General features: G+C 31.0%; 2 protein-coding genes and 2 long non-coding RNA genes across 6 annotated transcripts; 3 read left to right on the top strand and 1 right to left on the bottom strand.

The window, feature by feature from the left end:
• The first annotated feature begins 20,319 nt into the window (after positions 1-20,319).
• LOC107911343 (3-oxoacyl-[acyl-carrier-protein] synthase I, chloroplastic) lies at positions 20,320-23,045 on the top strand. Its single transcript, XM_016839199.2, has 8 exons — positions 20,320-20,807; positions 20,969-21,327; positions 21,430-21,861; positions 21,958-22,131; positions 22,208-22,321; positions 22,410-22,511; positions 22,595-22,661; positions 22,786-23,045. Exons 1-8 carry the CDS (start codon positions 20,648-20,650, stop codon positions 22,851-22,853), a joined length of 1,476 nt encoding a protein of 491 aa, XP_016694688.2. The 5' UTR covers positions 20,320-20,647; the 3' UTR covers positions 22,854-23,045.
• A 23,513-nt stretch (positions 23,046-46,558) lies between these two features.
• LOC107911355 (protein NLP6) lies at positions 46,559-52,225 on the top strand. Of its 3 annotated transcripts, XM_016839211.2 has the most exons (6): positions 46,559-47,257; positions 47,748-48,319; positions 48,487-48,534; positions 49,903-50,836; positions 50,946-51,068; positions 51,150-52,225. In XM_016839211.2, the coding sequence occupies exons 1-6, from the start codon at positions 46,999-47,001 to the stop codon at positions 52,091-52,093; spliced, it is 2,880 nt and encodes a 959-aa protein (XP_016694700.2). In that variant the 5' UTR covers positions 46,559-46,998; the 3' UTR covers positions 52,094-52,225. The 3 variants fall into 3 exon arrangements, with proteins under 3 accessions (XP_016694700.2, XP_016694696.2, XP_040954111.1); XM_016839207.2 differs by having other exon boundaries at positions 50,946-52,225; XM_041098177.1 differs by lacking the exon at positions 46,559-47,257 and adding an exon at positions 47,282-47,579 and having other exon boundaries at positions 50,946-52,225.
• A 2,594-nt stretch (positions 52,226-54,819) lies between these two features.
• On the bottom strand, positions 54,820-55,610 carry LOC121219806 (uncharacterized). Its single transcript, XR_005916707.1, has 2 exons — positions 55,408-55,610; positions 54,820-55,078 (listed from the first exon to the last, which is right to left on the bottom strand). It is a non-coding gene; the product is annotated as an uncharacterized lncRNA (long non-coding RNA).
• Positions 55,611-57,904: 2,294 nt separating this feature from the next.
• Positions 57,905-59,329, top strand: LOC107918335 (uncharacterized). The gene is made up of 3 exons (XR_001690061.2): positions 57,905-58,208; positions 58,579-58,650; positions 59,129-59,329. It is a non-coding gene; the product is annotated as an uncharacterized lncRNA (long non-coding RNA).
• The last annotated feature ends 12,760 nt before the right edge of the window (positions 59,330-72,089 follow it).

Genomic DNA, 72,089 nt, shown 5'->3' with positions numbered 1-72,089 from the left:
TAACACTGTCTTATCTCCCTTATTTAGTTCGATAAACTCGAGTTCTGCGGGCCTCCACATACCTAGTGCCCACATACTTCTTCTGGAAGGCCTCTTGGAAGTATTCTAAGTTTATGCGTTCAGCATGCATACCCCTTACTACAGATTGCTAGAACGATGAAAATTTGCAAGTGTACACAATCATATCAAGTAATAAAGTGACAAGTATGTGGAGTTATTGTACTCACAGGGACTGCGCAAGTGATTATTTATGAAACAAAAGTTTAAGCAATTTGGTGGAGGAAAAATATGTTAATTTGAAAGAGGTGATATAAAAACTAAAATTTAACGAAAAGATTAACTAAGAAAATAAATTCCAAATACACAGTTTATAAAAGCGGTTGTAATCAATATGACATAAATGTGTTAGATCAATTTTATTCTTTAACTTAGAACTATTAAAACTATGTTTATGTTGTTACGAATAATTTCATGACAACTTGGCATTTTGTTAACACACAAGCTTATTAAATTAATCAATTTTTCAAAACATAATCCTATACTAGATTAATCAATCAATTTTCATAAGAAAGTACAAGACAGAGTGAATTAAAGATATTCTTATATTAAAATCACAACAATCTTATAAGTTATGCAAGGCGATTATATTGTTTAATATATCTGCTAATTTTAACTCTCAATTATCTTAGAAGATTAAACATGCACCAATTAAATATTGTGTCAATTAATTATAATTTCAATTTGATTATTTATTCATTTTTTACCTTACAATTATATTGCAAGTGTAACACAGACATGATTTTATTTAATTGAACAAACTACCAAGGCCTATAACAACACAAACATGATTTTAACAAATTAATTGGAAAGAATGTAATTAATCTAACACGAATGAGATTTTAAGTCATTTTAATTAAATTAGGAACATCAACATAATAAGTATTCGTATTTATGATCACAGAATAAACTAAAAAAGATAAAGAGAAGGGAACTATAAAATAAATCCCAGTGATTTTCCGAAGCCAGACTAGTGTGCTCCTCTTCTTCTTTGCTCGTTATGCCAATTAAAAGCCTTCAAAAATGCTTGATTGATGCTAATCCAAAGGGTGTGCTAGCTCTTTTTAAATAGGGGAAATCGACAAAGGGAAGAAAGACACAAAATGGGAAGACAATGGAGTGAAAAAGAGAAATGGAGTAGAGATGAATGAAAGATGAGAGGTGTGTTGAATGAGGAAGTGAAAGGGGATATTTATACTTGAAATTGATAGCTCAAATTAGCTAAAAATAGCATGGAATCCCCCTTCACATGGCCGGTCATGCTAGGTGGGAGAAGTGTTTGAATGAACTTGTTATTTTTAGCTTGTGGCTAGAAATTAATTGCATGAAAAAGGGAGGGGTTTGAATGGAAATTAAGGAGAGTTTAAAGGTTTTTTTGTAAGATGGAACGGTTTGGGTTGCTCTCTTGGGCTTGTCCATGCTCCCTCTTTATTTGTTCAATTCAGGCCCTTTTCTCTACTTCATGTTGTTCGTTTTTTGTCAAAAATTTTATTTGGACCAACTGATTCATGAGAGTCCAAAAGCATAAATTCAAATCCTCCATGGCTATTAATTCATCATTTTGAGCTCCAAGAAGCCTCGTCAATTAATTCTTTCAAGGTGACTGTTGAGCTAATTTTCACCTTTTGTGCAAAATTGCCAAAAATAACTCAATTATGCAAAATTATTATTAAAATCCACAATTTTTCAATAATTGAGTTCAAATTAATTATATAATAATAAAAGTATAAAATTAGTGCGCATGAATTAGTGCGCAAAAGGTGCTAAAAAAGTATATATATTTTTGTGTTTCCAACTGCCACCAACGATAAGCCTCTTCCCTAAGTAAGGACACAGTTACTTTTAACTTTTTTTTCTAGGGTATAATCTAAATCTTCCAAAATCCTTTCTGTCGATTCCATCCAGTACTCTGCCATAGTAGAAGTCATTCTAGCAACTCATTTAAATATTTCTGCCCCATTTGATCGAAGCCTTTCTGTAACAGATCCACAACTCCCTGATCATGTTTGATCTCTAGCAACCCTTTGTAAAACCCTCAACATCTCCTGTGTCATTGCGTCATCTCCATTCTCGTAACCTTCACTACCATTGGTAATAGAATTCTCCACATACTCCTCAAAAATTAGGTTTTCTCCCTAGATACTAGGCAACTTCGATGGGTGTAGCCCTACGCAGTTTACCCCTACCACGTCTACCTTGGGTATTCATAATGATCTCACGAAAATCTAAAATTGAAAGGATATCTACATGTTTCGAACAAAGAGGGTTCAAACATTAGCAATTTCCTGAGTATTTATAGTCTAATGATCACAGTTTATCTAAAGTTTCCCAAAAGTATCAGTAACTAAAGTAGGATCGACATCGGAGTCTCAGATTTAGTTTCCTGTAGAAAATCAATTTTTCAAAAACATGCGACATTGTTTTTACAAAATACTCTTTTTCTATGACATGCACGTAGACTTACTCAAAAATTTACAATTCGAGTTTTGAAAACCTAGAACTTTAATACCACCAAATGTAACATCACCAACCCAGCCTAAATGTTAGACCTGAATTCAGGAGATTATACCGACCACCGAGATGACCTAGTACGACTAGAGTTTATAAAACCATCAATTTATAACATTTATTTATTTTAGAAGAACATTTAGTCTATTTTTAGAAAAGCTAATGAGTTATAAAAAAACATTTTAGTTTAACTTTCCTAAGTAACGGTGACTTCTTTAAGAAAAACTTAGTTAATTAATTAATTAATTATTACTCACAATTTTTAATTTTAATCTAGAACTGAAAAATGATTTTTACTTGGTTTTGATAAAACTATATTTCATGCCTCAGTTAAATAAAAACCATATTTTAAAATTAAGTTAAATGTTATGCATGCTAAATAAACCCTAAACATTAGTCTCATGCCACAAAATAAATAAAACATTATAGTATCGAAATAACATAAATTATAAAAATAAGTCTAGTAATACTTTCATAAAAATAAAACATTTTCGAGCCCTCCGCATGCTACGTCCACGTCTTAATCTAGTGGGTTATCTGTAAAGATGAAAAAGAAATGGGGAGTGAGCTGTGAAGCTCAATGTGAGTTCTGTCACAAGGAAACTAGTGCAAACAGCAGATAAGTCATGCAGAATAGCAACTCATAGAATAAATCACAATTAATTAGCAATACAGAATATCGATAATTAAGAATAACTAATCAACATAATATTTCAATGTTTGTTTCCATGTAATTAATTGCTTATGAATGCAATGCAAATTTGATTTAACAGTAAAAAGGGTCCAACCCCTTTGCTACACACCACAGTAGATGTTCCGCAAAACTCCTCTACCTTTATACCATGTTATGGATAAACCACTGATTATTGCAGATAAACTGCTAATGATAAAATATATTGGTGGATGAACCATCCGTCTTAGCAGATAAGAGTCGTTATTACATTGTGGATGTACCACTGGTCGAGCAAATAATTTACCGACTAAAATACTAGTGGATGAACCATCCATTTGTGCAAATAAAAGCTGCTAATACGTTACGGATGAACCATTGGTCGAGTAGATGACTGCCAACTAAAATATATTATGGATAAACCACTAGTCGAGCAGATGACTACTGAATAAAATACGTTGTGCATAAACCACTGATCGAACAGATAAACTGTCGACTACTTCCTCCATTCAAATCGTTCCACCCCTATGCATTGCAATATGGCATGCTCAAAATAGATCAATACTATAGCATTTAATTATGCTTTTAACAGAACAATACATTGGCATTCAATATTTTTATAATAGATCGATTCAATAGCAAATAATATGCTTATAATAGATCAACTTAGTACCAAAAGTTATGCTTAATAAGTGTTCGGTTTAACGGTAACATAAAGCATGCTTATAACATATTAGAACAGAAATAGATAACACACTCATAACAGATCAAATATGGGAGCAATAATTATGCTTTCAACTAACCGATATAATAGCCCAAAACATATGTTTCTCAAGGATGCAATTTAGCAGTATCATAAAGCATGTTATACGAACAATCATAAATAAAGATACATTAAACATATTTATTCACAAATCATGCAAATATAATAAATATAATATTATTTAGGTCATTTAGATCATGAATCCTAGTATTACTCATATTATCAGGGGCTTAATTAAGTAAATTAAAAACTAAAATCAGTTTGAGAACCAATTTGGGACTAATCTAAACAAATAATAAAATTTTGGGTAAAACTATAAAATTTGTAAAGTAGGGTACACATGGCCGTGTGGCCAGGTCATGTGGGAAGATATAGGATATGGCAAAGGGTTACATGACAATATGGCCAGGCCATATAACAGACTGTGGCCGTGTGGAAATTGTAAAAATTAGGCTACAGGGGAGACACGACTGTGTGGATGGGTCCAAGCCTTGTGGTTCACGAATTACATTAGGGTTTTCAAGGTACATGGCCGTGTAGTAGGTCGTGTGGCCCTATCCTAGGCACGATTTTGCCCCCGAATCACCTGTAAAAGAATACGCACCTTTCACTAATAGCCCGAATAATGTTCCTCACGTTCAAACTAATTCGGAGACCTAAAATGGGTTCTTCAACCGACAATTACACAAGAATTAATAACGTATTTCATGTAAAATCAAGATTTCGATAGATTTTTGGCAAAATTCTTAAAAGATCCATTAATTTGAATGAAAGATTAGCATCGAAGTTAGATGCTACAAGAATTTGGGATTTATTTATCAAGATCGAATTGAACTTACTGACTATTGGCGAAGTTTAAGAACGTTTCTGAGGGAAACTATGAAACCATTTGAAAAACGTCTTAAATTGAGAATAAATTTTTGGGTTCAGGAAGCAAAATAGTTTTCAACAACAAAATAATATGAAATATGATGAAAAGAAAAGAGGGAGAAAAGAAAATATGAAGATATAGAGAAAAGAGAGAGGATTCTAATTTGGAATGGAAAATAAAACAAAATCCTAATGTATTTAGAAAAATAGGACTAAATATCTAGGTTTTCAAACTTTTAAGGGGCAAAATGGTAAATTACCCCTTCAGCAGAAAAAATGGAAATAGGGAGAATGTGACATAGTTTGAATATAGGATCACAAGAAAAGAGTGATGCCTTACCATTCGAGTTACTGCTCACACTTGTTACAAAGTTTAATTAATATATATTCTAATGTGGTTTTCATCCTTGGTTGCTGAAAATAAAATGAAAAGAAATGGAAGAGGTGTGGAAAGAACCTAAGATCTCTAGGGAGTGCACTAACTATATAACCATTAATACTAAGTCAATTGCTTAGTTATTTCTGATAATTAACCCTATATATTTTAAGGCATTATGTCGAACATAAACCTTGTGTTGGGAAATGTGCCCATATTATAGTAAACAAGTAACTATTTTCTATTTATTTGAACGATGAATAAATAAATAAAGTTAATTTCACATTTCACTACTATGTCTTTTATATTTTGCATGCATAGCGAAACTGTGACAAATAAATATTAGCTCATTGATTGTCTAAAGTTTAAACTGGAGATAAATAGCATTGTAAAGAACGTTTACATTGTGAGAAAGACAACTTACTTCAGTAGATAATCTAAATGAGTCCGTAATCCCGTAAAAAGACCAAAGTGAGCATTTGATTCAAATATTGAGAAGAATTATAATGTCACATATAGTTCCAATTGGGGAGATGGCTAGTCTTGGCTATCAGATTAGTTGACTCCACGAGTAGAGACATAGATGTATTTATTGATAGAATGATACATTAGACTGGACCCACGATGAATTAATTTTGAATCCGTTTGTGAATTAATTTACTTGTGATTTTCATGGTGTGATTTACCTAAATCCTGAGTTAGCCACTGATCATGCGTATGCAACTCATGTGATTTGATATAAGTGGAGGCTTATGCTCTAAAGATGATTGAGTCCATAGTTGGTTTGTTGGGTACATGACTTGTGTATAGCATGGTTTTACTACCAACAGTGGAATTCATAGCTCAATTAAAGAGTTAATGATATCCTTTCATTGGCCTTGTGTGGATTCATAAATATGGAATGTGGTCACGGGTTGCTCATTTTCGAACGAGTAATTTAGCACATTCATTTGTTGACGATGATCATATTAATCATTAATAAGACACAATGCTGACAATGAGATAAAATAGGATTGTATTGAGTAAACGAATTTAACTCAAACGAATCAAGAATATCATATGAGGGTAACACACACATGACGAGGTCATTGGACAAAGCAGTTGGATGAATTGCTTTCGTAAAAAGTATACAATAAGGAGTTTTCAGTCATTTTCAATCATGGTACTTCTTGTGGACTGACTCCATGATTAAGTAATTGCGAATTATCGGAACGATGTTTCTAAACATAATTACAATCACTAGAGCCTAATTGTATAAGTCTAATTGGCCCCTCCACTAGCTCAACAAAAGCTTGATCGGACTGCATTTGAATCAAAAGAAAATTTTACGACTTTGGGAATAATTTAATTGAGTCGACTTATTCGATGTGGAATTAAATTAGGTGGCCGTAAGAATTGTTTAACTAGAGAATTTGATTAAATAATTTTCTTGAAAAATTAATTTGGAAAATCTAAGTGATTTTTGGAAAATTAATTTTGATCAAGTAAAATTAAATTAATCAAATTAATTAAAATTAATATGATATTTTTGGAAGTTAATTTTCAAGTCAAACAATTGGCCAAATGGGTAATTGAACTTGAAAATTGGACCTGAGATCGTAAATTGGGCCCGGGAGCCTAAAACCAAGACCAATACCCAAAAACTGGTTGAATTGGGCCGGATATGTCAAACCAAGCCGATGGTCCAACCAATGGCTAGATCAGACCGGTTAGGTCGTCACTGACCCGGACCGAACTGACAGTAGCCAAACCGGCTCGAGGTGTCGTAAAGGTGTCGCACTTGCATCACCGAACACGGCGGTGCTGGCGGTTGCGATGGCGACGGTTGGTCATCGGTGGTTGAGCAATGGAAAAGTTACACTCCTACTAAAATTCTACCGGAGAATTTGATTTTAGATTAATTATTTCAAAAATAATATTATTTTAATAGTTTAATATTTAATTTAATTTAATAACTATCTTAATAGTATTTTATTAATTTAATATTAAAGTGATTATCTTAATATTAAATTTACTTCAATATTTATCTTATAGATAAACATTATATTATTTTAATAAGATTTAATATTAAATTTAATCTAATATTTATATTGATAAATATTATATTAATTTAATATTAAACTGATTAAGTTTAATCATAATTGGACTCTCTAAACTCTCCCTATATAAAGAGAGCATTGGGTCATTAGTTACACACACTTAAATTTAAGAAAAAATTATAATGAGAAAATTCTCTGAAGAGATTATTCTAGAAAATATCTAGAGATATTTTTCTGATTTACAACTTGACTCAAAAGTTTAGAGAAATTGCAAAATTACCTCACTGGTAATTTTTATGAAAAATTTTCTAATTCAAAGCGAGCTCACACTCGACATACATGAGCTTGAGGATAGCGGAGAAGACTACTTGATCAAAGCGCTCATCTTAAACAAATCGAAAAGATACAATTTTGATTAAGTGTTTATTACTTTAGTTATCACAACCAAGATCTTGTTTTGGAAAATAAATTAAAACTGGTTTTTCCCTAAATCTGTTTTCCACTGCGTTTTCCAAATCCGTTATTCCAACACCTTGAACCCGGAATCCTGAACCCAAACTCCGAACCATAATTCTCAAACTCAAACTCCCAAACTTTAAACCCTAAACCTTGGGTTTGAGGTTCATGGTTTGAGGTTCAGGTTTAGGGTTCATGGTTAAGGTTTGGGGTTCGAGGTAAAAAAATACCAGAATTATGTGTCAATGACATAAAAAATTACTGAAATATCATTAAATAATTGTAAAAGGACCATAAATAATGTGCTAGGAATGATTCATAAAATAATTTCTCTATATAATTTATAGTTATTTTATTTGGATAAATATTTAAAAAGTGAAAAATCAAGCTATTAAAATGATATGAAATAAAAAAAATAATGAGATTAAAAATAAAAATATATATTGGTGCTGCCTAACAAATTGGAGGCACCGGACTGAAGCGTGTAGGGACAAAACGTTCAGAGACCTGATGAAGTAATTATCCTTTTTAGATTGGCTGAAAAAAGAATGTCGCATGAAAGTACGACAGCACCAAATTAAACTTTTGGCCTTAGATAAACTAGAGGAAATTTTTTGAAGGACATATTTGGGTAATTTAAATAAGAATTATATATATATATTTTTTTAATTTTGTTGTTTTTAAAAAATAAAAAAAATGGGAAAGGTTTATTTTTGTTATTCTTATATCTTTGTAGGATTATTTAAATTTAATTTCAAAATGGATAGACCTAGCATGAAAATAGACCAAAATTTTAATTTAGTGCAGCCATATTCTCATGCGGCACCCGTTTTCTGAGTCAATCTGAAAAGGGTAATTACTTCAGGTCCTTGAACGTTTTGGCCCTACACGCTTCAGTCCGATGTCGCTAATTTGTCAGGCAGCACCAAAAAGAATTATATTTTTTTAATTTTTTGTAATGATTAAAGCATGATTATGAAGATTTTTAAGGTGGTGCTATCTGGGAAAGCAGCGACACCTAACTCTATTGTAGAAATTAGGTCATTACCATAATTATTCTTGAAGTTAAACCATTTTTATAATTTTTTAAATTTATAGCCAAGAATAGTATAACTCCATCAACGATTCAAAGTTAGACTTGTTCTAGAAAGGAATGGATTGATGTAGTGGTCTTTGCTAAACCTACGATTTTTTACATTAATAATATGAGAAAAAGAGTAATTACGAAAATGTGGTGGAAAGTAGGTTATTTATGAGAATGAATTTTTGAATATTCCTCAATGTGTCAGATAATACCACCTATAAAAATAAATAGAATAATAATAAAACAAACAATGATATTTGAATTTAGAAGGGCCCTTTTTTTAGCTATTTTTACTTTGTTTTATTTTATATTTTATTAGTTTTATATTTATATTTTATAGTTTTTATTATTTTATTTTATTTTATTTAATAAAAAACAGTTAAGTTTTTTTAATTTCATAATTTTTAATATTTTATAATTATGATTTTTTAAATATTTAAAATAATGACCAAATTGATAAAATTTTAGTAAAATTGACATAAAAACATTAGGGTAAACTATCTAAATTGTTACTCAAGTTTTTTAACAAGTTTTTGTTTTGGTCACCGAAATTTTTAATATTTATAAAAAAATGGTTGAGTTGTTTTATTTTTTAAAAATTTAAAAATTATAAAATTTTTAATATTTAGAATAATAACTGAGTTGATAATGTATAAAAGTTGATCACGAAATTTTGAATTTTTTAGAAATAGAATCAACTTGATAGAATGTATAAAATATTAGGAGTTAAATTTGTTATTACATCAATCGAATGGCCACATCAACATTCTGTTTGGCGACCAAATGCATTTTAAGGGTGGAGTAACTAGAATTGAAAATTCACCTAACATGGGTGACGAAATTAACAAAAGAAAAATCTAGTGACCAAAAACCCTAATTTGCTAAAAAACTTGAGTGACCATTTAAGTAGTTTATCCTAATGTTTTTATGTCAACTTTACCAGAAAATTTATCAATTTGGTCATTATTTTAAATATTCAAAAAGTTATAATTATAAAATATTATAAAATTATGAATGTAAACCAACTTACTTGTTTTTTATTAAAAAATAAAATTATATAATACAAAATAAAATAAAACGCAGCTTGAAAAAGGGTGCTAAATTTAAATAATATTTTTATTAAAACAATTCATTCTCACAAATAATATACTTTTCATCCTAATTTTGTAATTATTTTTTTCCGAAAACCCCAAGTGAATTAACAACACATTTATATCTAATTTAAAAACTAAGCCAACAAAAATCAAACGTAACACAATTTTGTTAACTTCTAACAAAAAGAATGATAAGATTAGAAGAAAATGATTTTTCATTTTTATTTTCAACATTTGGATGTGATATAATCAACAAAACCATAGTTAATGTACTTCTTTCATTAATTGTTTTTCTAAAATACTCACTCAGCTTATATTTTAGTCACTGAGCGTTAATTGCAGTTAACAGTATAACGGTAAGCTAACATGACACGTTAAATTATCATTTCAAACAAAATTTTTAGATTAAATTATACAATTGGTCCCTATATTTTTTTGGTTTTGAATAATTTAATTTTTTTTCTTTTATATCTTTTTAACTTTCCTTTTTTTCCATTCTCTTCCCCTCCTCCCTTTGTTTTCCTCCCTTCTCAATTTCTTTTAACGTAGTTTTTCTATGTTTTCCATTTGTTAAAACTAGTCCCTATACTTTAATTTTTTTTAGCAATTTTTTTCTTTTTACTTCTTTATTTTCCTTTTCTTATTCCCATTTATTTATTTTTTTCTCTTATCATATTCTTCACTGCAGAAACATAATATTTCCTCACCAAATAAACCAAGTTTTTTTTTCTTTCACATAATTCCTAAATTGAATTTTACTCAAAACTAAACCATTCTTGATCAAATCTCAATTTGAATATAACCTAATTTTGAAAATAAAATTGGATCTAAAGAATCAATATAAAAAACCACATCATTAATCAAATCTAAACATAAATTGAATTCTTTATATTCCAAACAAATTTTTTCCATTTCCAAACTCTTACTGAATCGTGTAGATTATTCATTTCATTTTCTTTTATTTTCTGACAAATAAAATTAAGTAAACGATGAAATTGATCTAAACTATCTTGGATATTCCCAAGCAAGCTTGACTGGAAGCTGAGCATGGATGAACTGAAGAGAGAATAGGAGCATAGAACCAAACTGGTTTGGGTAAAACTGAGGGTAAGTTTCATATGGTGGTCGTTTTAGTCATTAAAAGTGTAGAGCTCATTTGAAGAATTTGTGAAACAACGTAGTTTCGAGAGGGTGAGAATGTTGTAGGTAAGATAGATAAGGTGGTCATGGGGGTTGGTTAGGAGGTTAAGGGAACGGGCTCGAGAAACTTTGTTAAGGGTGGACTGCTATAAGTCACAACTGGTGAAGTCTTTGAGTAAGGCACCCTTGTAGACTAGGTCATTGAGAGATCCACATTGGTTCGTTAAAGTGGTTATGGATGATGAGGATTTGTAATTATGGGGTGAGAATATGCAAAGTAAGTTTTAATTTGGTTTCAACTTTTACCTTTTCTTTTTTCATAAACACAAAAAAGTTTTAGTAAATGAAAAATATTAAAAAATTACGTTAAAAGAGATGGAGAAGGGAGGAAAACAAAAGGAGAAGCAGAAGAGAATGGAAATTAAAGAAAATAAAAGAAGAAAATTAAATTTCTCAAAACGAAAAAATATTGGGATCAATTGTATAATTTGACCTATTTTTTAAATGGTAATTTAATGTGTCACGTCAGCTTAACTTACACCGTTAACGGCAATTAACGGCTCAATGACTAAAATGTTACAAATGTTACAACATGTTAACGTAAGTGACTAAAACGTAACATTTCAAACATAAGTGACTAAAATGTAACCTGAAGTAAACAAAAGTGACTATTTTGATAGTTTACCCTTCATTAATTTTGCTAAAATTAAGCATAATCACAAATTAACCTTTAAATTTTATAATTTGTCAATTTGGTCTTTACTCTTTTTAATTTTCATTTTTAGTAAAATTGGATGTTTATAGTTTAATAGGACCGTTAAAATTTACTTCAACGTTCACGTGGCAATCGCTTATTGTTCACATATATTTTATAATTGATGCAACATTTTTTTTTAAATGACATGGAGAAGTCAGGGGGGCTGGCAAGGGCCCCGCCTCCCCTTAAAATGAATTTTTTTATTTAAGCCCTTTTATAATTTATAAAATTTTAAATTAGTAATGGTAAAATTGCACTTTGACACTCCAAAAATTATAAGAATTTGATTTAATCTGTAATAGCTTGGTTTTAGTTAAATCAGAATAGTGGTTTCAGAACCACAAATTCGAGGTCAAAAAATTATTTTAATATTATTTTTTATATTTACAGCATGTGAATATATGTGTGTGAAAGTTTCGTAAAGAAATTTTACTATTTGGATGCTTAATTCGGTAAAAAAGACTAAATCGCGTAAAGTGTAAAAGTTATGTTTTATAATAGCTATGTGTGTCTAATAGCTATAGAACATTAAAGTAAAGGTCCTTAAGTAGTAAATAGGTCATTTATGAGTTAGTGGATGATAGTGGAGTGGCATTTGGTGTAATTACTAATTTTTTTAATGGTAAAGTAGTAAATAAGTAAATTAAAGATAAAATAAATAATACAAAATTTACCAACCCATTTGCTTCATCTTCTCCACCAAAATTTTTAGAAAAATATGGGTTTTTGAAGCTTAAAATTTCATCCACTTGATTCCTTTGCATGTAAGTGATTCCTTGTCCCGTTTTTGTTGATTTTTATATTTCTGGGATCGTTGCTTTGTATTCTAGCTAGCCCATGCTTTAATTTTCGAAATTTATTATGATTTTGTGAAATGAAATTGATGAATATTCAAGCTTTTTGTTGTTTGATGATGAAAAATAAATATTTTTTGATAGATTATCATATTTTATTAAGCGATTTTTGATAAAAATGCTTACTATGGATTAAATTGTGAAAGTTGTAAAATGAGGAGTTGAAATGTGAAATAAATGGAATTAATGGGCTGTCAGGGACCTAGGGAAGATTCGGCTATGCTTTGGTATGATTAAATTTTGTGTATTTTGTGTATTTTTGAAATAGGAACTAAATTGTAAAAAATTTGAAAGTTTAGGGGAAAATGTTTAAAATAGCCCTAATATGTGTTTTAGATTAAATTGAATAAATAGTTTATTAAATAAGCTAATTTTGATAATATATAGATCAAGATAAGTTGAGATTGGGATTAGATTGGGGAAAAAGAAAGGTGGACGAATAGTCGATAATTTCCATTCGAGCAACTCGAGGTAAGTTCATATAATTAGAATCGAACTTTCATTTAATTGCAATTGTATGAAATGAATATGTATATATACGTGAATTGAATTGTTGAACTAAACGATATTGAATTGCCTAATTTGAAATGATAATGAATTGACGGATTACCGATTAATGCACATAGTGTGTATCACCCGAGTATCCTTCGATGTTTCATTAGGTTCAACAAGCATTATACTATTACCGATTATATGATTGAGAAAGAAATGGAATATGATCTATGTGAATTGTATAGATGAAATATGATATGTGTCATAAGGACGTATGGAACTGGAAACGAAATTTTATGAAATGTATGAAAGAAATCATGAAAGAGTAAAATTTGCAATAAAACAGTTTTGCACAACAGCAGTTGTATAACTTTGAAAACTCATTAAAAATTGTGGGAATCGCATTAGAGGTTGAATAAGACATGAAATTAAAACTTATTGAGTCTAGTTTCACATAGAAGAAACGGTGTAAGCAAGAATCTCGTATTATGAGATATTCAAATTTTTGTGAGATAAGGTCAGAATAATTTCGGAATCCCCTATTCTGACTTAGGAAAATCATTAAAAATTGTATAAAATGAATTATGGGTTAGAATTTATATGATTAAAATTCTTGATGATTCTATATTCAAGAGAAACAAATGAGAGTATCATCCAAATCCTGTACTAAGAGATAATTAATTTTTAGAGAAGAAGGGTCAAAACCGTCAGACAACAGAATAGGGACGACTTTGAAGAATTAACTGTACTTATTGGATAAACCAAAAATTCTAAAAATTTTATGGTAAGAATATAAGTGAGTCTAGTTTTTGGAAAATCAAGCGGATCTTAATTTGGAGTTCCGTAGCACAAGATATAAATAATTTAGTGACCATGACTCGAGTAGACAGCTTGATATGAACATGAGTAAATAGTGGAACTATGTGCAATTTTGATTTTATTATCTTGAGAACATGTTGTGAGGATTGGTAAAAGCATGTTAATAGATTGCTTATTATTTACATATCAACTTACTAAGCTTTAATGCTTACTCAGTTTATTCCTTCGTGTTTTATAGTGGTTTGTTAGCTAGCTCGATTCAGACGACGTTGGAGATAAGCATCACACTATCCAGTCAATTTCTCGGTACTTTTGAACTCATGGAAGTTGTGTAAATATGACATGTATAGGCTAGTTTATGGAAATATGTTTTAGGTTACTTTAGCTTATTGTATAGTCATGTGTTTTGATGTTCTTAAGCCATGAGATATGGCTTAGTTGTTATAATGGTCAAATGTGTATAAGATGATATGTTTTTGCAAGTTTGCTTATGAATGATTGATAATTACTGAAATAAAATGATATTTGTTAAATGTTTGATGAATTACTAATCTGAACTGATTTGAAAGTCTGGTAATGCCTCTTAACCTATTCCGGCGACGCTTACGGGTTAAGGGTGTTATATTAGATGTTACGTCATCTGAGGTCTAGAGCTATACTGTCTGACCTCTCTATCTCGGATCAAAATCCCCGCAGAAGCAGTAGAACGAGGATGATACTCTCTAAATTTCTTTGATGCAGACTGATGAGACTTTCCCGCAAATCTTTTTCTAACATCTCTGGCTTCAGAATCAACTTTTCTTTTCTTTTTGCCAAGCTCTTCAGCTTTACAGGCTCGTTCAACCAGGACAACGAACTCTTTCAACTCAAGAATCTCGACTAGTAATTGGATATCTTTATTTAATCCATCCTTGAATCTTTTACATATTATAGCCTCGGTAGAAACACATTCATGAGCGTATTTGTTGAGTTGTACAAATTCTCACTCATACTCAGTTACCGAATGACGGCCTTGTTTCAATTCAAGAAATTCCTTTCATTTCTAATCGATGAACTATTGGCTGATATATTTCTTTCTAAACTCAGATTGGAAGAATTCTCAAGTAACTCTTTCTTGCGGAACGACAGATATTAGTGTATTCCACCATTGGTATGCTGTATCTCCCAACAAAGATATAGCACACTTCAAACATTCGTCAGGTGTGCAGGAAAGTTCATCAAAAACCCTAATGTTTGAAGTGTTACATAAGATGTTTATAGCTGTTTGAAGTGTTTTTGATGAAATTTCCTGCACACCTGACGAATGTTAGAAGTGTGTTATATCTTTGTTGAGAGATACAGCATACCAATGGTGGAATACACTAATATCTGTTGTTCCGTGAGAAAGAGTTACTTGGTAATTCTTCCAATCTGTGTTTAGAAAGAAATATATCAGCCAACGGTTCATCGATTAGAAACGAAAGGAATTTCTTGAATTGAAACAAGGCCGAATGACAGTAACTGAGTATGAGCGAGAATTTGTACGACTCAACAAATACGCTCATGAATGTGTTTCTACCAAGGCTATAATATGTAAAAGATTCAAGGATGGATTAAATGAAGATATCTAATTACTAGTCGAGATTCTTGAGTTGAAAGAGTTCGTTGTCCTGGTTGAACGAGCCTGTAAAGCTGAAGAGCTTGGTAAAAAGAAAAGAAAAGTTGATTCTGAAGCCAAAGATGTTAGAAAAAGATTTGTGGGAAAGTCTCATCAGTCCGCATCCAAAAATTTAGAGAGTATCATCCTTGTTCTACTGCTTCTGCGAGGATTTTGATCCGAGATAGAGAGGTAAGACAGTACAGCTCTAAACCTCAGATGACGTAACATCTGATGTAACACCCTTAACCCGTAACCGTCGCCGGAATAGGTTAAAAGGCATTACCAGACTTTCAACTTAGCTCAGATCGGTAATTCATCAAACATTTAACAAATATCATTTTATTTCAGTAATTATGAATCATTCATAAGCAAACTTGCAAAAACATATCATCTTATACACATTTGACCATTATAACAACTAAGCCATATCTCATGGTTTAAGAACATCAAAACACATAACTATACAATAAGATAAAGTAACCTAAAACATATTTCCATAAACTAGCCTATACATGTCATATTTACACAACTTCCATGAGTTCAAAAGTACCGAGAAATCGACTAGATAGTGTGATGCTTATCTCCGACGTCGTCCGAATCGAGCAAGCTAACGAACCACTATAAAACACGAAGAAGTAAATTGAGTAAGCATTAAAGCTTAGTAAGTTGATATGTAAATAATAAACAATATGTTAGCACCCTTTTACCAATCCTCACAACATGTTCTCAAGATAATACAATCAAAATTGCACATAGTTCCACTATTTACTCATGTTCACATCAAGCTGTCTACTCGAGTCATAGTCACTAAATTATTTATATCTTGCGCTACGGAACTCCAAATTAAGATCCGCTTGATTTTCCTGAAACTAGACTCACATATCTTCTTGCCATAAAATTTTTAGAATTTTTGGTTTAGTCAATAAATACAGTTAATTCTTCAAAGTTGTCCCTATTTTTCTATCTGACAATTCTGACCCTTCTTCTTTAAAAATTAATTATCTCTTAGTACGGGATTTGGATGATACTCCCATTTGTTTCTCTTGAATATAGACTCATTAAGAATTTTAATCATATAAATTCTAACCCATAATTCATTTTATACAATTTTTAATGATTTTCCTCTGTAAGAACAGGGGATTTCAAAATCATTCTGACATTATCTCACAAAAATTCAAATATCTCATAATACGAGATTCTTTTGCTTACACTGTTTCTTCTATGTGAAACTAGAATCAATAATATTTAATTTCATGTCTTATTAAACCTCTAATGCGATTCTCACAATTTTTAGTGAGTTTTGAAAGTTATACAACTATTGATGTCCAAAACTGTTTTATTGCAAATTTTACTCTTTCATGATTTCTATCATACATTTCATAAAATTTCATTTTCAGTTCCTTACGTCCTCATGACTCATATCATATTTCATCTATACAATTCACATAGATCATATTCCATTTCATTCTCAATCATATAATCAGTAACAGTATAATGCCCGTTCAACCTAATGAAACATCGAAGGATGCTCGGGTGATACACACTATGTGCATTAATCGGTAATCCGTCAATTCATTATCATTTTTGCTCTTTTGAGCCATGATCGGTAAGTTCATTCTGAGCTGAAGAACGATCAGCTCTATCAAGCTGAAACGGTAAGCTCATAAGAGCTGATATATCGGTAAGCTCGTACGAGCTGTGGTGAGTCCGCAACAAATTCAGGAGCTCGACCAAAACGGTAACCCTAGTGACATGTCACTCGTATCCTACGATTTTTCATAGTTCAAACGGGGTTCAGTATTACTCAATACATTTCAAATTAGGCAATTCAGTATCGTTTAGTTCAACCATTCAATTCACATATATATATACATTTCATACAATTGCAATTAAATGAAAGTTTGATTCTAATTATACGAACTTACCTTGAGTTGCTCGGATGAAAATTATCGACTATTCGTCCACTTTTCCTTTTCCCCGATCTAATCCCAATCTCGACTTATCTTATTCTATATATTATCAAAATCAGCTTATTTAATCAACTATTTATTCAATTTAATCCAAAACACACATTAGGGCTATTTTACACATTTGCCCCTAAATTTTCATATTTTTACAATTTAGTCCCTATTCCAAAACTACACAAAATACACAAAATTTCATCATACCAAAGCATAGCTGAATCTTCCCTAGGTCCCTAACAGCCCATTAATTCCATTTATTTCACATTTCAACCCCCCAATTTACAAATTTCACAATTTAATCCATAATAAGCATTTTTATCAAAAATCGCTTAATAAAATATAATAATCTATCAATAAATATTTATTTTTTATCATCAAACAAGAAAATGCTTGAATATTCATCAATGGCATTTGACATAATCATCATCAAATTTGAAAATTAAAGCATGGGCTAGCTAGAATACAAAGCAACGATCCCGAAAACATAAAAATCAACAAAAACAGGACAAGGATCACTTTCATGCAAAGGAATTAAGTGCCAGAAATTTTAAGCTTCAAAAGCCCCTATTTTTCTGAAAATTTCGGTGGAGAAGATGAAGCAAATGGGTTGGTAATTTTTGTTTTATTTATTTTATCTTTAATTTACTTATTTACTATTTTATCATTAAAAAAATTAGTAATTACACCAAAGGTCACTCCACTATCATCCACTAACTCATAAATGGCCTATTTACTACTTAAGGATCTTTACTTTAATGGTTTATAGCTATTAGACACCTTTAGCTTATAGAACACAACTTTTACACTTTATGCGATTTAGTCCTTTTTACCGAATTAAGCATTCAAATAGTAAAATTTATTTACGAAACTTTTACACATATATATTCACATGCTGTAAATACCAAAAATAATATTAAATAATTTTTTAACCTCGGATTTGTGGTTCCGAAACCACTGTTCCGATTTAACTAAAATCGGGCTGTTACATAATCCTTTAAAATTATAAAGATACAAACTATTAAAATGGTAAAATTACATTTTTACTATCATAAAAATATACAATTTAATTCTGCTCCCAAAAAGTTTTCTGGCTTTGCCCTTGTTATACGATAAGCCAATGAAAAATTTTAAAAATAAAAAAATTAACATAAAATCTATAAAAAAAATTAAATTTATGAGAACATTAAAAAAGTATTCAAATTTTAAAAAATAGAAAGAAAAAAAAGTAAAAATACATAAAATTTGGTCCCTCTACATTTTACATTGCTCATTTTTAATCCTTTAGATAACATTTTCTTTGTTAACTCTATTTGAAAATAATAACATGAGCTTTTTATATTTTACATGTGATTATTTGGCTATTATATAGCAGCAGACGTTAGCATTTGCCTATGCTGCATTATTTGATTAAAAATAAAATGCATTATTAATAATTATCCAATTATTAATATTTTTATCACTTAATTATCAAAAAGCTTTAAAATGGTTATTTAACTATTCAATTTTATATTAGATCACCAATTGGCTAACGATGATAACTTTTAAAATTGACATAATAGCAACTTTAACCCTCAATATTTATAAATTATATCAATTTACTCTTGATTCTAAAATAATTAACCTTAACATTTTGCACATTGTGTAATTTGATCTCTCTCTTTTTCTTTTTTTTTGCAGCTTTGCTTTTCTTTATGACATTAAAGGTTAATTTTAAAAGAATGAGAAAATAAGAAAAATTATTATCTCGAATTTTGGTGAGTTTCCAATTTTTGTATACTTTCAATCAAATTCAGATGATAACTTTGTTTTTTAACTTTTTAGAAAAAAGGGTCACAAGAAAAACAAAATTGCAAAATATAGCATATTATACAATGTGTAAATGCTGAGACATAACATATAAACGTTGAATGCTAAAATTGTTAGACAAATTTTTAATAATTGAGTGAATTTTCATAAATGAGTTAATAATGGTATGAGAATGCCCTAAATTATTAAACCGAAAAAATGGATTGGAAAGGAAAAAGAAAGCAAACCTTAAACCTTTAGCAACAACGGAAAGCAATGTTTGTTTAGTGTACTTTTCAATCAAAGTTTACTTCCCTTTTTCATTTCAAGAATTTGGTGTAGTTTTCTTTGATCTTTTAATGTGATTTACTTATAAAAATTCACACCATCATTTTTAAATGGAGTTAATAGAGAAAGTTGCCGACACAACTTAATTAAGCAATTCAAATCATGGATATACCTATTTTTATGTACTATATTAATTTTAGGAGTTTTTCATAATTTTATTCTTTTTTTAATACTTTTTAAAAATTCTAGATTAGTTAAATATAGATAGACCTCCACGTGGGGCTGTCGTGTAATTTCTAACAATTTTGTTAAATTGAACGGAATTTATCCATTTTGATAAAAAGGAAAATTTTAAAATGTCGAGGGCCAAGTAAAGTAAGAATTAGTAGGGTTTAAATTGACAAAAAGGGTGAATTTTGAGGAATAAATTTGTGGTTACACCAATTTTTTAAATGAAGTAAAGAGAAAATAGTTGCCAAAAGATTGAAAGTGAGCGGGATCAATTTAGAACAAATAAACTACAAGGACGACATCTAAAGAAATCAAAAAGTATAGGGACTAAAAATAGAATTTAACCAAAATTGGAAACACTAAGCAAACAACGAAAAATCAGCCGAAGCAACGGATAGCAATTTGATGAACAAAAACTAGGATTGAAGTGGTTGATTTGGGTAGTTGAGCGGCGAAAACAATATGAACCCAACATATCGTGTTTCTTCTTTGCTCCTATCGCCATGTTTTTTGTTTCATGTCCTAAAATGAAAAGCTTAGTGACGGATTCTACAATCCATGAAAAATATTTGACAACGCAAAACCAAGCCCGTTCTTTGTTTTTAACTCTTTTTTTCTCCTTTGATTGACACCCCCAAAAGTCCTTTCTCTATCTCATCACCCTTCTTTTTTGTATTTTTTTCTTTTTTCTTTCTCATATATCCGTCAAATCACAGCACCTGTGATTAAGAGAAACAGGAGGAGCAAGAAGTGAATAAGCTATGGCAGGCATTGTTCTATCTGGTTCTTGTTCTTCAAGGTTGCTGCTTAGAGACAGGGAAGCAGGTAGCAATGGAGCTTCTCTGCCTCAGTACAATGGGCTCAGAGCTGTGGACACCATGCACTTGCCTTCATCTCGGACCCCTAAACTTTCTTGTTCAGGTATTTGGCTTAAGGTCTTTGTGTTCTATTGGCATGTGATCATGGGATAATCATAATTAGTGTGAATGTCATTGAGTCCCAGTTTTTAGTTGTTCACTTTAGTTTCATTCTTTGACACAACCGACGTCTCTTGTAGCTAACTTGTGTCTTGGATCAATCAGGTCCAAAATGCAGAACAATCAGGGCCATGGCATCGCCAACGGTCTCAGCTCCGAAAAGAGAAACAGATCCTAAGAAAAGAATAGTTATAACAGGAATGGGTCTAGTGTCAGTTTTTGGCAGTGACATTGATAACTTCTATAACAAACTTCTTGAGGGAGAGAGTGGTATCACACAAATTGACAAGTTTGATGCTACAAATTATTCAGTCCGATTCGCCGGTCAAATCCGTGATTTTTCATCTAAAGGGTACATCGACGGGAAGAATGACCGTCGTCTCGATGATTGCTGGAGGTACTGCTTAGTTGCTGGACGAAGGGCCCTGGATGAAGCCAACCTTGGTTCTGAAGCCCTTGAGAAAGTAAGTCTTTCAAAATCTTTTGTGTGTGTGCGTGTTTTAAAGTGACTACTTTTGCATGTTGACGATAACTGAAACAACCCTTTTGGTTGTTATGCGCCATAGCTGGACAAAACAAGGATTGGGGTGCTGGTGGGCACAGGCATGGGAGGGCTAACAGCTTTCAGCAATGGAGTGGAAGCTCTGATTCAAAAGGGATACAAGAAGATCACTCCATTTTTTATCCCTTACTCCATCACCAACATGGGATCAGCATTACTAGCTATAGATACTGGCTTAATGGGACCTAACTATTCCATTTCAACTGCTTGTGCAACCGCAAATTACTGCTTTTATGCAGCTGCCAATCACATCAGGAGAGGTGAAGCTGACATCATGGTAGCTGGTGGGACCGAGGCTGCTGTCATGCCGACTGGGATCGGCGGGTTTATAGCTTGCCGGGCGTTGTCTCAACGAAATGATGAACCCGAGAGGGCTTCCAGACCTTGGGACAAGGACCGTGATGGTTTCGTCATGGGAGAAGGCTGCGGTGTCCTGGTAATCATTCAAAATAAGTTTGTATCTCTGTGTCATTAGTGAATCAATTCATAGTATTCATACTTATATAAAACCTTTTCCCCCCTTTGCATGCAGGTTATCGAGAGCTTGGATCATGCTATGCAAAGAGGGGCTAACATCATTGCAGAATACTTGGGGGGTGCTGTGACTTGCGATGCTCATCATATGACTGATCCCCGTTCAGATGGGCTTGGAGTTTCATCATGCATAAGCAAAAGTTTAGAAGATGCTGGAGTTTCCCCTGAAGAGGCAAGAACAACACTTGACTTTTGACTATGAAAAGAAACTTGAACAATTTATACATTGTTGAACCATTGATCTGCAGGTGAACTATGTAAATGCTCATGCGACATCCACGTTGGCCGGAGATTTGGCTGAGGTTAATGCAATAAAAAAGGTCTTCAAGAACACCTCTGAGATAAAGATGAATGGGACAAAGGTGACAAACAAAAATTACAAATCATTATATTTGATGCTATGGAAAATGGCTAAGGACTAAAGCAATTTTTTTCTGTTTCTCATTTCAGTCAATGATTGGACATGGACTTGGAGCTGCTGGAGGATTGGAGGCCATAGCAACCGTAAAAGCAATTACGACTGGCTGGCTGCATCCTACCATTAACCAAGATGTAAATATTTCACCCAACATTTTGCAAAAAGAACCCTTGGTTTGCAAATGATTTGATGTTCTTGTATCTTCTCTTCTATGCAGAACTTGGAGCCTGAAGTGACAATCGATACGGTTCCCAATGTGAAGAAACAGCATGAAGTCAATGTTGGTACGTACTCTTATTCTCCAACTAAAAGTTGATGTTATTTCAAAAAGGATTGAAGTGGTCAATGTTATTGGTATAAGCCATTGTATTTTTTGTAAATAATTTATGTTTCTTGATATCTCTGCAGCTATCTCCAATTCATTTGGATTTGGTGGACACAATTCAGTGGTAGTTTTTGCTCCTTTCAAACCATAAAAGAAACGTTCTTCTTTTTTCCAACTTTCCTTCACTTAAGATACATCACTGACTATAAAAAATGAATTCTCTGCAAGCAGCTTGAGTGAGATATTGCAGGCACTTGTAATTGTATCCATCAAAATGGATTACTTCCCTGTTTTTTTTTTTTTTGGTTTTGTTGATCAATAAAATATACAACACATTTTTCTATATTTTCGTGGTTTGTTAGTGGATTCTGTACTTGGATTTTGTTGTGTTTTGAGGTTGAAGCAATGAGCAATGACTTGGATAATGTTAGATCACAGAAACCCGACTTGCTTGGTGCTATTTAAGAATTCCCAGAGAACGATGCTGCTATAATCTATATCTGTCTCTTACTCCTCCATTATACGTATAAAGGCTAATGGCTCCCTACTTTTAAATCTTTTCTCTCCTTAGCTTTAGAAACACACACATTTTGGATCAAAGGTTTAGATTTGTTTATGGTTCTTTTCTTTTTATTATTTCAAGGCTAAAGAGTCAGCAGTTCCCCCCAAAAAGAACTGTTAAATTAACCCTAACTCTTGACAGCTGCAATTTTTAGTTTATTTTCGTCATGCGACGAAACTTTAATTTTTTATTTAAAATTATTAAAAAATTATAAAATAAATAGAAAAGGAAAAATTATTAAAAAAATATAGAAGTTCAAAAAATTATTAAAAATTAGGGTTAATTCATTTTTTAGGTTTCAACTTGGTAATGGTTCTCACAAGATTTTTTTTTATCTAAGTTGGTCATGAATTTGACAATTGCTCCCATATTAGGGTTTGAATTTTGTTTTGGTCTAAGTTAGCCCCTGAACTTGACAATTGTTCCCATGTTGGAGCCTAAACTTTTTTTATCCAACTTTTTTCAAGAAAATATTAGGGACTAACTTGAACAAAAAAACGTTCAAGTCCCAATGCAAGATCAATTGCCTAGTTGAAGGACTAATTTGGATAAAAAAAGTTTAAACCCCTATGTCGTAACACTTACCAAGTTCAAACCTCAAATAATGGATTAACCCAAAACTTTATAGAAAATTACAAAAAAAAAAGTTATGTATAATAAAATATAATAAAAATTCCTACAATTTTATATATAGCATTGGTTGTCATTTACCTTCCCAATCCATTTCCGCACCTTAGTTTCTATCTCAAAACGACTCTCTTGTCATCGATGATGGACAAAGGGGTGCAAGCATCGGGGAGGTCTGTGTAAGATGAACACAATAGATAGCTTAAGGAAATTAAATAATTTTTTATATAATTTTTAATAGGCGTTGTATTGTTAACAATGGTTAGTGTGCAAATGAAAAAAATATTAGTTTTATAATTTTCATATATTTTTAATTTGTTTTATAATTTTATACTTTTTATAATATTTTTATATTTTATATAAATTTTAATAATTTTCTATAGCTTTTAAATATATTTCATTTTTTACAATATTTTTATTTTTATTGTATTTTTTATTTTTTTATTTTTTTATTTTAATATTTTTGTTTTTAATATTTTTGTATTTTTTATAATTTTTAAATGGTTTTAAATATAAAATATCAATTTTCATCACATAGTACTAACTTAAAATGACACGTGGCGAAAATAACCCAAAAGCAGCAACCATCACTCTTTAACTGTCAAAGAACTTAATTAATTAAATTTTTAATACTCAAAGGCTTTAATTAATTTTTTGAAAAATATTTAGGGCTTTCTAGATCTTTTAACCTTATTTTAATATATGAGAATATACGGTAAAAGTACCATGAATGCACTTATATTAGGAGTCAGATTGCATTTGGCCTCTTTTACTTAAAAATGAGCAAACTAATCCTTTTATGTTAGATCAAAGAGCAAATTGATCATTTCTGTTAAAAATTTCATCAATTTGTACCATGTTTAGGGTTCACGGTTGCCCCTCTCAACAATATCGTCTCTAAAGTTCAAATATGTATCTCTTCTTATAAGTGTAATATACTTTATCATTGCAACCAATACTTGTTTATTGAATGGTTGGTGTTTAATTGTGCATTTGATGCATGCATCATCCTTGTATGTTCCAAGAAATCAAGCAATCTTTAACAATTAATGTCTCTTTAAAGTATATTGTCGACGGCCAAGGATGGATCCAAATAGGCAGTATCCTCCATTGGAATTTTTAAAATTTTGAATTTTATATATAAATTATCATGTATTTTAAATTTGGTGTCCATATTGTATAACATTCGTCCTCTGGGCCAAATTATATTTCATATAATTCGCCCTTTAAGCTATAAGGTTATACTTTATATTAACAAAGTATTTTTCAATTTTTAATTATATAGCTTATATAACAATCAAATATTAATGTATGATCGGCCTTGAAAGACTAAACTTAGGTGCCCCAATATGGAGTTTAAGGTAACATCCCTACTTAAAAAAAAAGAAGAAAATTTATGGTAGAAGTCCTTAAATAAGTGATCTATAAATAAATAGTAGTATAAGAATTGTGATCGTTTTTAGAGGAAATAGTCAGACATGAAAACATAGAGGATTATTAGTAGGAGCAAGTGATTAAGTTTAAAATTCTATATCGAGTTCAGGGACTAAACTGAATAAGTTGGGAAAGTATAGAGACTAAAGTGCAATTATCCTATTTTTATTTTGATGGAAATGACTTAATGGAAATTTTACCATTACTTAAAAAAATCAATAGTTTCATGATGGCTTTTAAATGATATTTTTATTAAATAATTATTATTTAATATATCAAATGAAGTAAGTTGCGCAAAGAAAGAAGAGGCGACTCTTTTCATACTAATTAACACAAAAGAAAAAATTTGTTAGAATGCGTAATAGAATAAAAAAAACTAAAAACAAAACAAAACCTAAGGCTAGAATCAAAAAAATATAAACTACCCAGTCGAAAACCCAAAACAATGGAAAACAACTTAAATTTTATATTCAAGGTGTTCCTGATCTGCTAAAATCACAAAAATTAAATTAGAGCCTCTTTATATGATAAATATTCGATCTTGAAATTTTGGGCACAAAATTTAACCCACAAAATATTTTTAAATTTTTTTTCTCTTTTTCATCTTTTTTTTTTATTTTTCAAAATTTTTCCGTTTTTTTTTTTGGGAAATATTTTTTCAATGTACCAAAGTGTCAAGAAACAATATACAAAATTTCAGATCAATTTGAATTCGTTTATCCACTGAAATCAATGGTTTTCCAAAAATTTTCATAGTAAAAACAGTTTTTAAAGACTGTTTAAGAAAATCGGTGAATACACTTCATTTAGCACAAGGAAACAAATATATTAAGGATCCTTTTGTTTACCTATGAAAGCTTTTATGAAAAATATTTTCAGCCTTTTCTGATGGTTTTTTGGTGGAAAATGAATTATCATCGTAAAACATTCTCCAAAACACGGGAAAATGGTGCCTTTTTTTAGGAAAATGTCTTACCCTTTTTTTTCGTAAGACATTTTCCAATCTTTCTCCTTTTCACATCCCAGCACTTTGCTAAACCCTCTTACCCTTATCTTTCCCCTCATTACCACCCCGACCCAGGATTCATCTCTGTATCGAACACCTCTTTGCCTGTGTTGTGATTTAGCATCCCATCATCCCAAAACACGTTGATTCGACAAGACATTGAGGGGAAAGACATTTTTCTATTTTTGGCTTTCTCATTGGTCTTTTATCGGTTTCACTCTTAAGCAACTCACTCTCTTTTCTTGTTTATTTTACAAGTTAGTTTTGCTTCACCTCTAATCTGAAATATTTTTTATATTGGGTTCATGTTGATCAAAAATATCTTTTTGATCCATTGTTTTGGTTTTTGTTTATGGTCTCCAATCTAGGTTGTTTCAAGTTTTGGTTTTAAGTATGGTTTGAAGGGTTAGAATTGAAAAAGGTCATGCCTTTTTGTTTTAGCTTTTGGAACTTTATAAAACCCTAAGCTTGATTATGGAATAACCAAATTGGGATAATGAGGAAATGGGAAATTTGATGCGGTTTGATTTAACTTTTTAGTTGCCTGTATGCAAGCTTAGGGATTTTGGAACTTCTTTGATGGGATAAACTTTGTTATTTAAAGTTTCACCTTTCTCTTATTAAGATGAATTAATTTTTGGGTTGTTTCTAATCGTTCCCCAACATTTTTCCTCAAATTAAGTGCTAAAAGGTTGCTAATTCTTTTGGACTTACCCACCAGTTTTATGCATATAATAAGCATATTTCAAATATTACTTACTTTCATGTCTTATAAAACAAGATGATTAGTCTTATATTCTGGGGAGCCAGATCATGAACCTTTCTGTTTTTGCAAGTTTAGTTATGAAATAACCACTTTATGAGGAGATGTCAAAATGAGTACAAGGAAATATACTAGTTTATAAATTCATATCCAGTACAAGAAGATTCTTAAATGAATTGCTTTTATAAACTTGACAACTTGAAATAATCATGAAATAATACTCAACAAGGTTAAAGAAATTTATCTTTATCAATATTCAAAGATTGTAAGTATCTATAAAAATATTATTTGATTAGCTTAGTGCTTGTTTTGAAAATTATGTAAGGATTCTAGTTTCATCTATAGATTCAAGGCAAAAGAACAGAAGACCTGTTGTAATTTCTAATTAAACTTGGTTGAAAAAATATGTGAAGTAAAATTTTCTCTCAGCCAATTGCTTGCAATTATCGCTGTAAAAGTTGTTTCTCAAGCAACAGAATGAAAAAAGAAAAGCATCAATTAAGAATAACAACAAGAAAACATGTTAAAAAGTAATTGTTCCCAAATTCATTGTTTGCAATTCCATTATTGCTTGTAATCCCTTTGATTCAAAGGATTCCACCATCTAAGGCAGCTCATCTCTTTTCAGTTTGACATTTGCACCATTTGATTCATTTCTAAATCAATTGCCTTCTATGGATCTATTTCTGAATCAGTTTGTGAATCCACTTATTTATCCTTTAATATTTCAAGTCTAAAAATCAAAAGACCTTAGACCTGTCTAAGTTAGAGCAGATCGTGGATTAGGCTGGGCTTCAACAAAATCTTCGGCTCGTTTTCTAGGCCTATGCCTGGTCCAGCCAGAAATATAAGCCTAAAATTTTGTCTAAGCCTGACCAGAATTATAGAAGCCAAACTTGAGGCCAACTCGGCCCATATTAACTTTTTTTTAGATTATTTTATTATATAAAACAAATTTTAAAAAATGTAATATATCAAATACACTTAAAAACATTAAAAACAAATATTAAAACAACAAACAAATTGAAAATACATTAAAAATTCTTTATACTAATATAGTTGCAACTAAAATAGTAGCAAAATTAATAATAAAACATAAGTTCTACCATATCCAAATAATATTAAAAACAACAGTGAAACAACATTAAAAACGGTAGCAAAACAATATAAAAAAATGTACAAAAAAAACAACACCCAAACAACAAAAATAACAGTAAGAATAGCAAAAACAAAAAAACAACATAAAAAGCACAAAAATAATAGCAAAATTAGTAGCAAAAACAACACCAAAATACCAGTAACAATAAGACAATTTTTATTAAAAATAATTATTTTATTCGGGTCAGGCCAGGCCAAAAAAATTTTACTTGAGGCTCGGCCCATTTAGAAAACGGGTCTCATTTTTTGCCCAAGCCTATTTTTTGAGCCTATCTTTTTGTCTAAACCCTCCCTTTTTTCAGGCGAGCCTTAAGGCAACCCGACCCATGACTAGGTCTAGTTTAAATGTGGATTTGGAATGTGGGGTGGGGTGAGGTACGATGCGTTTACTTACTTTTTGTTTCACGCTACAGTACCGCTACAGTATCTAATTTCATCACTACCGTTATTTTTATACTAACCGTAGGTAAATGCATCGCCCATCCAAACCTATCCTAAGTCTATGGTTTTGCCAGTACTATGTTTAGCCTTTTACCCATATCATTTATCAACATATACAAGTAACATAAAATAGTTTTGGCTAAAAAATAACTGAAGTTTGTGGTTGATTTTTTTAGTAGTTTTCTGACGACACTAAGGTTTAAGGAACAATTTCTTTCAAGAAAAGGGCATCATACAATAAGAACACATGATGTTGTACTGTTATAGCCAGAAAAAATCTAAATTGTCTAAGGCTCAATCAATTAATGATAACTATGAGAACTTCACATCATAGTAAATAATATAAAGACCAGTTTAGATTTATGGTTACCCATTAGCATGAAACTAGATCACTCTAACGATAATCCTGCTTTTGAGGTATCTCGCACATAGTAAGATGGCATTTGATCAATGTTATAAACATATCTTTGTTAGCTGTCGATTGTTCCTAAATTTTTATTTCTGTTGCTTAATTCTTTTGTCGTTTTATGATTTTTTTTTAGTTGAATGATTTGTTATCATTCTTTTTAGTTGAATGTTTGTTTTTAGTTTCTCACTCATGCTTTTTTGAAGTTTTAACTTGTTGCAAAGCTTAAAAATCTATTTGATTTGTATTGTTATTGTTGATGTTGGCTTTGTTAATTCCTGAGCTTAAATATAACTTGAAATTACTTTTTTAATGATCAAATATTTGTGTGGCATTATTTTGTATAGATGGACCGTAATCAAGATCATAATGCAATTGTTGGGGTTGTGGCTTCAGTTTTAGCTTTTAGGGCTATTTGGATTAAAAAAATTAAAAACTAGGAAGGAAATCACTTCTCATCCTCGTGTGAATTGAGATTATGAAAGAGAATTATATTTTTATTATTTTATATAGAGATGACCAACATTGTATTAATGTGACAAGGATGAGACCTATTGCTTTTTTAATTTGTGTGACATTCTTAGTAAGAACAAATTGTTACAATTAACTCAACCGATGAATATTATGGAGCAAGTAGTTATATTTTTACATATAATTGGTCAAAATGTAAGGTTTCAAATGATTGGATCAAGATATTATAAATCAATTGAGACAATTCATCGTTACTTTAGGGTTGTATTGAGAGCAATTTTGAAATTGTATATTCTAGTTATTAGATTATCTAATGAGTCAACTCTTAGTGAAATCAGAAACAATCGAAGGTTTTATCCTTATTTTAAAGATTGTATTAGAGCATTAGATAGAACTTATGGTCGTGCACCCATTCCACTTAGCATTCAAGGAAGATTTTGTAGCCGTAAAGACACAAAATGTAATGGCTAACATTACATTTGATTTGAAATTTTCCTATGTTCTAGCTGGTTGGGAAGGTAATGCACATGATTCTCGTGTTTTAAGTGATGCACTTGCACGCCCAAAAGGATTAAGAATTCTAAAAGCTAAGAATTAACATTAAATACTAAATAGTTCAAGTAAGCTAATAATTTATTGGTAATAATTATGTTTTGTAAAATAGTAGGTAAATATTATCTTGCTAATGCTGGATATGGCATCCGAAATGGATATATTACTTTATATGGTGGTGTCCAATACCATTTAAGAGATTAGTGATCAAGGGCCAGAAAATGCAAGGGAACTCTTTAATTTTGTCATTCATCGTTGCGAATCAATGTTGAACGTGTTTTGGGGATTTTGGATAAATAATTTCGTTGTTAAATGTTGAACCATTTTGGAATTTTCAAACCCAAGTAGATATAGTGTTGGCTTGTTGTATCATTCATAATCATATAATGGGATTTGATCCTAATGATTTAATTAATCAAGGATTATACGAGGAGCATAAGTCTGATTTGATAATATCAACTCTTACGGAGCGAGAAAAAAGAGAAGAAACTAGAGAATGGTCTGCTAAGAGAGAGGAAATTGCACAAACTATGTTGATTGATTATATGGCAAGAAACGTTAGGTAGGTTTAGAGCTTAGGGTTAACGTTTTTATGTTATGTATGTTTTAGTATTAAAATTGTTATTTTTTTAATGTTGGTTGGATATTGATATTGAAATTAGCTTGTTGGATATTGAAATTATTGACAATGTAAATTATTAATGTAGAATGGGTAAGGGCAACAAAGAATGGACAATAAAACAGTTCAAGTGGACAAAACTGATGGAACATCTTTTTTTCGAAATTCTTGCAGAGGAGGCCTAAAAAAGAAATAAGCCTTTTAAAACTTTCAAAACAATTTCTATTAATCGAGTTGCTGCAGCTATTTCTGAAATATTTCAAGTTCAATGTGATGCTAAGCATGTGGAAAATCATCTGAGGACTGAAAAAACACGTGGCAAATTATATGCACAATTCGGGTCGAAAGTGGTTTTGGATAGGATGATAACATGAAAATGATCACATATGATAAAGCAACATATGATGTAGCAGTGATGGTAATATATACGTTAAATATATTTCAATTTTTTTTACTTGTTATTCTAATTGTGTATAATATCCAACAAGCACACAAGAAGTATGAACCATTTTTGAGCAAAAGTATTGATCATCATGATGAAATGACTTCGATTGTTGGCAAAGATATGGCAACAGGGAGTTTTGCCAGAACATTTGCTGACATAGAATTGGATGATGGTAACCAAGATTCAGTGCTTGTAAACTGCGACAATGAAGAGGTTGAAGAGGTAAGAACAAAAGTATTTTCATTTGACACATCTAAACGTAAAAGGAAAAATACTCAAGAAAGTGTTGTTAATGAACAAATTAAATTTTTGGTTGAACAACTTGGTAAGATTGCTAATGCATTGGACCAATTTACTGAGAATAAGTGTAACACCCCTTACCCGTATCCAACACCGGAATAGGGTACGAGGCATTACCAGAACATATACATTTGTAAACGTATTTAACCGAGTTATAAAATTTCATCTAAATTAAAACTTTCAAAATTATTAACATGCTTTTATAGCTGTTCACAATATATCCTCAAAATATTATAATCTTAATAAATAGGGCCTATGAGACCCGATACATACTCATGCAATTCAATGCCTCATTTCCATTTCATTCAATTCGCAATTTCTCATGTTCACAATTTAAATCATATCACTAGCAATTTCCATTTAATTCACATACAATTCAATGTTATTAAGTTTAACACTAATACGTATTTACCATTTAACTCAATGTTTATCGATTATACCATTCATTAACACATTTATGAAATTCTCAATTTTGCAATGAAAATATCACTTTAGCTTAAATAACAACATCATTCTGGTATAAATACACTACCACTTATCCATTTACTTTAATTTTTTTGGGCCCATTTGTCACTTACCATCCTTAATCAAATTAGGGAACGGTTATGGAAAATTCAGTACTTCACTTCCACTTTGCCATAGTATAACTATGGTCTTGCATATGATCACTTATCACTTTCCGAAGCCATAGCACTTCACTGATCAGATAAGTGTAGTTAAAGCTACCACTTATCACTTGTCACTGATCAAATAAGTGTAGCTAAAGCTACCACTTATCACTTGTCACTTGTCACTGATCAGATAAGGGTAGCTAAAGCTACTACTTATCACTTGTCACTTGTCACTAATCAGATAAGCGTAGCTGAAGCTACTACTTATCACTTGTCACTTGTCATTGATCAGATAAGTGCAGCTGAAGCTACTACTTATCACTTGTCACTGATCAGAAGTACTCAAATCCAGCGTTCCACTCAATTTGATCATTTATTCGGTTTTCGCTTTTTTATTTTATTCTCAATCCATCAACAAATGTATATCATCATATACTATATAATTCATGAAATTAACATTTAATCATTAAATTTCAGCCATATGAACTTACTATTTCATTACCTTTCCACACTCGTTTCCTATGTACATCACACAAGATATAAACATATCATCAACCATAGTCGCAAGCTAGTGTATTTAAACATAACTCTTTTTTTTTTGAACTAACCACATGATAAACCATTTCACTAGAGATTACATAATTTAAACCTTACCACCCTTTTCATGATCACAAGCATATTTTCAATTAGGCACTTACCATTTTAGTGCATAACTTATAAATTTAACGTGGCATAATTTAGCCACTACTTGGCCAAAGCTTAAGCATGTACACCAAATATGTTAGCCAAATACACATATAGCATAAGCATTATAAGCATGGATGAGCACAACATTTATTCATGTATCACGCTTACCAACATGTGTTAATTCATAAACCATTCATGACATTATTTCATGCCAAATCATATACCGAATATACCATACACACATACTATGAAACTTTATTTTCACACATGAGCTTAAACCATGACCAATAATGCACAAATATAAGCATCATTTCTATTTCATCGTTTATAACTTATAATCAAGCATATGACCAATTATACACAAATCATTCATATATTTCCCAATTTTCCTCCTCATCCTCTCCATTCCACATCCTTAATGTGTATAACACACTTAAACAACATTAACTATAATTTCACTATTCACTCACTTGTATATTCAAAGTTGTTTATCCGAGTCAGAGTCACTAAATTATTTTTATCCGGAGCTACAGAGCTCCAAATTAAGATTCATTAATTTTCCCTAAAACTAGACTCATATATATTCTTACCATAAAATTTTCAGAATTTTTGGTTCATCCAAATAGTACAGTTTATTCTTTAAAGTTTCCCTTGTTTCGCTGTCTGACAATTCCAACCACTCTTCACTAAAAAGGAATTATCTAATTGTACAGAATTCAGATGATATTTCTGTTTGTTTTATTTGAAATAGACTCATTAAGGATTCTAAACATATAAATTATAACTCATAATTATTTTTCTTAAATTTTTGATGATTTTTCAAATTCAGAATAGGGGAACCCAAAATCATTCTGACATTGTCTCACAAAATTTATTATATCTCATAATTTACAATTTAATTACTTACACCATTTATTCTATGAGAAACTAGACTCAATAAGTTTTAATTTTGTATTTATTCACCCTCTAATTAAATTTCCAAAATTTTTGGTGATTTTTCAAAGTTAAACCACTACTGCTGTCCAAAACTGTTTTAGTGCAAAATGTTGATTTCCATTTTTCCCCAAATTTCACAGTTCATACAATTCAGTCCTTGCTCAATTAACCCCTCAATTAAGCTAATTTTTTTCTCAATTAGTACTTTACCTAGACATTATAAGTTATTTCACAACTATTGAAATTCAAAATTTCCACATAAAACCCTAACTTCAAACTCTTTTACTATTAGGTCCCAAACATTCACTTTCTATTCAATTCTTTCAATAAAATCAGCATATGAACAATTTAAGCTCTAATTCCATGCTAAATCATCATATACTTCCAGCATGTATTCATAGTAACTTTCAACTTCTTTCATAGAATCAAAAACTAATGAATACAACAAGTGAGCCTAGTTGTAAAAGTCACAAAAACACAAAAATTTCAAGAAATAATCAAGAATTGAACTTACTTGTAGTAAAAATATGAATAATCAGCTTAAGGAAACCCTTCTATGGTGTTTTAGCTGATGAGAATGTAGAAAAATAAAGAGAAATCTAGATAATTTCACTTCAATCCTAGCTTTATTAAGTAAATTTTGTAATATTCCAATTTTTCCCTTAATTCTCCTTATTTTCTTGCTGATTTTGTACCTTCCAGCCCAAATAGACCCAAGGTCTATTTTCCTTTTAAGCCCTCTTCCTTTTATCATTTAAGCTATTTAATCATTTCCCATAATTGTATTTATTACAATTTAGTCCTTTTTGTTCAATTAATTATCGAAACTTTAAAATTTCTTAACGAAACTTTAATACTAACTTTTTAACACTCCATAAATATTTATAAAAATATTTATGGCTCGGTTTAAAATCTCTGAGGTCTCGATACCTCATTTTTTTATTCTAATTATTTTAATATTTATTTCTAGTGCACTATTCACTATTTCAAAAATTTTCCTAACTTCACATTTAACTTATACTCACTAAATTAATAATATTTTCTACTCATTTTCAAATTTAGTAATCTCGAATCACTGTTCCGACACCTCTGAAAATTCAGGCCATTACATTTTTCCTCGTCAGATTTGTGGTCCAAAAACCACTATTCCGACTAGACTCAAAATCGGGCTGTTACAATAAGACACCACATCTTTATAGAGAAGTGATGTCAATGGAGGTGAAAGGATTTGATGATGACTTCCTTTGTACTGTGTTTGATTATCTTGTGGGTCGTGAATCCGAGGCTAAAGCTTTCTTGGCTAAAAGTATGAAGCATAGAAAAATTTGGCTTCAAAAAATTTCTCAAGGTTAAATATATTGATGTTTTAATGTGGTGTAGTACTAATTATGTTGTGTAATACTAGTAATGCACTTGGACAATATTGTAGTCATCATGTGGTGTACTACTAATTATGCATTTGGATAATATTATTAATTTGTAGTACTAATTGTGATTTGGAAGCTAATTTATTATTATTCAATCTTTGTTTTTTTGTTTTTTTATAACACAATTAGGAATCATCTATTTGCTTTGGTTGTTTTCAATTTATGACTATTAATATTCTAGCTTAATAATTGAGTACTATTATATATTTAATTTGATGTATTTAATTATAAATAAATCATTGCAATATATACAAAAACAATGTAAAGTACAAATTTAATAAACATAAAATAAACTCAATTAAACAATGAAAAGACAATAAATTCTCAAATGTATGTTTGTTTTATTTAAAACAACTTTTATTAAATATTTTCAGGAAATCTGCCAAACAACAGAAAATATATTACACAGATTCATCTAAACACCAAAAAATATTAATTTTTCCAGAAAAATAAGTCATTTTCTAGAAATTATTTTTCGGAAATCATTTTCAGTCAAACAAATAGACCCTAAGATTCTAAATAATTGATTGTATATCTACATATTATAATAGTTTTATCTCTCAATTTTTTTCATAATTAAAGCAAAAATTATATTTATAATAATATAAATATTTTTTTTGGTAAATTACAAGATGAAGGTAAAGCCCTAACAGCGACACAATTAACACGACTCAAATTCAGGTCACACTTGATGTGGTGAACACCCCAACTGTCACATCCCAAAAACCGAGTTAAAAGAAATTGGGTTAGTGAAACCAAGAGTGGTCTCATCCGGATATTTAGTTTTGATTGTGAAAATTATGTTAAGTAAATTGATTTGGTTCAGTGGTTAAGTGTTATGTTTGTGTGCAAGAGATCTTATGTTTAAATTTCTTTCCTTGAGATTTTATTAATTTCTAGTTCAATTCATATCCCTAGTCTTTTGGCTTAAATCTTATTTCTGTACAAGTTATAACAAAATGAGTCTGCTGGTTTAATGGTAAGGCTTCAGCTTACCCTTTAATCTTATGTTCAAATCCCTGCATATGTAAAGTGGAACAATTATTTTTGTTTTAAATTTGGAAGAAAAATCTAATGTGGATAGTGATAGGAGTTAGTGAGATTAGTGGGGGGAAGTAGTTGATTTTTAATAAATAAAAATATCCTCACTTTCCCCTTTCAGTTTTCACCTTTTTTTCCTTTCCCTTAATGTTTTTCTTTATTTTCTTTTTGGAGTTTCATTTCTTTTTGTTCTTCTTCATGACGGATTCTTTTGTTTTTTTTTTGCTTCCATTAAGTGCTGAAGGATTAAACTTTTTGACTCTTTGTTTTCGGTTTTAATCCAAGATTCGTGTAAGTAGTATCATTCTATTTTCTATTATTAAGTTTTAGTTCATTCTTGAGCAAGTTTTGAATAATTAATGCTTAGTTTTCGTTCTGCATTGCGTAAAGCATTTTCATGATGTTAAACCAGGCAAATGGTGGGAGAATAAAAACCCTCTAGTAGTGTAATCGCTATTTCAACGTGGTGCATGTGCAGTAAGTGCCCGTGTGCCTATTTCAACTCGAGTTTGAATCGAGTTGAGTTTTCGAATTCGAATAACTTGAATAATTCAAATAACTCGAATATCAAACTATAATATTTTACATTTTTACCCCAAACTCCCAAACTTTTTTTACTTTTCCCTCAAAACTTTTACTCATTCCCACTTTCCCCCCAAAACTTTTACTCCCCTCCCCTCCCAACCCCCTAATCTACCCAAAATCTATTTCCCACCAAAATTTTACTCTCTCATTTACTTTTTCTCAAAATTTTACTCCCAAAAACCCTCAAACCTTTTATTTTCCCCCAAAATTTTTACTCCCTCCCACTTTTCCCCTAAAACTTTTATTCCCTTCCCATCTACCCCAAACCCTCCCCCCTCTAATTTTTTTTAATATTTTTCCTCCAAAATTTTACTCCCCCTATTTACTTTCCCTCAAACTTTTATTCCCCAAAACTTTTTATTTTCCCCCTAAACTTTTACTTCTCACCCATTACTCTCAAATAAAAAATCAAAATTATCCAAAAAAAATCACTAAACATAAATAGTAATAATTTTATTTATATCTACTATTTATATTATTAAATTAAATTTCACATTTTATATTATTTATATTATTGAATTGTTTAGTCATATTGAATATTTATATTAAAATTGAATTATTAATTATGCCATAAAATATTCGTGTTAAAATTTTATTTTGGTATCAATTTCACATTTTATTTTTAAAATAACTTTTACTAAAAAATCATATTTTTATATTTAATATATTTTTTAATTCCAAAATACATAGTGACAAGAATCTGAAGATAATTGAAACAACTAAGCAAGCAAAGAAGCTAACCAGTATATAAAAAATTAATAAATAAATTATGAGGTGATGAAAGTTAATAAAAAATTTGATTAAGGTGGACAAATTTTATTACGATGGGTGACGGTGGTTACAAGGACCCAAAATTATTTTTTAAAATTTAACTCGAACAAATATATTCGATTCGATTCGATTCGAATTCCATTTCACTCGACTCGATTCGAGAAAACTTCAAATAAAGTTAGGATGATAAAATGAGATTTGAAAACTCGATTAACTCGAAAATTTTTTATTCGATTCAATTCGATTCGATCGAATGCTCACCCCTACTCGAAACTCGAGAAATTCACAAAACATGAGATATTTTCGAAACTTCCCAATGCCACACGGTTGTGTGCCAGGCCATGTGGTAGACCGTGTGCATCACATAGTCGTTTGGTAGGCCTGTGGAGCACACGGTCGTGTGGGTAGGCCGTGCGGGGCACACGGTCATGTGAAATCATGCAGGCCTGTTGGTAGGCTATGTGGGGCACACAGCCGTGTGAAATCGTGTAGACACAGGCTAGGTTTTGGGCCATGTGGGCCTTTTGGGACAACTTTGAGGCCCAATTAGGAGCCGATTACGAAACTCAAAAATTAGGTCCATGGGCATTATGTAGGCCCAGGAAAACGTTAGTTTCAGTAAACAAACATGAGTAAGTGTTGGAGGTATGTTAAATAAGTTTCGGTAAGTATAATAATGTGTTATGATTTGCTATAAGTAGGTACGTGAGTTAAGCTTGTGTATTATACGTATTTTGTTATATGTTTTGACAAGCTATCTGATTCGACTATGTAATATGTTATGCTATGATTTGTATAAGTTATGTGTTATGTTACGCTTTGTATAACATCTATCTATGTATGCATGCCATACAACCTATGTGATATGTATGTATGTAACGTGACTTTGTATATGCATTGAGGTGGGTTATGATATGATGGAGAAAGTGTTCTATGGCAGTTTATACTGCAATTATAGAGGCTAGATCGCAAATTTATGTATATGGCAGCTTAGTTGCAATTATGTGAGTTGCACACCGCCATATATAGTGGTGTGATTGGATGGATGGACTCTTGTAGTCCTATTTGGTGTGATTGGCTGGTCGGAGATGGTGTGTAGTGGATGGGGGTATGATTTTGTATGATATGATATGATATGATCTGATATGATATGATATGAATTGATATGGTTTAATTTATGATATGCTCTGGTATGATAAGATATGTTTCAATATATGTTGAGCTTTGTTTTGATTTATGATATGCTTTGATATGTAGTATGTTATGAAATTATGAGTTGCTTATTGTATATGCAAAACCATAGTAAAATTTCTTTTTGTGGGTTAGATCACACAATGGGTTTCTAACTCACTTGTTTGTGTATACGTTTCAGGTGAACCTTCGACTTAGGATCGGACGGCGTGCAGGAGCTTGGATTGTTTCGGCTAAGTAAATATGGTGATTTACAATACAAAATTTGTTCTCGAATTTTTGAAGCTATATTTTGTTTTTGGGTTGTGTTTTGTTTTAGTTTTCTTCGTTGGTTTTTGGAAGTTTTAACGTAAACTGCAAAATTATACAAGCTAATAAATTAGAATTCGATTTTCAGAATTAAAACTGTGAAAAGTTTTCCGCTACAAATTAAGTAAACCTTTAGGTATTTTTCTGTAAATAAATAAATAGTTTTTAAGAAATGTTAGCATTAACCAGAAGAGGTTCGCTCAAAATCAATATTTGTGAAGTAAACAAACTTGAAATAAATTTCGGGACTTGAAATAAGTGTTTTCGAACTTAAGCTTTTCTGAACGTCTGTGAGAGTTTTTGTCAAGTTTTATGCTTTTGAAATGCACAATTAAGTTTGATTTAAACAAGACTTTTAAACAAACTAATGTAATTCCTCCAGATTCAACCATAACGTCTAGACCGTGTTTGAAATATTAGGTTGATCATCAAACCATGGGATTCCAAATATATTATATTTTAATGATTTATAGGGGAGAAAAAACTAGTTATTATCTACATCAGATAATAGGAATTTAACGGGTCTTCTCTCGAAGGTCCTGGAAAAGTCTAAACAAATTGTACATATAGGTTCAAAATATGAAAATTGGACCACCCGGTGGTACCGATGCATCAAATCAAAAGATTGATTCCAGTTAGGCAAAGATTGACCCATCCTTAATATAACCTTTATTATTTTACATAATCAGATTTTTTTTTTTCGGGGGGGGGGGGTTATATAATAGTTGTTTAGCTCATTAAATTCAATTGTATATCTCAGGCTGTTTAGTTGACCCCAAACTATTGGAGAAGTCTTTCTGATCCAAATAATTGCACCTACTTTCCTAATATTTTATGTGATTAATTTTTTATTCTATTCAATAGTTGTATTTCATATAAATTAGGTATGTAAATTTTGAATAAATTTGATAAAAATAATCATTAAATAATAAAGAGGAGGGATGTATAAATTAAATGTAGTTTCACACTTATATTCTTTTACAATTAATATTTTAACAATTCAACTATTATATATACACACTGTTTTTATCGATGTGATAGATATATCAGATCAGTTCGAAAATTTATTTGCATAACAACTGAGAAGTTCAAATATGTCGATAAATTTAGCAATTGGGTCATTAAAACATTATTTGTCTACAAAATCACGAAAGAATTTAAAATCACTTTAGTTTTACACCAGTGTAGTTGGATCCTTTAATAATAAATATATTTAACTAATAATTTTCATCATTATTGATGGAAGGCTAAAGTACTAAAAAAGCACCTCGAATATAATTCGAAAATCAATTGCGCCCCTAGTTGAAAAGTGCAATCAATTGGACCCTTAATCCAAAAATAACCATCAATTGCTCCTTTCGAATTGTCACTTCTGTTAAGACCCCTAATGGGCTGTTAACTGTTAACGTGATAGTTGACATGAAAATTTTATTAACATGGTGACTGACGTGGAAAGCTTAATTAATTTTTTTATTATTTTAAAAGAGCCTAATCGAGTTATATAAAAATTCTTTAAAAAGTGATTAAAATATTTTAGAAATTATAGAAATTTATATAAAAATAATTAAAATGAAAATAAAAATATTAAAATTATTCTAAAACTTTAGCCCAAAAATTATTAAAATATTATACAATTTTGAAATTTATAGAAAATCTATTAAAATGATCAAATATCATAAAATTTTAATAAATTATAAAACTATTAAATATTATAAAATATTATTAATATGTTCTGAAAATTGAAGGTATTAAATAAATATTATAAAAAAATTAGAAATGATAGAAACTTATATAAAAATAATTAAAATGATAAAAATATAAAAATTAATAAAAAATATAAAAAAACTAATTAAAAGTATAAAAATTTGTAAAAATTTAAAAAATATAAGAAAATCATATAAACTTTCTATTTTTTTAAGGTTTGGATTAGATTGTAATGGCTGCTTGAAGTGCGATGATAATTTGACTTGAATAGGCTGTCGAGTGAAGGGTTTGAGAGATAATGAATTTAGTGTTTGGTGGTTTAAGGTAAGTAATGATTTTGGTTGAAGAGAGGTGATCCATCAACGTTGATAAGGATGGTTTATGACATATGATGTAGGGTAGCATATGTGGGAAACCAAAAAATAAGTAGTAATTTTTATTAAAAAGTTTAAAAAATGATTAGAAATTACTAAAATATCATAATTTTCTTAAAAATTTATATAAGTTATTAAATTTTATTAAATGTTATAAAAATTTAAACTACTACCCCTATTATAATTTTTTATTATTTTTATAATTTTTGAGAATTTTATATAATCTCTAAAAATCAATTAAGTCCTCCTAAAATAATTAAAAAACAATAAAATCCTTCACGTCATGAAAATTTTCATGTTAACTACCACGTGTCAGCAGTTAACAAGGATATGATTGATTGTATTTTTAATTGAGAACCCAATTAATTATGGAGGGACTTTTTATAGTAAAATATCACTAGTATAAAAGATTGTAAGTTTTCGAATTAAAGATTGGTTGACTTGGGATTTGTATTTAATACAAAAGTTTTTCTTCATTTTATCATGTCACTGGATCTCTTTTTTTTCTATATTTAACGCTGACTAATCTTTTTGATGTCTATTGTTCTATAATTTTATTTTATTTTTTTGCAATTTTATGCCTTTGAATCAACCAAGTTATCAATCTTACGTAAGAGTTTTTATTTCAAAATATATATATGTGTTTGTTCGTCAATTTTTTTAAAAAAATTTTGAATATGAAAATAAAATTTTATAGGTTAATAATTTATATTAGAAGTGATTTTAAATGTGGATAATTAGTTTATCAATTAAGTTTAATAAATTATTATACCAATCAGATTAATTGTTTTCAATTGTTCACTAATAGAAACAAAAAAACCAAGACAATGTCGTAATGCAAAAGTGAACATTGTTCCTTTCACATCTTTCTTTCAAAAATTTTGGGTTCGGAAGATTGGGATTTTCTTCAACTTGAAAATGCAAACACCACAGTTCTCATCCACATCCTTTAAAATCTCTAACCATGCAAATAAAAATGGTCCAAAAAGAGCGTCTTACATTAACAATTTTTTTCCCTGAAAACCCGAAAGGAAAATTGAATTTGAAGCAAGTGAATCATGGATGACGAAAAAGGCCAATGGTAAAGGTGGACGTGGAAGCAACTGGGTTGGAGACAAGTGGATTGAAAGTGGGAGTGGGAAGGTGAATATTATATTAGCATTACCCCACCACGGAACATTTGATGCACAAAATCATTATATATATATCCTTCTTGGGATTAGGTCAAAGGGGAAGTCCTTTTAGGTTCCTCTTTCATCTTCATCAAAAGCATCTCTTGAACCCCTTTTTCCCAATATGACGCTCTTTATATTTTATTCCTCTCATCTCCTTCCTTTACCATTCTCCGCCCAACAAGGGTGAACCACTCTCCCACCACTTCTTTTTCTTCTTGGTTCCTCCTTAATGATTTCTTATTTCAACAATTGATGCGGTGAATATATATATTTTAATCATTGTCTAATTAATGCATCACATTTTCTGTCGTTAGACTTTGCACTGCATATTTTGTTATCTTTACTTTTCTATCAATACAAAGTCGCTTATTGAATTCGTGTCACCAATTAATATACTATTATAACGGTAATGAAATCATTTAAATTTTTTATATAATGTTTTTGTTCAAAAAAAACTATTTCCCTAAAAAATTTAAAGTCATGATTTAGACTACGAAATTTTATCATTTTGTCCCATTTTGATTCTTAAACAATCATTTATCATATTTTTTTATCCCAATAGGATTAATATATATTGCCCTCTGAATTTATCCATTTATACTTAGTTGGTATCTAACATTTTAAGAGCCTAATTGGTACCTAAACTTAGATTTTATCACATAATTTGTTATCTCTATAGTAATGTCATTAAAATTTGTTGACATGACATTGATAACTAATAAAAAATGATACGTGATAACCTCATATCATAACACGCAATAAACCCTAATAGAAAAGCAAAATTTTATAAATTTATAAAAAATTATAAAATTTATTTTACATTGAGAAAGAACTTAGACAAGTTCACCTAAATATATATTAATATGGACAAATTCAAGGGGCAATATATATTAACCATTCCTAGATAAACAACCGTTATCGATAATAACGTGATATGTGGCAAATTCTTAGTGGATTTCAATAATTTTCTTTTTGGATAAAAATAATAATTTAGAAATCAAAATAAGATGAAAAAAAAATTAGAAACCAAAATGGAAAAAAAAAAGAAGGTATAGTTCAAAGGTCAAATTGTAACTTAAGGAAAAAACCTATCAACTTCTCTAAAAAACTATCCATTTAAAAATAGGGTAAAGTATACAAATGGTTACTAAACTATTGTTCGTGTTCTATTTGGGTCACTAAACTTTTAATTTTTTTTAATTTAGTCACTAAACTATTCAAAATCAAATTTTTTGGTCACTGAATGTTAAAAGCCGCTTGGAATTTGACGGAAGTGCTAACATAGGCTTTTTTTATTGATCTAATAACAAATTTTAACCATTGATGTTTATAAAATTTGTCATGTTAGTTCAAGTTCTACAATATTCAACAATTTAGCCCTCAAATTTTAATTTTTAATATTTTGTAAATTTAAAAAACCCCAACACCCAAACCTTTATTTCTCAAATTTTCATCTGTAATAACATGTCTATTCTCCAAAAACTCAACAACCAATCCCCTCATCCCTAATCTATCCTTTGCTCATTCTCTACACACATCTCTTCTGTCTGGGCCCATTTGACCTAACGAGCCCATATCAGGCAACTACACCAAGAAGGTTCACAAAGTTGGCTGAAATGAATATATGGCGACGGTAGGCTACCTCCTCAATAAGCACATAAAAGATGAGTGTTTCAACACCATCAAAACCTTCAGCTTCACCACCAATACAGAATCTTCTCTCTCGATCCTCAACCCTTTTGTCCAAACCTTATCTTGTTTAGACAAAGGCCTTACATGCAAGCATGCGTTCGATTTGCTCATTGCACGTCTTTGCAAGATCAAAAGGATTGAGGAGTCGCTACGCATGGTTTAAACTATGATGGGAAATAGTAGGTTGAACGTTGCCACCTTTCATCCAATTGTGAACGTGTTGACAAAGGAGAAGATGGCGGAGGTGTGGCTGGTGGCGGATTTGATTAGAGTTGTTGGAGTTTCACTAGACGTGATGAAATATAATTTTTCTAGTGTTGATATATAATTTGTTTTCCAATTTGAACTAAAATGACAAATTTTGTGAACATTAAGAGTTAATTTTTTTTATATTTAGGATCAATTTGATAGAATGTGTAAACATTAGAGAGCTAAATTTGTTATTAGACTAATAAAAAAGCCCACGTCAACGCTTCCATCATATTATAAAAGGCTATTAATGTTTGGTGACAAAAAAATTGAATTCAAATAGTATAGTGACTAAATTAGAAAAATTAAAAGTTCAGTGACCAAAATAAAACACGGGCAATAGTTAAATGACCAATTTTGTATTAAACTACTTTCTTTAATGTTTTTCCTTATTTAAAAATAATATTTCATTTGATACATTAATTGGGGATCTAAAATTTTTTTATTAAAATTAAAAGAATACAAAATTAAAATATCAAATTAAACATTAAAATTAAAATATAAAAAATGAAAAATGGAGTAGAGAATTTAAGGATGTTGGTTGGTTGTGGCAGGAGTTGTGGTTTAGGGGAGTCTAAGTTAAATGAGTGGATTGCATGAGAGGGAGGTGGCAAATCAACTGCCTCCGCCGTCCTTTTCTCTCTATTTACGTTGGAAATCACTAAAAAGTAGAAATGCCCAATACAAACTTCTATTTCAGATTTGCTTCTTCTTTATTTTTCTCTTTTATCATGATATGGAGAGGCCTACAATGTCGGCCCCTTTTTGTCATCTTCTTAATTACACAAAGGGTTTCCATCCAAAAATCAAGTCGTCGGTTACTAATTTTATAGGTCATCAGTTATTTGGGTTTTTAAAAAAAAAATAAAGTAATGAAAAATTCAATTTTTTTTGGCTAAAAATAAAAATAAAAATTCAATTTGAACTGGATTTTTTATTCCATTTATATGCTAAAGGTTGAATCTTCAATCTTCAATTTGATTTTGATGATGTTGATAAGTATACAAGTAAATATGCTATTTTATCAATTGAATTTGTATTATTTAAGTAATATATAATTAAATATTTACAACTATGATTGATAAATGAAAATCAATAAAAATGGAATTGGTTAATGATTTAGGGTGAGTTTGGATGGGCGGTGCGTTTACCTGCGGTTAGTGTAAAAATAGCGGTGGCGGTGAGATTATATACTGTACCATGAGACAAAAAGTAAACTAAACGCACCGCACCGTACCCAATCACCCATCCAAACCCACCTTTAGTTTTATGGTGAAGCGAGCTGCGATCTCGGAAAGCCTCGGCCAACTCCCTAATCATTTGTTTTAACGATTACAAAATGTTCCATCAATATAATTATAAATTTGAGTCAGCAACTGCTCCATCTCATCATATTTCCATATTATAATAGATACCACCTCTATATTCAAGAAACATTTTTTAATTTCCCAATCACACTTTGGTTTATTCATCAAATATATATTTGTATTTGTACCCTATTTATAAATTATAAATCTCTCGAACAAAACATTTTTTTATGAATTTGCATAATTCATATAATAAAAACAAATTTAAATACAACAGTATTAGATTCCAACCTATAACATATAAAGAATTTTTATTTGGTCCTTACCCCACCCCCCCCCCCCAAAAAAAAAAAAACTATATTTCAACATCTAGCCCTCATCAACCTCAATTTGATTGCCAAGTTTAAGACATGCTTTTCTCCATTATGCCATCACTTTGAGCAGCCAATTTTCCAATTTTCTTTCTGGGAATAGAATTGTTGTTGGGGGTAACTCTGTCATTTTGTGGCGCAATGGACCTGGCTACATCAATCATAATCTTGATTTTTAAAAAAGCAGCAGCAGCAAGTGCTAAGGACAGCTAAAAGTTTAGTAGAAAATTTCATAGTAATCATCGTGTATAATTAATTAAACAAATTTGGTTAATTTATAAAACGGAAGCAGTGATGTAAGTAAGATAAATTATTAAACGCTAATCAAATATTTAAAACAAGATTAGCATTATTTGCGAAATGATTACTTTGTTTTAGTCGCCCAATTGGATTTCCAAAATTAGACACAAAGTTGCCGGATTTATTAAGAAAGCTTTGTAATTTGTATCGTTTGCATGAAAGTCTCCACTTTTAGTGAAATCTTTGACGATGCAAGCAACTCTTTTATATACATTAATTGGGAGATAATAGGCTACCTTTTCTAAAGCACACATCACCACCGTCCAATATGTTAATTATTCTGTCTTTTCAAATTTCAGTATTTTAAATTTTTAAAATCTGATATATTCAAATTTATGGAACAAAATAGAAGAGGATTACATTGAAAAGTCTAAAGGGTAGAGGGAGTGAAGGCAAAATTAAACCATATTTAATTTATACATAAAGAAAAAAGAAAGAGGATGGTGGTGATAATGGAGGAGAGGTGCAGAGAATCATCTCCTCACGTTACAACATTTTTATCCAAATTGTAGCAACTGGGCGTAGCCCACAACCCAGCTTGGATTCCATCAATTAAAATATTTTAAATTAAGAAAAATCAGAAAAAAAAAATATTGTAATCACTGTCTGCAATTATTTACCAGTGCCATCTGAGCAATTGCATTATGTGAAATTTCCCATGTCTTCTCGCCTTCCAAACAGCAAAGCGAGGAAAATAACTATTCTCCTTCTCCACGAGAAATCGTCGTCTGGAAAGTTATTGAAGGAGGGAACTTGTTTTCAGGTTTTTCCTTTCCCAGAAAATGTGCGAGCCGGAGGAAGACAATGCGTGTCCGTTCCCGCCCAAACAACTACAGCCACAACACCAGGGAATAATGGATTTCGATGATCTGGACCTCCAGAGTTCCTGGCCGTTTGATCAGTTGACTTTCCTTTCTAACCCCACCTCTCCTTTCGTCACCTCCTCTTCTTCTGAGCAGCCCTGTTCTCCTCTATGGGCTTTCTCTGATGATGATAAGCTTGGGTCTGCCGCTGCCGCTGGTTACAATCTTTTCGTCACGTGTTAGTCCTTTTTTAACTTGATAATTTTGCTTATCTGTTTTCTTCCTTTCTGTTGTTCTTTTTGTCTTGGTTTACTGATTTGGATTAGCTTTTTCTTCCCTTATCTTTTGGCTGTTTTATGGTTTCGTTGGTTTATTTGGAGCTTGAATTTGGTTTTCTCTGTCCCGGTTGAATTGTTTTTCCCCTTAAATTTTCTTGGAATTTTGGGTACTTTCTTAGAAATTGGTGACCCTAGACTTTTATGCACAAATTGGCCAGTCTATTTCTGGTCTTCAAGATTCAAAGCTCAGTTTCCCAATCAATGCCCCAGAAAGTAAAAGAGGTCTGCTGAATACGTCATGCCTCCAAGTTCAACAGTCTTGCACCTGAATTTTAGAATTCTCTGGGTTTAATTCATATTATCATATTAGAAACTATACATATTTGATTGGTGCAAGCATCTATTGCTTAGCTGAGTGTATTTGTATTTGAAGTTATATACTAAATGCAGGTACTCCGAATCCAGTAAATGAAAATGCAAAGGAGGAGAATGATAATAGAGGGTTGCCATCTCTATTTCTGGGATTGCTGCCCCTTGAGAACCCAGATAGTTATTGTGTAATTAAAGAGAGGATGACTCGGGCGTTGCGTTACTTCAAGGAATCAACTGAACAACATGTTCTAGCACAGGTTTGGGCACCTGTAAAGGATGGGGGTCGATATGTGCTAACAACATTGGGGCAACCCTTCGTCCTTGACCCGCATAGCAGTGGATTGCATCAGTATAGGATGGTTTCTTTGATGTACATGTTTTCTGTGGACGGAGAGAGTGATGTACAGCTTGGACTTCCTGGCCGTGTTTTCCGGCAAAAATTGCCAGAATGGACTCCAAATGTACAGTATTATTCCAGCAGAGAGTATTCTCGGCTTAATCATGCTCTGCATTACAATGTTCAGGGAACTTTGGCATTGCCAGTCTTTGAACCTTCTGGACAGTCTTGTGTGGGTGTACTCGAACTCATAATGACATCACAGAAGATTAACTATGCACCAGAGGTTGATAAAGTATGCAAAGCACTTGAGGTTGGGTTTCTTTCCCTACCCACTTCTTTTTCTTATTTGTTTATTGCTAAATCATCAGTCTTCATTGGCTACTTTGGCAGATAAAACTTTCTTTCATTCTTAATCATTGGTTCTTAGAAAATATTTCTAGTTTTAAATGCTCTGAGATTCCTCGGTTCTTTGTGCAGGCAGTGAATCTAAAAAGCTCAGAAATACTGGGTTACCCAAGCACCCAGGTGAGATTTAATTGTAATCTTGTCAAATCTCTAATTCATTTGGATGTTAAAGACATGTTCTTTGTTTTGTTTGGCTTTTTTATAAAACTAACCTAAAAAATAATTAATTACTTAAATAACTTATTTTTTTTAATAAAATACAAAAATAACTCAAAATTTACAATAAAAGTTAATGATCTAAAATGTTTGGCGCCACCAACATGCCACATCAGCAATCTGAATAAAAAAAATTAATTTTTTGGTGAAGTCATGTAACATGGCGCGCGCACCACTTGTATAAATATTAAGAAAATACTTAAATTTTAAAAAATGTGAGATACTTTAAGCAATTTTACTTTTTTTTTGATGGAGTTAAATAATTTGGCGCACCAACCCTGTTCTGCTCCTATTCTGCTGCTATCCTTTTTCTGATTTTTTTTATTTGTTTCTCATTTTTTTTTCATTTTCTGTTTTTTTGTCCTTTTTCTGATTTTTTTGTTTTTCTTTATTATTTATTATTTATTTTATAATATTTTAAATGCATATTTTAAATATTTTATAATATTTTTTGAATTTTAAATATAATTTTTTTAATATTATAAAACATTCTTAAATTAATATTATTTAAATTATTTTTAAAGATATTCAAACGTTTTTCTTAAATTATATTTAAAATTTTTAAAAAATAGTATTTTATTAAATACAATATTATTTTTTAAATTATTATATTCAAATAAAGTATTATTTTAAAAAATAATTTTTAAAATTTTTAAAATATACATTTAAAATATTATAAAAAAAATAATAAATTTGAAAGGTAATGTCTTTAAAAATAATATATTTTAAATATTTTATAATATTAAAATTTAAAAATCATATTATAAAATATTTAAAATATACATTTAAAATATTATAAAATAAATGATAAACAAATAAAGGAAAACAAAAAAAAACTGAAAAAGTAAATAAAGAAAAACAAATAAAAAAGAAAAAGGAAAAAAAACAGAACAAGGAAAAAATGTAAAACAAATAAAAAAAATCAGAAAAAGGATAGGCAGCAGAATAGGGTTGGTGGCGCTAAATTATTTGGCTTCACCAGAAAAAGGTAAAATTGCATAAAGTTCCCTTATATTTTCAAAAATCGTAATATTTCTCTAGTATTTATATTTTACCAAAAAATTAATTTTTTATCTAGATTGCTGACGTGGTATGTTGGTGACGCCAAACATTTTGGCTCCACTAACTTTTATGGTAGATTTTAAGTTATTTTCATATTTTATCAAAAAATAGGTAATTTAAGTAATTAATTATTTTTTGGGGTTAGTTTTATAAAAAAGCCGTTTTGTTCTTTTTGCTCCATGTTCTGACAAACTAATCCCTATGTGCCAGATTTGCAATGAAAGTCGGCAAAATGCGCTGGCAGAAATTTTGGAGATTTTGACAGTGGTCTGTGAAACGCACAAACTACCTTTGGCTCAGACCTGGGTCCCCTGCAGGCATCGCAAGGTTTTGGTCCATGGTGGTGGTCTAAAGAAAAGCTGTACAAGCTTTGATGGTAGCTGCATGGGACAAGTCTGCATGTCAACAACTGATGTGGCTTTTTATGTTGTAGATGCTCACATGTGGGGTTTTCGGGATGCTTGTCTTGAGCATCACCTACAGAAGGGTCAAGGGGTTGCTGGGAGGGCATTTTTATCACTCAACTCATGCTTTTGTTCAGACATCACCCAGTTCTGCAAAACTGAGTATCCCTTAGTACACTATGCTCGTATGTTTAAATTAACCAGCTGTTTTGCAATCTGCTTACGGAGTGCTTATACAAGAGATGATGATTATGTTCTCGAATTCTTTTTGCCCCCTGCTATTGCCGACTGCAATGAACAACATGCGTTATTGGGTTCCATATTGACAACAATGAAGCAGCATTTCCAAAGTCTTATGGTTGCTTCTGGAGCTGAATTGGAAGAGGATGAAGGATCTATTGAAATCATTGGAGCTTCTGCAGAAGAGAGATTCGTTACAAGACTAGAATGTATTCCAATACCTCCACCTGTGAAGTCACCACCTAAGAATAACACCTCACCCAATAAAGGAGAATTGCAATTAGATTCTTCAAAGCAACAATTAACTGTGAATTTTGACCCTTCAGCTCATGGAGGAAGGGTTGTCGCTAGCGGAAGCCACAATCTTGATTGTCCTCTACAGAATAAAGACTTGAAGAAACCAGAGAGAAAGCGTGGGAAAACTGAGAAATCAATTAGTTTGGAGGTGCTCCAACAGTATTTTACAGGGAGTCTCAAAAATGCTGCAAAAAGCCTTGGTGGTATGCATCTTCTTTCTTTGATAAATTTTCATTATTATTTTTACGTAAAAGAATAAATGTTTTGGTACCTATCAGAGTGAACTAACTCAGGGAGCTTCTCTCTTTCCAGTTTGTCCAACTACAATGAAGCGCATCTGCAGGCAGCATGGGATCTCGCGGTGGCCATCTCGTAAGATCAACAAAGTCAACCGTTCCCTCACTAAGCTAAAACATGTTATCGAATCTGTACATGGTACTGATGGAGCATTTGGTTTAACTTCGCTTGCCAATAGTCCGCTACCTGTTGGTGTTGATTCTATTTCATGGCCAACAGGTTTGAACGGGTCCAATCAACAAAACTCACCAAACTCTAGACCTTTTGAGCATAAAGGTGAGAAAAATGATTCACCAACTTGTTTGACACCACAAAGTAATGGACAAGTTGTAGTGGAAGATCAGTTGCTGGGAGGGAGGACACTGAGCCCAGAACCTTTCCCTCAGCAAAATGGGCTTTCATCACACTTTGATAAAGGGGTAAAAAGATCCAGAAGAGGGAGTACCTCAAGAGAAGAGAGTGCTGGGACACCAATTTCTTATAGTTCATGCCAAGGTAGCCTTGGAATTGAAAATGCTGCTACTAAGGCTTCGTTCGGTTCCATCCATGACCAATGCCTTAAAGCACATGGGTCTCCTGAGTTGGCCTTTCAACAACTTTTAGGGGAACCAAATATATCAGCCATGTTCTCAATGCCTAAAGTCCTTGTGGCAGCAGAACTTGAAGAACCTATTGGAGGTATGCTAGTGGAGGCTGCTGGAAGTTCAAAAGACTTAAGAAACCTATGTCCAATAGCAGATATTGGTGTTAATGAGCAATTTCCAGAATCTAGTTGGACACCACCGCCATGTTCTGATCTGGCTCTTAAGCAAGCCATGTCCACCTTTACCCAGCCAACACCCCGTGTAACAGCTAGAGAGGAAACGAAGAGTGTGACCATCAAGGCTACTTACAGAGAAGATATTATCAGATTTCGGATCTCCATGAGTTCTGGCATTTTGGAACTGAAAGAGGAAGTAGCCAATAGGCTGAAGCTAGAGGTGGGTGCTTGCGACATAAAGTATTTGGATGACGATAATGAATGGGTTTTGATAGCATGTGATGCCGACCTTGAGGAATGTATAGATGTTTCAAGATCATCAGGCAACAATATCATTAGATTGTGTATTCATGACACCATGGCCAATCTAGAGAGTTCTTGTGAGAGCACAGGAGAGTTATAATTAGGTTGTAGATATATTTGTTAGTGCAATTCTCACTCATAGAATTATAGAAGAGTGAAAGTGCAGATTTTGGTTTCAAGAGCTTTCTCAATTGTAAGAAACTTCTTTTTATGATAGGAGGCTTAATTGTAACTTTAACCAACCAATTCATTCTGAATATATGACAATTTGGATCTAAACTTAGCGGCTAATCTTAAAGCATTTCCCAGAACCAAAGCATTCCTTAATATTCTATGTTTTTCCTTGCAACTACAGAAAGTTGAGGTTTTTGAAGAGTTTAATCCATAAACCCTCAAAAAAGAGAAACAATCCAATAAATATAAATAACTTTAGCATAGAAAATGTTCATGAAGTAAGAACAAGGAGATTAAACCTTAGGGAGGCCACGGTACAGTATGTAAAGATTTGGAATGTTGAAGCATGGTCAGAACTTGAGCAATCATAAAGTTTACATTAATATATTAACTTTAAGCATCACGTGGTTAAAATTCCATGAAATAAGTTTAATATTATATTGAAAGTGTATAAATACAACATGATGCTCAAGTCTACCTGCCTCATGGTTTTTGCTACGGGGAGTATCCAGTTATGCCTATTCCTTGTTGTTTCCTTCACAATTGTTGCTGCTGATGAGGTTGCGTAGCAAGATTCTACTGCATTGACATGCCTCCAGGATTCATTCTACCAAGTGGGGGAGCTAGAAAATTTTTTTTGGGTAGAATTAATTTGTATATTTTTATAATAGTAAAAATATAATTTACCATTTTAATAGTTTATATCTTTTTAATTTTTAAAGGATTAAATCAAATTTTTATCATTTTAGAGGCCAAAGTACAATTTTACCCTTTCTAATTCAAAATTTTATAAATTATAAATGACCTAGATGAAAAAAAAATTTATTTTAGGGGCCAGTCCCTTGCCAATCCTCTTTGGCTTCACCATTGATTCCACCACCCACTCCAGCCTGAGATGGAAAATTATAAGCCATCATGCCCTGAGGCATTATTTGCATGGGAGGGAGGGGCATAGGCCGATTTACAAATTCATTTCTCCCTACATCAGAACTGCTCATGTTGTCGGCAATTGCATTTCTAGATGGCACAGCTTGTGATGATTGAATGCTAGTTGTCCCTTCAAAATAAGTTTTCTGATCCACTGGATGAGTGGGATAATTAACTACTTTCTCTCTGGATTGCCTGGGTGGAACCAGTGCATTGCGACCAGGTAAGGGTTCTATCCTAAAGTACTCATGTTCTACGGCTTGCTTGCTGTATAGGTGAATATTTAGATTTAGCGCCTAGATAATACACCGATATTTGGCACTTAAATATATTAGATTAGTTTTTTTTGTGCGATACATAATTTAATTGTATGTATTAATTAAAATATATTTTATTTTAATTTAATATTAAAAAATAAAAAGAATAGATGGAAAATAAAAAAAAAGCATTTGAAAGTAAGGCCATAAAAAAAGAGGATATGTTAAAAATCAAGGAATTAAAATACTCTTCTTTAAATTAATTTTGTAAAATAATTTTCGATATATATACAAATTTTTAAAATTTTTAAAAATTAAAAATTAATATATCTAGTAAATTAAATAATACATAAAAAATTAATTAATATTTATATTTATGATATTATTATTTATCTTTATGATAATTTTATATATATTTATTTTTTATCTAAAAGATTTGGTTAAAACTTTCAAAATTTATCTAATTACTTAAAATTTGAAATAAATTTTATTTATTTAAAATTGTTAAAAAAATAATTATTCATATGTAAGTTATCTGCATCAACTTGTAATATATATATATATATATGATTCAACACTAAAATATATAAATATTGATTTGTGGTGAAAGCAATTGAGTAGTAAACTCCAGAATATGGGTCTCATGTTAAAATAAAACCATATAATCTACTTTCAAACTTAATTTATCATCCATAGCATAAATTTATGCTTCATTTAATAAAGTAAATAAATTGAGTAGAAAAGTTTTATATTAGCATTCTAGTTATTCAAATCTTGTGAAGTATATATACTCAAAAACAAAACCATTAAACTGTTATTTTACCCATATGACCCAAAAAAATTTAATATTTATAAAAATAACCTTGGTTAAAAAATATTTACCTAAATGACTTGAAATGAACAGTAAAATTGAGTTATGGGAACTAGATGGCCGGCACCACTATTTTTTAATTAAAAGAAATAATTTTTGGGGTTTTAGACACTAGATGGCCAATACCCATGTATTTTTTTTTTCAAAAAGAATTTTTTTGGGTGCTGGCACACTAATGATCGACAACCATTTATTTGATTAAAAAGATTTATTTTTTGAGGTGTGTGGTGCCGGCCAACAAATGGCCAAAGTCACCCGACAAAACGGATGGCATATTGCAACATTAGCCCCTCCTTGTTTTCCCATCTTTTTGTTTAGCAATGTTTATTTGAATTATTATAAAAGATGAAAATCATTAAAGTAGGTTCTAATTTTATCAAAGAAAATCTAATTTAATTGTGCATATTAAACTTAAAATTTTAATAATAATGTGAGTGATGAAATAATAATAAAAAAATACGATAAGTTGTTCAATATTATTTTAAAATATAAAATATGTAATTAAATTTGAGAAATAAAAAAGATGGGAAAACAAGGAGGGGCTTGTAATGCCCAATATTTGTCCGGTCCGTAATAAATAAACCAAATCAAAATTTAAAAAGTCCAAAGTCCAAATACATGGGCCCAACATGGCCCAAATCGTTTTCAACCCAATACCCATACAATTGAAACCAAATCTAACCCAGACCCAATTCCTAAAACGGTGGCCCAATTACTATGTGGCCCAACGATGCAAAATCAGAAGCTGAAGCCCTAGCAGCAATGGCTCTCAGCGCTACAGCAGTAGCACCTCTCTACTCTCCATCGCACGCGCGCGACGCCTCCACACGCCACGTCCACCCTCCGTACGCCGTACCTGCAAGAGGGACAAACAAACAAGCAACAAAACAGATAGCAACAGCAAAGAAAAGGGCAACAATAACAAAAAATACAGCGAATAGGATAGAGAAAAAGATAAAAATTCTCTGTAATTTTTGGCTATAAAAAAGCCGATTTTGAATCTGTAGGGTGGTTACACACACACGCATATTGAATAAAAAAAATTCAGAGAAATCAAAAAAACTGGAAAGGTGATTGCAGATTTCTTTTTTCTTTTCATTCTTTCTTCTGCTTCGATTTTTTTATATCTATTCCATATTCGGTGCAAAAATAAAAGAAAATAGGAGTTAGAGGGTCAAAGCTTACATGGTGGCCGACTTTCCTTCTACTCCGTTGCAATCGGGGTCGGTTGGAAGAAAAGTGGCCTTCGGTTAGCTTAGGCATGGAGCGGCGCAGAGAACCTTTCGGGCTCTTTAGTTTTTTTTCTTAGAAAATGATAGGCTGCTAGTTTTAGGGTTATTTTCGGTCTATATGTGAAGGAAACGACGCCGTTTTAAGCATGCTTCAGTAGCTTTAAAAACGACGCCGTTCAGAAGCCTCCGACTCGAGCGTTTTGCTTCAATGGTCCATTTGCGCGATGAGTCCTTCTATATTTCGCATTGTTTTTATTCAATTTTTATTATTATTTTAATCTATACATTATATTGGATTTCTGTTTCGATTGGATCCATGTTTGAACGACACCGTTTTAAATATTCAAATCCACATGCCAGAGAAGATTTTTGCGTTAAATTGCTTTAATAATCCCTTTGATGTTAAATGGTTTTCAATTCAGTCGTTTGCATATTTATTTCAAATTAACCCTTAGAATTTTGTTTGAATTCAAAATAGATCCACTTTCATTAAATTAATTGATTTATTATCATTAATTTCATTTGTTGTTATAGTATTTATATATATGTATATATATATATTAGTTAACCTAATTTTTATATAAATTCTTTTATTATATAATATTATTTTATGTATTCATTACTTAATTTTATAAATTTTTTTGTGTTTTTAGATATTATCTTAATATAATTTGTACATACCTTTTTTGTTCATGTACGTATATATATAATTAACTTCAAAATTTTAATAATAATACTTTATATTTTTATATATATGCATATATAATATGTTTTTTTAGTATACGTACGTATATATATAATAATATATTATTATTTTCAAATGATATTTTCTTCTGCATAAAAACCTTATTCCTTTTAAATTTGTTATTTTATTTTATTTATTTAACTTTTATATATTATTACTATGTATATACTATTATTTTTACTAGGTTTTATTTATATAAATTAGAATGTAGATAATAATTTTAAGTTATTCACTTTTATTTTACTTCATTTTTTTATTTTTTTATGTTTTTTTAAAATCTTTCATCAAAATTTATTCAAACCTTTTATTTATTTATTTTTTATTTTTTATTCCCTTACCAAATTGTATCAAATATTTGTATTATTTATTATTATTACTATTTTTTTTCATTGTCTCGATTTTTTTAATTAATTATGAATTTATGGGTTGCTTAATTTTTAATATGGATGTTTGTATAATATGATTAAAATCAATGTTTGTATTTGCCTATTATTTGTTTAATTGCTTCTAGTTTAAGTTTAAATTGTCATTTATCTTTTACATTATATGTATCGTTATTCAATCATGTTCCATTTGTAAGAGTTCAATTTAATTAAAGCTTATAATTGTTTTATTTCATAATCCTAAAAAAGGCTTGGTGTTCATAGGTTCTCGAGAGAATTGTGCTCTAACTTACTGGGCTTCAATTCTTCTCGATGAATTTAGATAATCAAGTGTTCATTTTATTAAAACCATACAATTATTAAAATAAAATTATTAAGATTTCAAAATGTTGGATCCTAACTTACTGGATACGACATTTCGTTATCTCTATTTTAAAATAAAGGCAATATTTGACGTTTAAGAATTTCGAAGAATTGAACCCTAACTTACTGGATCCTGATTTCTCGATTGACTTAAATAATCAAATATCCTTCTTAAAACATGTTTTTTTTTAAAATTAAAAAGGGACGAATCTAACTTCGAAGATTGAACTATTGCATTCTAACTCACTGAGTGTGGCGATCTATTTCTTTGAAATGGGTCCGTCCATTTAACCAATTCAATTATTTAAGCTTTCATTTCATCGGATCGTATTTAAAAATCTTTTCAAGTTTCGACACTAAGACATTAAATAATCAATTTGGTACCACTTTTGGGTGTTACGAGGGTGCTAACCCATCCTCGTGTGTAACCGACTTCCGAGCTTATTTTCTCAAAATTCGTAGACCAAAAATTATTTTTAAGGTGATCCGATCACACCTCAATAAAAGATTGGTGGCGACTCCATTTTCAAAATTGATTCCCTTTTTTCAAATCAAAATAAAAAATGGTTTCGACATTCCTTTTGTCTGGTGACTTTGGCCATTTGTTGGCCGGCACCACACACCCCCAAAAAACAAAATTTTTTAATTAGATAAAGAGGTGTCAACCATCAGTGTACCAACACTCAAAATTTTTTTATATGGGTGCCGACCATCTAGTGTTCAAAATCTCAAAAATTATTTTTTTAATAAAAAAATAGTGACACCGACCATCTAATTTTCATAACTCAATTTTACTGTTTATTTTAAGTTATTTAGGTTAACATTTTAAATTAAAGTTATTTTTGTAAATATTAATTTTTTTTAGGTTAGATGAGTAAAATAGCCCCACAACCATTGCAAAAAGAGCAGAATCCAGTCCCTAAAGAGCTATAATGACAAAACAAGGTGGGATCCACAATAAAACAACCATTACTCGATTGCTACACTAAACCAAAAAGAAAAAAGAGGGCTAATCACCTCAAGAACGAAATATATGCGTAGGGACAACTGACACCCAAATAGGTGAATGGAATGGCGATTTGGGGTGAAAATGAGGGGGGACTCTTAGGTTCTGAAAATTACCACTCATCTGTCGACTTTGGGAACCAAATCGATTGCCAACTTGGTGATTTGAGAACCCGATGCAGGTCTAGTCGGTGCCAAGGAGCAGAGAATCTCTACGGTGTCGGGGCACGAAATTTGCCACTGAGATGGTGATTCGAGGTAGAGATTTTCTCACATCTTTGATGTAACAACTCGATTTTAACGATGTCATAAAATTTAGTTTTAGACTAGATTTTCGAAATAAGCTAATAAACAATTAGAATAGGATAATTTCGAGGGATTAAGAAATTTGAATTATTGAGTATTATTGAATTAAATTGATTAATAAAATAATACAGAGAATAAATTGATTAGTAACTAAAATGGAGGAAACTGATAATAGCAATTAGACGATTGCAAAATTAAGAAGCAGAAATGTCAACACTTTCCACTTTCTAGTGTTTAACTTGTTAATTCAGATAACTACTAATTAAAGGTTAATCAGATAGTGAAGGACAGACATCATCATTTTCTTTCATCCTTTCTACAGTCTAGCTAGGAAAGAAAGAAAAACATTTCCTTCTCCATTTCTCCACCATCGCCGAGCTTGCCAAGGAAATTGGTAAGTTTAGTCATAATTTTTTATTGATTTTTTTATTAAAGTACAATAAATATTAAATATTTGAGGAATTGTAAGATTTTAGATGAAATTCCTTTGATGGTAACTTGAGGAAAATTGAAGTTTAATGTTCAAAACTCATGCATGTTAATAGTAGTTAAGATTATAGTTATTTCTATTGAAATTTTGGCGAAAAGTATTGAATTAGGATTATATAATTAAATTATGTTTAATTCATGATCTAATTGTAAGAAATGTAAACTTTGAGGTTTGAAAATAAATAGAGGTAGCAAGAGGTCCTTGTACTATGCTTATTAAGTTGGATTTAAATTCGGTAAGTAAATTGTGAGTATAGAGTGTTTCAGATATTAGGGTGTATAGGGACTAAATCGAATAAAATGAATTCATGTATTTAATGTGTTGATTTGTGTTTGAATTGGATTATTAATGAATTTTCTATATTCAAATTTATTTTACATAGCTAAAGAAGACGTTGGAACATCGAAAAGCAAAGGGAAAGACAACCATCAACAAATAGCTAATCTGGTTTGTGCTCTCATATGGCTGTACCTAAGTTGGTAGGCTTGTTGCCTAAGTTAGTTTTGACACTTTTAGTAAGTGACCTATAATGTTATGTTAGTTGAATTTTAACTTTTAATTACTAGTTAATTATGTTTGTTTATGTGAGTTTGAATGTGCAAATGGGTTGGTTTAGTAATGACCTATTGCAGGTTATGATTTAGTAGTGTTTAAACATGTTTAGATAGGTCGATTGGATGAAAATGTTTTGTGGAAGTTTTAGGTAGATTTAAGTTCAAATGGTTGAGGCATTAAACACTTAGAAGTGTAGAATTTTGACCATTTGACCACTGAGTCTCGAGACCGCTGGATCAAATTTCATTTAAATTTTGAAATCAAGAGTCTAGGGTCTCGAGACATATTTATATAGTCTCGAGGCAATTGTTTCTATGTCTCGAGGCAAAAGAACATCGAAGCTAAATATTTTTCCCTGCTCTAGGTCTTGAGACAAGAAAAATAAGAAAATATGGGAGGTTGGTCTCAAGACATAAAGGACCTTGCCTCGAGACATGTTAACTTTGAAGTTAAAAATTTCAAAATTATTTATGACCTGCCTCGAGACATAAAAACTCTTGTCTCAAGACATAAATTTGAAATTTGACTTTGAGTTTGGATTCGAGTCTTAGCTCTGAAATTAACTTGAACGCTTACATATGAATTATTTTGATGATTGAATTGAATGCATTTGTGTTACTACAGTTTTAGCTACTTTGACGACGTAATATGACATCACACACTTAAATTTGGTGGTGTCACATCTAGCACATACAAAACCCTACGTGGGACCAAACTCTAGATTCTCTCTATAAAAAAAACCCAATTTTTTGGGCCCGTAGTTAGGAAGGAAATTGTGGAGAAAGAAATTCACAATTTGCAACATCCTTAAGCCCTGTCCATTTTCAAACAACCATAAAAGAATGTAAAAAAAAAAAAACCCTTAGCCGCATATCAGTGTAACCCTAAAAAGTAAGCAATTTATTTGGTTATTCTACTTTTTAATTATTTTGGAGTTTGTTGAATTACTTTGAAATAAATTGATTGCACTCATTCACTGATTTTTCAAGTTCGAAGTTATAAAAAGAAAAGAAAGTGTAATTATGGTAGCTTTAAATATAATAAATAAAAATTTAAATAAGTTTAAAGTGTGACATATAAGGCATGATATTGTATTAAGTAGTCTTGTTTTGGTATAATAGATGAGGTCGTTTATAAATTATTACAATAACAAATATATATTTATAATAAATTCATAAATATTTTATGCACAATAATGATTAGGTTAATGAGATTTAAAATTCATGCTAATTAGATTAATAAAATATTAAAATTTATTCTAATACTTTTATGTTATCATGCACACTATTATTTTACTGTGTTCTAAATATGTGATTTTTCACACATATATGCATGTGATAAATTTTTAATTTCTAATAATATATTTAACGCGTCAAATGAATAACTCGAAAGAATTAACAATTTGATATTTAAATAAAATTTGAAAAAAATTTAAACAGTTCTAATCATAGTAACTTTAATTATTGGGTGAGATTATTTATTTAGCTGGATTTTGAACAACCCCAATAGAGTAAAAAAAGGTAAGATAGGGTAATAATTAATTACCTCGTGTATATATGGTAAGACATCCAAATATACACATTGATTTAATTTGTCCAAAAGTTGCAACTTTAAACAGAATTTAACACCGTTATTGTTACAATTAATGTCGAATACGTAAAAGAGGTATAACATTTTCTAACAGTGTTTTCTATTTGCTGCTATCTGCTGCAGTGTCTGTGTATACAGGTGGATCGTGGTCAGAATATGATCATTGGACATGCATTTAGTTTGGGTTAAACTCCGTGAGAGATCCTGTTAACAAGGATTGGATTAAATTAATTTTTTATTTTTAAATTGATTAATTCAGTCTTATATTATTAAAAGAATTGGGTAAACTATAAAAATAATCACTTTTGTTTGTCTCAGATTATATTTTAGTCACTTATATTTGAAATGTTACGTTTTAGTCACTTATGTTATCGTTTTGTTATGAAGTGGTCACTCTACTGTTAAACTCCGTTACCTCCCTAACGACAGTCTTACATGACAATCCAAATGGGATTTAAATGCCAACTTGGATGTCTAGTTGCTGGGATAAAAATAGATTTTTAATTAAATAAATTTAATTTGAATTATCACGTAGGACATTCAAGTTGGCATTTAAAACCCATTTGGACTGCCACGTAGGACCGTCATTAGGGAGGTAACAGAGCTTAAAGGTAGAGTGACCACTTCGTAACAAAACGATAACGTAAATAACTAAAACGTAGCATTTCAAACATAAGTGACTAAAATGTAATAAAAGGCAAACAAAAGTGACTATTTTTGAAGTTTACCCAAAAAAATTTAAATAAGTTCAAATTATAACGGAGTTAACATTTACCGTATCAAAAATGTTTTGAAAATTATTTTTTAATTGCAATTCAAGTCTAAAAGATGATTTCAATTACAGAGCTATAAAAATTTTTAAATTATTGACTCTATGAAACAATTAATGACATTTTTTAACAATAAATGTTAACTATATTCCAATTTAACCTTATTCAATTCTTTTTAATAGTACATGAATTAAATTAATCTATTTAACAGTAAAGGAACTAATTTGATTATCATCTAACATTGACAATAAAGATATTTTCTTGCATTAAGGGTTTGTCAAGCGACAAAAAATCTTACCATAACATCTAATATTATTGTGGCAAGGAGAAAAAAAAAACATGAAAGGCCAAACGTTTCATGGTGATGTTATTCATGTTGGTAATGCAAAATCAGAAATATTTTTTCAAAATATTTTCAGTTGTAGAATATTTTTCGGTTGAGAAAAATCCTCTGATTGTTGTAGAATATTTTTGTTGAGAAAAATCCTCTATTATTTATGGAAACTGATACTGTTATGTTACCATTTTGCCCCTTTTGAAAACACTATAAATAGCAGACTATTCTACTCATATTTCACAACACAAAAATAAGAGAACTCAACTATCTCTTTTCTCTCCTATTTTTGCTCTCTAAAATTCCGGTGTTTTACTAAATTACATTAATGCAATATTCTGTCTAGGAGATTGGATTTTAAGCGGGACTGTTTGTGACCCCTCCAATCTTTCTTGGGAATTAAACCTAGTGTGGTTTACTTGAGTTTCTTCCAGTTTATTTCCTAGCTTTTACAAGAAGAGCAATCCTTTTGAGTTCCATCTTCCTCATTTGGGTGTACAAATTTGGAAATATTATGTTAACCCTGGGGGGCGACGTCCATTTTCGATTACATCGATCAGAGTGAAATCACTTCTAAGGCAGTGGTCTTTCCATGAAATAGTGTCTGCTTTATTTATTTACACTTAGTTTGGTTTCTTGTTAGTGCTAACAATTTTGTTTGCAGTAGTATATTTCCAAAAATTTAGAAGTGATATCTTTGCTTCTTTTTAAACGTGAGAATTGTTTTTGTTACCCTCTGTTGGAACCAATGAAGGCTCCTACAGGCAATTTAGAAGCCAAGCTTGGTAACGTGAGCTTGTAACTTGTGTGGGGGGTTTAAGGTGCTGGAATGCTGGTTTGACTTTGTTAATTCAGATCTCGGGTAGTTTAACTCTAGCTTGCGCGTTCCAAGTTGAAAGTTGAGCTTATAAGACTTGATTGTAAACTCGGAGTATCATGAAATCCTAAAAGGTCTTAGGGTTTGAATCTCGGAAGAGAAAAAAATAGACAATAAAAGGAAAATTAGATTTATAAATATGTTGGTGTAATATTGAGGCAATCAATTTGAAGGAACCTGAGTAGTGCAAGAGTATGCCTAATTAGCATTAGAGCGGTTGCAAGCTCCATCTGTGTTGGCTAGTGGGCCATTGCGGTCAAGATGGGATTGGAAGGCCTAGCGAGCTTGAGTTTAAATGGGTCGAAAGACCCTTGAGCTTAAATGGGTTGGAGGACCCTTAAGTTTGAGTTGATTGAAGGACCATGAGTGGATCGCTAGATCCTTGTGTTCGGGATAGGGCTTACGATGCCCTTATCCATGATGAGCTGTTAATACATGAGATTTGTGGAGCTAGTCCAAGCGTGACAAAACATTTAACCAAAGTAGACTGGAGGATTATCAAGTCCGAAAGCTTAAACAAGAGAACTATTAGGGGATTTCTTGTTTAGGCAACCTATGAGATTGTGTAACACCCCAGTTCTTGCTGATTATAAGCGCATAGTTTTAATATGGTCAGTGTGGTAAAGTGGTATCTACCCAAATATTTTTGAATGATTAGGGAATGTATGCAAACTGTTTGAGCACTGTGATAGTAGTCTGCCATCAGGTTGACTTGCTGGCAAGTTAGAGTTTTAGCACTAAAGTATCTGTCTGTTGGTGGTATCTAAGGATTTTTTTCACTGGACATTTTCCTGTAAAGAAGGAATACGCACAAGAAAATTATGCTTTAGAGTTTTGGATTAGGCATAAAGGAGCATACCAAGTGCATGAAAATGTTGTAGGAGGATTAATTGGCTTTAAGGCCACACCATAAGCGAGTCACCACCAAGGTATAATACGCCCGATTATATAAGTATTGTTTTGGTTGGTTCTCCTAACAGGATTAGTTGGGATTCAATGGGATTGATTAGACCCTTCCTATGTATGGTTAGACAGTAATAAAAATCTTCATTGAATTCTCTTCACCTGTCCTAGATTTTTAGGAAAATCAGGAGATATAGGTTATGTAAGTATCGTCACTCGTCAAAGTCTACAGTAATGGGACAGAGAGTTTATATCTAATGAGGGAGAAGACTCTCGAGATGACTTCTACTTCACTTTTACTTTATGTTATGGTTCTTCTTTTTTTTTAAAGTGTTGCTATCTGAATCTTAAGAAACCGAACAATAGTTCTTTATCCTTCAAGATGAAGATAAAATTCTTGATCTTTATCAGTAATCACTCCATGTTAAGTAGTGCTGCAGTTCCTTGTTGGATGTTGGATCAGAAGTTCAAGCTACTATTCATGGTTGTTAGGTAACTCTTTAAACTGACTCTTGTGTGGTACTATTCATACCTTGATGTTTGTAGAACAAATCGAAAAGTGATGCCGAGATCATGAAAGGTATAGTAGGTAAGGTAAGTGATTCCTAAAGGATATCTATGATTAAGTTAATATTGTTGGGAATAATGCGTAAATCTGGTATAGAGTTTGATGAGTTCAAACATGTGTTAAATAATGCATGTGAAATGCAAGGTGAAGCATGATTGTACCTGAATGTTTGAAATTTATGTTATGAGATGTGTGTTATATAGGTTGCTTATTATGGATTAAGAATATTGAGCTTAGTTTTTTCGATGTATGAAGTGTCCGCAAGTAAATATGTTTTGAAATCGAGCTCCAGCATTTGTTACAGACTCGAAGATACATGTGACACAAATTTAGCCTAGACTGATAATCTATTGTAATTTTAAAGGTTTAGCTTAGACTGGTAACGTTACATGTATATTAAGCCATGACAATGACACATTCTGAAAAAAGAACTCAAGGGAAATAATTACCCGATGGGGTTCTTTATGTGTCCCAACACGATGAAGGCAAACCTCATAAAATGTGAGTTTAGGCAAATCTATATCGTAAACACGTTAGGAAAGAATAGTCTTTGTGGCAAACTCTGAATGAATAGCCTTAGTGGCGAATTATGAAGGGATAGCCTCTGTGGCGAATCTTACAAGGATAACCTTTGTGGCGTACTCCAGATGGAATGCCCTTGTAGCATGTCTTAATAGGGATCTCAATGAAGAACTTTGAAGGATGCTCTTTGTGGTGTTCTACGATAAAGCCTTTGTGGCTTATTCTAATGAATTTCCCTTGTGGCGAGTTTTGTATGGCTCCTAAATGTAACCAATGAAATAAATAAGGATGAAATATATCTATGAACTATATGGCAAGGTATTTCATAAGACTAAAACATGGTCGAAAATAACAAATTCAAAGGATATAGAGAAGTAATGGGTTAATATTAAAAATGTATACTGAATAAGGATGTGAACTTGGTATGTTTGAAGAAAGTACATTTCATCTATGTATGTGTTACTTCTTGAATCACGATGAGGTGTTGGCTCAGAGTTTGAAGAATGTAAGTGATGTATCGAAGACATCAAATGAGAATGAAATAGTTTCAGAGCAAGGTATAATAACTGATCTGCCTTGAGGAAGCATTCACAAGTGACAAAGTTTAAGGTTAAGAATGATAGAATTGTTTATATAATTATTAGTTGCAATGTGCAAATATGACTCAAGTAAATGATGTTTTCCTCACTAAGTTCTTATAAACTTATCTGTGTGTACTATGTTACAAGCGAGCTGATGTAGGATTGTGCCATGAGGGACAATACCAGGACTACCCCAAAGTCTAAATTGCTACATAAAAATCCATACTTTGGGGTATCTACAATAGATTAAGATTTCAATTTAGATATCATTGTAATTTAATTACCATGTGTGGTAGTTGTATTTTCTTATTGTATATACTTAGGTATTTTAGTTTGAATTCTATAACTAAGAAGGTATAATTAATTGTAACTTGTTTAAGTAGATTAAGTTTTTGTATGTATTCGTTTGGTAATAACCAAGATCCAGATCCAACATAACAGGTTGGGTTAAGGATGTTACAAGTTTGGTATTAGAGCACGATTTAGTTAATTCTTGGACTGTGAAGAAGTGGAGAAGCCCTGTATGCATAATACGCCGAACTTGGTAGAGTTCCTCAAGTATGTCAAAATTACCCCATTATATAATAAATGTATTAATAATAGTTTAGTGAAGAGAAATAATGAAGAAGTAAAGAGACAAAAGAAAGGTAAATGATGGTTTCATTGCTAAAGATAAAATACATTAACATAAAGAAGTAAAAAAAAATGGAATTATACAAAGGAAATTTCAATCCCCACCCTCATTAGTTTGATTAGTGGTTGTAGTTGAGACCCCTCCAGTTGGAAGAGGATCTTCAGGATTCTGACCCTCAGATATTGAACCTTCATCAATTTCTTCAACAACGGGCGTGGGAAGAATAATATTGTAACAGCCCAATTTTCAGTGGTGTTAGAAACAGTGGTTTGAGACCACTAAATCCGACGAGTGAGTTCAAAAATTTTATTATTTATTATGTACGAGTCAAGCGTGATTTTAAAAAGATTTTTGAATTAGTGATTTGTGTTTTAGAAAGAGTTATTAGGTAAAGTGGTTTCAAAAATGAGGTATTGAGACTTCGATTTTATAAACCGAATCGTAAATATTTTTATAAATATTTACAGAGTGTCATTAAGGTATTATTAAAGTTTTGTTAGAAAATTTTAACGTTTTGATAGTTAATTAAGTAAAAAGGACTAAATTGAAAAAGGTGTAAAACTTGCTAATTAAAAAAAAGTGATTAAATAGCTTAAGTGGTAAATAAAAGAGGACCAAAAAGGCAATTAGGCACCCATTAGAAGGCTGAGGGGGTATAAGCAGAAAAAAACAACAATGAAATTAGGTGATTAAGGGGTAAAATGGGAAATAAAAACAAAATTTAATTAGATAAAAATGGGATTTGGAAGAAATCTAGACATTTCTTCAAAATTTTCAGCCAAAAACGCCATAGGAGGTCCTCAAAAGCTGGTTTTTCATATTTTTACATCATGTGAGTTCAATTCTTGCTCTTTTCTTGAATTTTTGTGTTTTTAGGACTTTTACAATTAGGTCCAACTATCTATTTTATTAGTTTTTGATTTTATGGGTAATTTTAAAAGTTTCCATTGATGAGTGCCGGATGTTTTTGATGAATTAACATGGATTTAGAGCTTTAATTTTGTTATATGATGATTTTATCAAGTGATTTCAAAAGAAATTGATTTTAGGACCAAATTGTGAAAAGATTAAATATTAGGGTTTGATACTAAAATTTTGTTGATCAAAGGCTGTTATAATAGCTTAGAATATTTAGATAAATTGTCAATTGAGAAAAAAAATTAGCTCATTTGATAGGCTAATGGGTGAGGGACTAAATTTCAAAAACTGTAAAAGTTAGGGTAATTGTGTAATTTTGAAATTTAAGGGGTATTAATTGTGAAGTGAATTGAAAATTGAATTATATGCTAATGAATAGATAATTTTACATTTTAGATCAAGAGTCCATAGACAAACGTGAAAAAGGAAAAATAGTAGAATAGTCTCTAAACTACTACAAATCTTACAATTTAACCTAAGTTCGTATAGTTAAACTTTAATGTTTATTTATTAACTTGATGAATGTTATTATGTATTAATTCATATCTATTGTTGAAAATAAAATTATTGTTAAATTATGAAATTGAATTAAATGTTCAAAACGAGTGGAACGCTAGATTGAGTACAATCGTTGTATGGCAAAGGATGAATTAACGGTAAATGCAAAGGATGAATTGACGGTAAATGCAAAGGATGAATTGACAGTAAATACAAAGGATGAATTGATGACAAATTACCCATGTAAACCGAGATTCAGCATTTGTTGCGAACTTTCGTGTTTACTTTCTGTTTAGTTCTCACGAGCTTCTGTTAACTCATATGAGTTTCTGTTTAACCCTTATGGGTTTCCATTCAGCTCCTATGAGCTTCCGTTCAACCCTTATGGGCTTCAGTTTAGCATTTATGTGCTTCCGTGCAGCCTTCGGGCTTCTGAATATGATATACTCATATCCGTAAGTCATTCTCCGATTCGATAAGATTTGATAAAAGACTTATGTGATTGGATTTGAAATATTTATCATTTATTATTGATATTGATTTGAAAGAAATGTGTTCATCGATTTATGTTGTGATTGATAGGGAGAATGTATGAATAATTTACTATTAAATTTATTATATTAATTTTTGTAAGATCTATGTTTAACCTATCGAACTTCCTAAGCTTTATTAAGCTTACTTGTGTCGTTTAATGTCCTTATAGATTAACGTGAAGTCAGGAGATCGGATCAACACATCAAGCCAAACTATCCAACTCACTTAGGTAGCTTTTGCAACATGTACTAAGCTTTATATGGCATGTATAAGGCTATAACGGTTTAAGTAAAATTGGTTTGTGTAAATATTAAAAGTTATACTTTGATTATATTTGTAATCAACTTATGCAGGTATGGATTAATCATGGATGAGGTATGTTTGGATTGGTTAAATGATGGTTAATTAATAGGTATATTGAAGCATGATTTAGACTAGTAAATTAGTAAAATATGCATATAGATGTATGTGGTTAATTTGGCAAGTTAGGATATTTAAGTATATGTGATGATATAATAAGTATAAAAACTTGATTTTGGCTTGAATTGAAGGTTTTGTTGTGGTTTGTGAATGTGCAAATGGTTGTGTCTAGGTTGATACCAAGATTGGGTGAGAAAAGTGGCCATAAAATGACCTATTTTCGTCCACAAGGGTAGAGACACGGGCGTATGTCTCAGCCGTGTGTGACACACAGCCTGGCACATGGGCGTGTGGTCTGTTCGTGTGTCCCCTGCATCTTAAAATTGAGAAACCGAATGCCTAGGTCTTTGCATACGGCCTAGTACATGGGTGTGTGGCTTGGCTGTGTGACCCTTGCACCTTACACATGGCTTAGTACACGTGTGTGTTGTAACACTCCTTACCCGAGACCGTTGCCTTGAGTCGAGCACGAGGCATTACTTAGCTTATCTTACTAATTCGAAGCATAAAAACTTGTTTTGAAAATTACCTTCACTATTTACAGTAATTCTGTCCAATCGCGCAATAGTTACTAAATTGATTATAACTTGAGCTACGGGACTCAAAATTTAATTCTGTAAATTTTCCTTGAAAATAGACTCATATATAATCCTACCATAAAATTTTTAGAATTTTTGGTTCAGCAAATTAGTATATTTTATTAGTTAAAGTCTCCCCTGTTTCACCACTTAACTGTCCTGACCTCTTGCCACTAAAAATAAGTTTCCTCACTGTAATATTTTCATATGAAGTTCTTAATTGTTTCTACAGAAAATATACTCAATAAGGAATCTAGAAATATAAACTATAACTCATAACCATTTTTATACAATTTTTAATAATTTTCTAAACTTAGAACAGGGGACTCTAAAAACAGATCTGATCTTGTCTCACTAAAATTCACATATCTCAAAATATAAAACTCATTTTTCTACAAAATTATTTTTATATGAAAGTAGACTCAATAATATTTATTTACATATATCATAAACCTTATAATTCATTATATACTATCCTAGGTGATTTGTTAAAGTCTCGTCACTGTTGCTGCTTGAAATTTGTTTCTTTGCAAATTTTACCCCTTTCATGATTTCCATGCATAATTTATCACCTAGACTCTTATAACAAGAAACACCTTCATACTTAACCATTTTAATAACCATTCATCATCAAATACTTGCACACCATTCTTTAGCAAAATCATAATTACAAACATGCAAAATAACTAAATCCCTATAATGCCATAACTGAAACGTGTTTCATCATAAAATACCGAGCAGTTGTGGTTGATAGTGTGGACGATCTCCGACTTCTTTAGGATCCTTGAAGTAGCTTTCCAATACTATAAGAGAAAGAGAAATAAAAGAAGTAAGCATAAAGCTTAGTAAGTTTACTAGCAAATAAAAAACAACATTAAACACAAATAATTAAACTCAAGTGTTTATATCTCTAGTTTACTCTTTAGTTAGTCTCATTCTAGTTCTCTTGCTTGTTTACTTAGTACACTTGTGTGCATAACTTACTCTTCTCTTGCTGCATTGTTGAATATCAATTGTTAATTTAATAAATTCTTAACTTTTATAACTCACTTGAGCTTGCCATTTTTTCTTTTAACCGAACTTTCATGTATATGATTCGTTTACTAGCCCGTTGAGCCACATTGGAATAATAAGGATACTTGGGTCTCTTCTGATCATAACATGCCAAAGCCATGTCCCAGACATGGTCTTACATGGGATGTTCTCATATTGGTGCCCATGCCATGTCCCAGACATGGTCTTACGGGGGACCTCTCATCTCGGTGCCAACGCCATGTCCCAGACATGGTCTTACATTGGACCTCTCATCTCGGTGCCAACGCCATGTCCTAGACATGACCTTACATGGGACCTCTCATGATCTCAAGGATGCCAATGCCATGTCCCAAACATGGTCTTACATGGGATCTCTTTACCCAAATGTCATGACATTCGTATCTAGTACTTTCCTTATGTAACAACGAGACTTTTTAATATTAAATTCTTTATCATTTTATACTTGAATCAACATCAAATAAATTCATGGAATAAATTCATAGTTGCTGGAAAATAGCTGTATTAGTAATAATTATTGAAATGTTGCATTTATTTACCGTAAACTTACCTTGGTACCAAATATAGCCCAATTCACCAACTTACTCTTCAACTTTATTGTTCCCTTTGTCTAACCTCGAGTTTCGTTCTTCTTGATCTAAAATAGAAAATTTAACTTATTTAATACTCACATTCATCAAAACAGCCATCGACCCTAACTTTGTCAAAATTACAATTTTCCCCTAAACTTTACATAATTACATTTTTACCCTAAGGCTCGGAAATTAAACTTCATCTCTTATTCCTATGTTTTATAACATGCTGAACATTTTTCTCTTCTATGACAACATCAAATTCCCACTCTAGCATGTATTTATGAATATTAGGTATTTTACTGATTATGGGGTTTTACTCGTTTTCGCTTAAAATCGACTAGCAAAAATTGTTTAACATAATTTCTAGCTTCATATTTTATCAGAAAACATCAAAATAAACACTTTTCACCTATGGGTATTTTTCCAAATATAAACCCTAAGTTAAATTATTGCTAGAATAAGCTAAATTAAGCTACCGAGATCTTAAAAACGTAAAGAACATTAAAAACGGGGCTTAGAATCACTTACTATGAAGATTGGAACCTTGAAAAACCCTAAATATGGCTTCCCTCTTGTTGATTTTTTTCACTATGAATAAGATGATATTTTTGGCCATCTTTTTCCCTTTTGAATTCTTTTTATTACTAGATTACCAAATTACCCCTAACTTAAAAATTTCCTATTTCACTTATCTCATGTCCATTTTTGTCTACCAACTTAACCAATGGTCTAATTATCATATAAGGACCTCAAATTTAAAGTTTCATAACAATTGGACACCTCTAACATATAGAACTCAACTTTTTTACTTTTTACAATTTAGTCCTTTTAACTAAATTGAGTGCCCAAACGTCAAAATTTTCGAACGAAATTTTCAAAAAAAATCATTTTTTAAAATCTTAGACAATAAAAATATAATAAAAATTAATTTTTCCTCATCGGATTTGTGGTCCTGAAACTACTATTTCGATAACCTTGAATTTAGGCCATTACACGTGTGGCTTAGCCGTGTAACCCAAGTCAGAGAGTTACATGGTTATGGACACGATCGTGCACCTCACATAGAATGCTCATATAGCCTAAGACATGGTCGTGTCTCTTACCCGTGTGAACCACACGATCTGACCACACGGGCGTGTGTGTAACAGCTCGTTTTTGACAAAATCGAAACAATGGTTTCGGGACCACAAATCTAATTTCAGAAAAAAATTATTTTTATATTATTTTATGGTCTATAGTATGATAGTAATGTCGTATGAAAATTCCGCAAAGAAATTTTACCGATTACATGTTTAATTCGATAAAGGACCAAATTGCACAAAGTGAAAAAGTTGAGTTCTAATAGCTAAAGAGATTAAGTAGCTATAGAAATTTAAATTGGAGGTCCTTATATGGGAAATAGACCATTCAAAATGCTTAGTGATTAAGGACGA

Source organism: Gossypium hirsutum, chromosome D08 (assembly GCF_007990345.1).
Source record: "Gossypium hirsutum isolate 1008001.06 chromosome D08, Gossypium_hirsutum_v2.1, whole genome shotgun sequence".
Classification (NCBI taxonomy): Eukaryota; Viridiplantae; Streptophyta; class Magnoliopsida; order Malvales; family Malvaceae; genus Gossypium; species Gossypium hirsutum.
This window is presented reverse-complemented; position numbering and strand designations above follow the sequence as displayed.

Bases quoted from the DNA above. Each gene is read 5' to 3' on its own strand.
- LOC107911355 (XM_016839207.2), top strand. From the start codon at position 46,999: ATGTGCGAGCCGGAGGAAGACAATGCGTGTCCGTTCCCGCCCAAACAA. The intron at 48,320-48,486 runs GTTGGGTTTCTT...TTCTTTGTGCAG, and splicing joins AAGTATGCAAAGCACTTGAG to GCAGTGAATCTAAAAAGCTC. The intron at 50,837-50,945 runs GTATGCATCTTC...CTCTCTTTCCAG, and splicing joins TGCTGCAAAAAGCCTTGGTG to TTTGTCCAACTACAATGAAG.
- LOC107911343 (XM_016839199.2), top strand. From the start codon at position 20,648: ATGGCAGGCATTGTTCTATCTGGTTCTTGTTCTTCAAGGTTGCTGCTT. The intron at 20,808-20,968 runs GTATTTGGCTTA...TGGATCAATCAG, and splicing joins CCCTAAACTTTCTTGTTCAG to GTCCAAAATGCAGAACAATC. The intron at 22,512-22,594 runs GTAAATATTTCA...TCTTCTATGCAG, and splicing joins ATCCTACCATTAACCAAGAT to AACTTGGAGCCTGAAGTGAC.